Source organism: Leiobunum rupestre, unplaced genomic scaffold (assembly GCF_980474605.1).
Source record: "Leiobunum rupestre unplaced genomic scaffold, qqLeiRupe1.1.hap1 H1_H1_scaffold_14, whole genome shotgun sequence".
Classification (NCBI taxonomy): Eukaryota; Metazoa; Arthropoda; class Arachnida; order Opiliones; family Sclerosomatidae; genus Leiobunum; species Leiobunum rupestre.
This window is the reverse complement of record NW_028324283.1, coordinates 145,770-217,858: the sequence shown is the minus strand read 5'-3', so window position 1 is coordinate 217,858 and position 72,089 is coordinate 145,770. Positions and strand designations below refer to the sequence as shown.

Here is a 72,089-nt window from a genome sequence, read left to right as displayed (position 1 = left end):
AACTTGTAGATTTTAATAATAAGAAGTGAAGAGGTGTTGACTTTTGTGGCATGAAACGCTTGCCACGACTCTCCTATGCTTAAGTCACTCGATGACCAAGACCTGTATGGTTTCTTGGGAATTAGTTTATCTAATTATTAATTATCATTAGTATTAATAAATTAAGAAGGACCCCAAATCTCAGGCGTCATAGGCTCCAGTAGTTTGTACTGGCTTCCCCCTGACGTTGGGCCTGTTAACATGCTATATTTCCTGAAAGCTTTTAAACTTGTTTACGGGTGATATTGAGTCCCATATAATTGCTTTAATTAATAATAATAATAAAAGCTTTTTATTCAGATATCCTTTTCAGTTACACTGCTTTACTAAAGGGTCGGACACGTAAAATTAATTTAATATTAGTTTTTGTAATGGCAGGGGAGATAAGCATAATAGTATTTCAAAAACAAGTTGGTTTGAAACCAGGTAATTTAGTGACATTAAATAATCAATAATAATTGATATTAAACTAAAACTTCAATAAAAATGAAAAATTGTTTTTTGAAGCTCCTAATTGCACTAGTATTGAATTTGGCTCAGTTTTATGTGTATGTATAAATATATTTTTATTGATATGTATATTTTAGATACTTCTTCTCAATATCCAGAGAACGTAGATGCAAACACTATGTATGTGTGTGATTTACGCGAAACGCTAACAGAAGCTCTGGTACCCTACAAGCGTAAGTATTATTTGGAAATAAAATATGTAATAGAATACATTTACCCTAATATAAACTAAATGGATTTAATTTTAGTCAAACTAATAATTCACTACCTTAATTCTGCACCAAGAATGTACTCATTTCAACCATGATTTATCAAACTGTAATAGGTTTTTTAGTGTCGGTCCGTCAGATGGACAGCACTTTGTTCTCATGATGTTGGTCTGGCGGCTCCTATGAATGGACAATGTTTTTACACTTGGCTATTTTTATTGCCGATCGAAGCTTATCTGTCAAAATTTGACAAATAAAATTTCCCTTTATCTCTCTATGGAATGAATGTTACTCTCACTCTCTGAGACTAATATAAGAATGGTAACTGGCCTACTTACAAGCCATTGCCAACTTAACAGACATTTAAATCTTATTGGAGTCAGTGATTACCCAATTTGTACGGTTTGTCTGGGTCAGGAGGATACTGCCTCTCACATTCTTTGTAGCTGTGATTACTATGGGGCACCAGTTGAAGACTCATGACTTCTTCAACATCCCGGCTAAGTGAATTCTTAGCTTTTTGTCGGAAATAAGACTTTACTTAGTCACAAGTTGGGGGGGTTGTACAATGGACCTAGGCTCAAAGTGCGCGGCTTTCCACCCCTTTCAATAATAATAATAATAATAAATGGGATCAGGAAATAGGTAAACTGTTTAAGTAGTTGTAGAGACATTTTATACTGGAAATTTTAGGAAAGTTTTTTTTGGATCAAGTAAACGAGAAACACCTGCCTCCCGATTGGCTTAAGCAAGCACCCAAACTAAAAAAAAACGGCTATCCTAGCCCCAGGTGATAGAAAAGGTAATACTTCATCTTGATATACAACGTTGAAATGAAAACCTGACAGCACCAAATATTTAGATCCTTTTTTGACATGGAGATCTCAAATAATTCTAAAGTATTTAAGAAGTTAAAACACACGCAATTATAAATAAACTTTAATTTGGCATGCACAATGCCCCAAAAATATCAGGAACGTTTTGGACTGTGAGCCTTCATTAGATGGAATTCAGAAGCGATTGTAACTATAGAGAATACATTTATACTCAGAGTGAATATGTTAAGACAATTTTTATCCTTGATTTAGATTCACCACACATCTGCCTCATAAGTATCACAAAAATCGGCCTAGTATCTCATTGGTTCCCTATCTGTATCTACATCACTAGGCACAAAGGAAAGTGCTGTATTTTTGGTCTTATCTAAATTTTAATTATTTAATGTTTAAAATCACAACTTTTGTCATGTAACTAACTATATATAAAGTTATGTAGATGCAGATAGGAAAACAATGAGATACTGTGCCGATTTTTGTGATATTTATGAGGCAGACGTGTGGTGAATCAAAATCAAGGATATATATATATATTTTACTTAAGCTTTTATAATTCTCCTGAAAGGGGTTATTTTAGGCTAATAATATGCAAAACCTATGCAAAGGATCAGCCATAGCGTTTTAACAAATCTTATGATAATTTTTTTTATTAGTGACTGTGGCAGTGTGAAACACAGGTGGAATTTTCACTCTACAATTAACTAATTGTAATATTTTGAACATTTGGTCTCTTTTTGGAAATGCAGTGCATGCTTTTTTACATTGACTTTTGAGCCTTCAGTTAATGTGATGTAATAAGATTTCTGCCATATGTACTCATTATTATTCATGTTTATGTAAATAATGAAAATAAATATCTTTTTTCTCAGCTTGGAGAAAAGAGCTACTACTGGATGGGAAAATGGGCAGATGATGACAGTGGCGGATACATATGTGGGCTTTGCATGTGACTTGATTTGTTATTACACCCATAGCTCTAGATGTCTCTTAGCCCCGCCCCCTTGAGTTTTCTCTGCATCCTCCACTGCATGATGAGTGTCCATATACTTTGGTCTTTGGGTTGGTTTGTAGTAATATAATGAAATAGGGGTAGGGTTTTTTTGGAGAGGTTGCCCCCATCATACAAACTTATCTAACATTTAGCACCTCTTATGACATTTGCACCACACAGTAACCAATGGTCTGTGTTATAGCTTTCTTATTTTATCCTCCAGTAGTAGTTTTTCCTCTAGATATCTGTGTATAAGGGTTTTGCATGGACAAATACCTTATTCCTGTTCACGGGGTACTTTCTTGTTAACTGTTGAATTAGCTTATTATATTTTGTATAGGAAATGGATTTTTCAATTATGAAAATATACCAACTTGGTGGCCGAATGATCTTCCATACCATTCCGTAAACAACCAAAGTAAGTTGTACATCTATATAAATTATATAATTCTTACCCAAGATTTGAAAGTGCAACCTCAAATTCCTGCGGAGAACCTGGTATAAATTGACTCCATGTTTTGGCACTACTGTTGTAACTGCCACTGATGGAGCCCCATTTTCCCAGATTTTTTTGCCAGAAATAAAACCACATTATGTAACAAATTTCAATTCGTATCTTGCGTTCTATATATCATTGGATGTATAAGATAAAGATTTTCTAAAAGTTGTTAAATGTATAATTCTATAGGTAAAGATGGTCATAGGTTTTCTGAAAAGGACTTAAGAACAATCTTTCGAAGTTACGTTACCGAGAAAGATAATTCTACTGTGAGTATTTTATTTTGAGTTTAGATCCCTACTTAAGTTTCCATGGAACCTGAATTCCAGATTTTCGAGATCCGGTGTTATTTAAAATTTTGACCTTCCCCTATTATAATGCATAGTGTAACCTTTAATAGGTGTGGGGGTAAAATTGGCAAAATTTAGAACTTACTTAGATCACTTTACTACTGGCTATTGCAGCAGTAGGTCTAAATTTATAGATTATCATAGTCTAAATGGCTCTCTGATTGGCCCAAGAAAAGCCAATGAATACTTGGGGAGTTTCAACTTAAATGACATGTCAGTCATGATAATTTTTTATTGATAATGCTGCAACGGTGATATGGTTCCCACTGGTATTATCATCGCTTTTGAGATAGATTAATAATTGATAAACAAATATTCAGTAACTATACAAAAGTGTTTAAAAACACATTTTTAACTAGCCTTTATCCATAAAATAAGTTCTGACTTATTTGTCATGGTAAGAATTTAACAATTTTTTTTGTTCCTTGTTATTCAAGAGCTAGGGCTCTGAGATTGTATGGTTAATCATTTAAAAGTTATGAAAGGTATAAGCATAAATTAACTTGAAAATAGTGCTTGGAAATTAAATAATATTTGAGTTTATAGTAAAATTTGGACAAATTAATAATTATGTTAAATGAATTAAGTAGCCAAAGTGGAAAACAGGGAGGTAACAGGAGAGCTTGAAAAAACAGCAATTTATACAATAATAAATATTATAAAGGGGGGGGGGAAACAAGTATATAAAAGCTAATTTTAAGATGAGAGGCCTAGATGTTTCTTTAACTGAATTTTAAAATGAGAAATGGATCTAAGGTAAAGCGTTGCAAAGTGGAATGACTCTCCTGAAAAAAGAGTGGCCCATAGTATCTTTATTAAATTGATTTAAAAACAGCTTCCTAGAATGACCCGAGTCTCTTTGGCTTTATACGAATATTGAAAATAGTTGCTTTGAGTCACATAAAATTTTGAACAAGCCTATCAAATCAAGGAATGAACAACAAACAAAGGGGGGCCCAATTAAGTGTGGAAAGTCGTTTGGCACGAGGAAGATAGCGAAGTTGGTAGGGGATTCAAGAAGCACGGGCTTGAACATCATCAAGCATTTTTATATATTGAGCGTTATAAGGATTTGACAAGCAAATTCCTAAAGAGGGCGGACATAGCAATCATAGTTTACTGAGCATGGGGGGTTAATTCCCAAAAATTTTGCTTTAATAGTAGCTAATAAGCCTTTTGCAAGACCACACACTTTGGAAATGTGATTATGAAACGAGAGGTCATGTGAAACATGAACACCTAAGTCGGTACAATCATTAACACTCTGAATGTTACAGCCAGGCAAAAAATAAGGGAAAGGCTCTTCTGTTAGACATTTTTGACTTTGTAAAGAGAGAACCACTGATTTAGAGTAATTAAAAACCAATCCATTCTGAATAGGCATAAAAATTTCAAACCATTTCTAAACTATACTACACAAAAAATGGTTTGAATTAATTTAATTTAATATCAAATCTAGCTAACTATGAACATACATAAACAGGAGCTAAGATTCGGTCATCTCATGACAAAATTTAAAGAGCACCAGCTGGAACATTGCCTTACAGGCTGCTAGTAAAAATTAGAACTATGACGCCACCTGGCGGCAACTATGTTAACTATCGGTAAAATTTTTGCATGCCAAAGGTCGTATTGAAAACCAACGTATTATAGCCACTCTACTCTAGAAGGTTGGGTAACGTGCCTTCGGAGGCCTTAGAGCGAACTATACAATAATTATCCTATTATAATGAGATACTAGTATTTCTTGATGTTCCCACCAAGGGAAGATAATGCAACCAGGCAGCCACTGGGGGGAAAAACTAGCTGGAAGTTAACCTTGGGAGTTAGGCCTGATAAGATAAGGGTTTTGGCCATTTGGCCTACAAACAATATGGCTGCCACTGACTAAGTTGGCTACAGTATTTTGCTTCTATCTTTGACTTTTGATAGTAAATAATCTATGATGTTATCATTAATTAAAACTGCAATGGCTTGTTTTCCTCTGACAGCCAACGCCAGTTCCCTCCGGCTGGAGGTGGTGTACTTCCAATTAACATTATATTTTGACTATGATATAGTGACTTGCTGAGGGTGGAGTTCTTAGCACCTACGCTTGTGATAGATATATGTCAGCAAAGTAATAGCCCATTTTATACTCATGGGTACTTAACTATTAAAACTTAAATATTTTCGTGCAATGCACCTTTAATATTAACCTTAGGTTTTGCCAGTAGTTTAATATTTTCGTAAGACAAAATCAGCTATGGGTTACGAGGTGGATTGCCCATGTGGCAAGGTGTACCAATTCACACTCAGCCACAGCAAAATGTTGCTGTGCAAGCCTTTGACCTGCCGCCAAAGCACATTTCTTTGAAAAATATTACATTGTAAGAATTGCTTTATCTATCCATTGTAAACAGAAGCTAACTTGGCTGCTAAGGTCTGAATATAACTCTTTTCTTTTTGAAAAGTAAAGGTTTTTGTCATAACATCAGTATTTTAAAACTTTGGTTTGGAAGCCCACCTAAATGGGCAGTGGCGGCTTAAGAAGGCTGGGTCCCCGGGGTGGCGGCAGTGTTTTGTGACACCCCCCAGGCCCGTGCAGAAGTTTTCACGTGTCGGTCTTCTTCAAGTTTAATCGTTCTGATTTGCACCCCCCCCTCGAGGTTCTCCGATGGCACCCCCTACTGCCCTGGTACCCGGGGCGGACCGCCCCCCTTAGGCCGCCACTGTAAAGGAGAAACCCTATGAAATAATGTTTCTTTTTTCTATTTAAAAATTGGCTAAGTTTTTCAAATCCATTTTGAAGCAAAAAGGCATAAGACAAATGGATGTTTATTGAAAAATATAGTTGTAGCACATCTTCAATCTAGGCTCTTAATTATTTTATATTATTGGTAAAGGTTTCTTATAGAAATTTTTCCCAGTAAATGGTTTTTATATAATAATCATTACGTTTGTAACACCCCTAAACAATGTAAGAACTTGTTTTTTGAAATGTGCAGGTTCTTATTCCTATGAAAAGCCATTCATTAAAATAATTTAGCTTGCTTTTTTGTACAGTGCAAAGCTAATGAAGCCTTGCCCCATCTAGTCGTAGAAATACTGAATATTCACAGGGTTTAAATTGTGCCACCAAATTTACATTATTGTGAAAGCACTTATTTATTTAATAATACAATTTAGTGATGCTTGAATAATTAAAAATATATTTTTTGTAATTCAATATTAACAGCAAAATCCTGAAAATGAAGTGGAAAAGGGTGAAGATGAAGATGAAATGCATGAAGTAATTATCCTTCTAGAAAAACTGTATTTATATTATATGATTTTTTTTGGCAGCATAAGACTTTGACACCTTGTGTTGTGTTTTTGTAAGAAAAGAAAAATATATTACATTGTTTTTTAAAATAAATTAAAGTTTAAAGTTATGATTTCAAGTTTATTTCCCTAAAAATAGGCAAGAATTACCAATAACACACTTGTATACGTAAAATACATAGTATGTCGTTATTTTCAAAGAGCACATTTTAAGAAATGAATTTTTATGATAAAAAGTGTGATTACACTTAAGTGTGTTCCAGTCCACAAAAGTCTGAGGCAAGAAGGAATATATATGAACATTAGTTTTACTGAATGGGAGGAATAAACAAGAAACATCCAAGTCTTGGAGGTTGCCTACCTTTTCATAAACTAAATAAATTAATGCAAGCAGTCTTCTCTTGCAATGTGCTTCTCCGGATGGCCATTTAAGCGAGCTAGTGGCTATGGAAACACTCAAAAGTCCAGTTATAATAGTGAATGTAGAATTAAAAAGGTGCAGCATATTACTTTGGACTATTTCAAGATTCTAGTGCATAGGCTGATTAACGGTACCAAATTCAGCTAGCATGAAATCACAATGGACGAACTACTGTCTTGAAGGCCAGTGACTTTATCCATCCCGCACAGCTTAGATCTGGCTGCAAAGAGCCCCAAGGTTACAAGTTTCCTTTGATGATACTGAACAAATGTGTTTATGCCAACACAGATTTGTACCTAAAGGTATATCAATTTAGATACTCAAGCCTACACGCACAAAAAGGGATATAATTTCATCAAGAATGTTTTTATCGCATAGGGCTCTTCCCCTTTATATAAATTAAATCAGCATGGTGTATTTCATTGGTCATCTAAGTGTCTTTTGATGTAAACAGACGCCGGACGCCGGTGACTTTTTTCTTTGACTTCCCCCTGCACATGATTCAGATTATAGAAAGTAAGCCCAACTCACTCTTGAATGTCACGCTAAAGTCTAGGATGTGTAGAAAAGAGGATATGGTCAGCAAATAGTTTGTGCTGTTCCTAACTCAATGCTTATATGAAGAGAAGAGGTTCAAAGACTGACCCTAAGGATTAGGTAGATAAGGATATTGTCTTCAAATAGTTTGTGCTGTTCCTAACCCAATGCTTATATGAAGAGAAGAGGCCCAAAGACTGACCCTAAGGATTAGGCTAGTGACACCAGGCGACCTCAAATGGAAGATGTCATTACATACTAAATTTTTTTTTCAAACCACACGTGTAAGAGCCTAGTGGATAGTTAGAAGGGTTGTCCTTAGCCCCGAATTTCAATATGGGCACCCCTAGCGCTATTGTTAATAACATGGACCACAGAGAAGTTAATCCTAAGTATTTCTGCCCCCTGCTCAGCCTGGTGGATAGCGTTAGTAAGAAAATGCTTGATGGGAAATACTGGTGTAATTTGTCTAGCTTATTGAAGGAGTGAGCCTCTATCCCTGAGATTACCAATGTATATGGTACTAGTACTGGCATGAACAAATGTCACATTTGTTCAGTATCAATAAAGGAAACTTGTAACCTTGGGGCTCTTTGCAGCCAGATCTAAGCTGTGCGGGATGGATTAAGTCACTGGCCTTCAAGTCAATAGCTCGTCCATGCTTTTATTTAACAGATGTTAACAGAAAGAGTCCTATTTTTCCTGCTGAGTAATTGCTTTTTGTGGTAGAACTTGTGTCTTTGTTTAACTTGCAGGGTTTAACCAGGAGTGTACACTCTTGGTTCGTGTACATCATAGGTTCTTTAAACAGGGCCCATGCATCTTTAACAAGTAGGAGAGCTAGAATCAAGCTTTTCCATTAACTGTATGTACGATCTTTAGGTTAGAGAAGTCTACTAACTAACATGAATATCTTATTTTTCACTTCACTCAATTTGTCAATCGTGTCAGAAAACAGGTTTTTGAGAACCAATGAGATACCGTGCCAATTTAATTGACTCTTAAGGGGAGGAGCTTATCTTCCGAAAATGTTGGGGATTGGGAAAAACTTTTAATTCGATGCCACATTATCCCTAAATATAAATAAATACATTGGAAATACCATAGTTTAAGAGGGAACTCATAACTATAAAATTGCAAAATCATTGACCAGCAAGCTAGAGCACATGGTTAAAACCATAAAAGTAATTATGATGATGATTGGTACTTTTTCCTGTGATTTACATAATAATTAAATTTATGATTATGAATTTATTGGTTTGTACAACGGGAAAAATTTGTATTAACACAAGTATAAAATCTAACCTGCACCACCTAGCAGCAACTGTAGCTTCCTTAAGGCATTATAAACGATTTGAAAATTTCAATCCCAAAACTTAAAACAATTATTATTTGCAATGAGTTTTTGGTATGTTGGTTTCAGTTTTATTCTTCAAGTAAATCTTATTCTGCAGGTGTTACCTGAAAAGTAACCTTTAGTTTCCAATGGGTTTTCTATGGGACTGCATGGGATTTATATTGGTCAAAAATACCAATTTATTTCAAATTGAAATCTTAACCCATAAATATCCAAAATTGGCACTGTCTATTGATTTCTTATGTGAGGCGTATGGCCGGTTTCAAATAAATTGCCAATGGAATTACTAATTGGATGTCCATTGGTATTGAATAGTTCTTTTTATAAAGTAACATGGCCTTCTTTTTACGTCACTGCCTCTTACTACAAATCTACAATCGCTCGGAATACAGATTTTTCTAACCTGTGTGGTAATTGCTATTGGAATTTGATTTCCAATAGTCATTCGATCAACATGGTCCAATTAAAATTTTTTTCGTAAGGGTACATTTTTAGAATAATTTCCACCTAATAATTGATAAAAATAACGAAAGTGTGATAACTGGATATAAGCCCTGAAATTAAATATTGTGATTATTTTAAAGAAGTTTATATAAGGCAAATAAGTGATAAAGGGATTAAATATAGAAAATGGTAATGTGTCAAAACAAGTGCCTATAATTAAGTCATAGTTAAAAATGTAGTAATGTATTAAAGATTGTTTCACTAGTACAGATTACATCAAACATGCTTGTGGTTACTCGAGAATGTTGGTAGAAAATCTTGACAAAAAGATTAATCTTGCACTTACTTAGTGTCAGATTAAACTATAACCAGTTTTAGTTTTTGATCAACCCTTTGGTTAACAAAAAAATTAAATGTTTTGTACAGAAGCGGTGAATATACTTCAACAATAATTTAATTTTTTAAATAAATATATCGAAGCACATTTTTAATATATGCAATATTTTATTTAATAATGTATTGAATATTTGAAAATGAGTGTAGAAATATTTGGTACTTTCAAATAATTTGTTAAACTGTCCAATAACTGTAGGATTTTCCACGATTATTGAATTTCAAGCCCATTATCTGGAAGCACCTTTTGGTTTTGGGGTCAGTGGGTCACTGTTGAAACTCTTGGTGTTGCTGCTGTCCTTTTTGTATATTTTATAGGTGTGATGAAGACATGGTTTTTAGAACTATTGTAGTGTAATTTCTAGAAAAATACAGTAAAACCAAACCAAAAGATTGATGGAATGTAAGTTGATGAAATAAAAATTTTAGCCAAACCCAGATTTTTTTATTTTATCAAGTACATGTACAAAGTTCAACCTAAAATATCATGATCTTTAAAAATAACAATTGATGAATAGGGAAGTCAGAGTTTACTATAAAATAAAAACTAACTTAAAAACAAAATGACCAATCATTGCAAATTGCTAATATTGCTTTAATTTGTATTTAAACATTGTAATTGTAATATTTTTATTCCATAAACTAAAACCAAGATATGAAAATTATTGCGTAAGTAAAATATGTTATTTAAAACTAAAATTTTAAAGACATATCGTCGACTAGTTTCGGCGGTGGTGTAAACGCCATCATCAAGAATACATTGTATTTAAAACCTTTTTCGAGAATGGGGGGGGGGAGAGATATGCATAAAAAGTGGTAAAGGAAACAGCAAAGATTATGTTAGTTTACAAACAGGTTTTTCCAGGAATTATTTAAAAAGGTTGCCCTTCATCAAAGTTCATTAACCTCTTTATGTTTAGTGATTTTTATACTTTTGCGTTTATTTCTTTGCACGTAATTATGAGGTTGAGCGATAATTTTTTAATTTTCAATAGTCAATCCTGTGTTTGGTGTTTTTACTATGGTTTATTCCCAATTCTAAACTATTCAAATGACCTCCATATTTGGCTAATTGTTTTTGATGTTATGTTTAGTTAGACCAATTTGTTTACAATCTTTACAAGGTACCTTGTTTACATGTATCATCCAAACAAAAACAAAAAATTAAATATAAATAAATAAACGTTGCATTCAGACCAATAAATTAACTAAAAAATGTGTTTAATAACGGTAAAAACCATTTGGATGATTGACTTCAAACAAAAAAATTGTCGCACAGCTTAATAATTACGCTGAAGTATAGTAATCACTAAACGTAAAAATTATGAACTTTGATGAAAGGCCCTTTTTAAATAAAAGATAACTTAAAATCTTTGCTGTTTCCTTTACCACTTTTTTTATGCATATCTCTCCCCCCCTCCATTCCCGAAAAAGGTTTTAAATACAATGTATACGCGATGCACTCTGTTAGTCTTGAAGCCGTTGACATTGCCGAAACTAGTTGACAATATGTCTTTAAAATTTGTTTGAAATAAAATATTTTACTTTTCGTGTCTCTATGTTTAATTAGTTTATATTATATTATCATAAGGTTAGAACAATAAACTATTAATATTTGTATATGCAAAATTTTAGAACCTTTATATTCAAATTGTGACGTTTTAAATAATTGGTATATGACACGTCCAAGAAAAAATATTTGATAGTATTTGCACACCCCTATTGATTACACTTTCAATGTTTCTAAATAAGTAGGAACTCATATTTTGAAATTTACTTATTTCAAGGCCAAGAGATGTTAAATAATTTTTTTTTAGAAGCGAGCAGCTTCGAATTCACCTTGAGTTAGAGATTATTTATTTATGCTAATGTATAACATCTAGCGGCAGAAATCCTTTCTTTAAATTTATAATGTTCCCCCTTAACACGATAATCAGAAACATTTATTTAAATAATAATGATACCGCCCCAATAAAAAAATAATAACTTAAGGCAGGATGGACAATCTACCGGAAGGAAAGTGTTTAAAACAAAGGCTGCGTTGCCTCTCTGCACCGCAATAACAATGCGTTGCAAAATGAAAGCCACTGACCGATGCTGATCAGACGGCCGATAGAATGAATCAATGCAAGACCATCCCATACAGAAAACTCGGAGAGATAACCTTAAAATATTTTATTTTACAGTCAATAATATTACCATTGGATTCAGTGCTAGTAAAATTTAACAAAAAAAAATTAATTTATCTTAATAGTAAAATTAGCTTTAATACTCACTTTTACCAACAGTTTTCAAAATTAAAAGATAAAATTGAAATTTTTAATGCATATACGAAAATACTTTAAACTAGATCTATTCACGAAGGGTAATTAATATACAATAAATTTAAGTCTTTTTGTTATCGAGAGTAGTCTCGTGACATGACTTCTAAAGAGTAAGGTTACTACCATCCCCGTCGCATCTTCCAGCTACGGCTGCCATCTTACCTAACTTTCTTACAAATACTACCTATAAGCATATATTTAAATTATCTAACAACAAGTATAATAGAATTGGATTAGAGTAAGCTAACCCATTGGGCTATTCTTCACAGGCTTTTCTAGCTAGTGCACATTTTATCCTAATGTTTTTACATTTATTACGAAAAATACACAGCTTATTTATTATCTTGAAGGAAATATAACCTACAACTTGTTCTTTAAGGAAAATACACACAGCCTATTTATATTTGGTTACTATAGGAAAAATATGGAGTTATGAAAAATATTTCAAAATGAATAAAAATTTCAATTTTTAAACATGAAAAAATTCAGATTTCTGGTCTATATTTCCTAATGGGTGCTGCACACCATACAAAGTTAAGGGATTTTTCTCCTTTCTCTTCTTGGACAGGCTCGGGAGGGGATTGCAATCTCTTCCCTTACAAGGCTGGTTGATCCGTTTTGCGCTACAAAAATAAACGTGAAATATTACTACCAGAGTAAGGAAATTGTATTCCACTGGCATTCCTCTTTGAAAGGCTGTTAAATATATTGGGGGCATAATATCGTCGCCGTAAAAAAAACCACGTAACTTGAGATACGTGGTTTTGTTAAAATTGACATATTTAGATTCTACACCCCACGGAACCCGCACACGGCCTATGGAAAAAAAACTTTCGGCCAATTTTGTTGAAATTTACAAATTATGTACTACCAACCACGGTGAACTAATATACGTTTGGATTATTGAACAAATATTATTTGTTTTTCCGCTAGGTACCTTCGAAAAAACCGATTTTGCCTTTGGAAATATACTGTTAAGTTGTCCACGGTTAGGGCCATCCAATTTAAAAAAAATCTTTCTTCGCGAGGCCGACGTTACAATATAATGATCAAAACGTAACACAGCCTATGATATTGACTATTTTTCAGACCATTTTTGAATAACACATCCAAAATGAATTTTAAGGCTAAAGCTGGGTACGTGACAATTGTTTAAGTGATTAGACGTAAGTAAAGAGTTTAATTGTAGTATTTCTTTTAATTATTATAGTAGCTGCCATCCCCCTTTTCTTCCCCCTAATCATTGGCTTCAGTTCAGTTCGCCCCCTGGTTAGAACTCTGTGTACTTTCATATGTACTAAAGAAGGGGGACCATTTCGTTCTGCTGGACTTTATCCGATTGGAATTTAAACTATCCAAGCGCCACCTTGATTGTGAAAATAATTAATAATAATTATTATTGTTATTTTAATTTAAATATAATTTAATCACCACTAAAGCTGTTATAAAATATGTTCGTACTTTAAAAATTATATAATAATTATCAATACTTAAAATTAGAATGCAGATGGCGCTACTAATGGCCTCAATTGCCAAGGCGCAAATAGTGCGAATTTTTAAGAAAATAATTCAACAATTCATAAATAGATGGCGCGTCGAGCGCCATAATTATTTGCAGTTCGCTTTTGAATTCTAAGTTGTGTAGATAAACCATGGCCATAGCTATCGCTTAGATAATTTTAATTAATGCTCCGCCAATGTAATGTAGTTTGCGGACCCCTTTTTTAAAAGGTAAAATCCTAAATATTTCAATAGCTATAAATCATTTAATATAATAACGAGAAGAAATAGTTACTGTTTACTAACGTCTATTCATTTACACAATTGTCACGTATCAAACTTTAGCCTTAAAATTCATTTTGGATGTGTTATTCAAAAATGGTCTGAAAAATAATCAATATCATAGGCTGTGTAACGTTTTAATCATTATATTGTAACGTCGGACTCGCGAAGAAAGATTTTTTTAAATTGGATGATACTAGCCGTGGACAACTATACAGTATATTTTCAATGGCAAAGTCGGTTTTTTCGAATGTACCTAGTGGAAAAACAAATAATTTTTGTTCAATAATCCAAACGTATATTAGTTCACCGTGGTCGGTAGTACATAATTTGTAAATTTCAACAAAATTGGCCGAAAGTTTTTTCCATAGGCCGTGTGCGGGTTTCTTTACGTATATAACATTAAAAACATTAATAGGTTGCAATTGGATTTCTTTTTTTAAATCGAGAAAACATTTAAACGTATCTTTGATATTCACAACTTATTTCGCGCAAAAGCACGTATCTTGCTCATTTTCAGCTCTAAAAATTCCCCTTAAGCAAAATATTTTTAAATTAAAATCCTCATAAATTCAGTATTGAAACGAAATTATTTAACTATAAAATTAACTCACATGTAAAAACCTAACACGCGATTTCGCAAGTCCCTGTAAAATTAAAAAATCAATTTTTCTCAAAAAGGCCACCGAAAAGATACGTGGTTTTGCTTTAACGGCGACGATATGTGTGAAGAAAATGGGTAGAACAACTTGCCTATATGTTTAGAATTTAGAAAACTACATAGCTGTGGTATCACTGAAGGAATCAGGCGAGAACTGAAATTTGACTCTGTAGGGCCTCAATATGATTAGATACAGCGTGAAATCCACTTCCCACAATGAGGCCTTAAAAAAGAAAAACATGAAAAAAGTCAATCGTAGTTTACTTTGAAATAGATGGTTTGTCATGTTCAGTCAGCAGAACACTACAACTAAAAAAGCACTGAGGTAACTAAATAACGTGTAAGCCAAGACCTGAAGTAATTTTAGTTGATACGGAGAGTGTACTGAACTTATTCTCTTTATCTTTATCAATATAGACAAATATTGATTAGGAACTGGCTTAATTTGGTGAAGGCACTGTTTCATTCCAGAAGAACTTTACTTGGAGGAAGTTAAATAGTTTTTAAATTAATTTTCTTGCTTGTTATTGCTCTTTAGGCACTTCATAAAACATTGTAATATTTCCTTATAGCATTCAAAATTAAGAGGTTTTAGAGCAAAAAGTAGACATATCAGTATGAGACATACACATTCCAAATTATCCTTTTAATTTGAAATGTAGCTAGTTACTAAGCACACCAAGGTGGGGTGGGAGAGTGGTTAGCACTTTCGCCTCGCAGCTTGTGGCACTGGGTGAAAACTCGGAACTACTCCATCTGCGCTGACTTTGCAAGTTCTCTCCCCACTGGTTTAAGGGGTTTTCCCCCCGAGATCTTCGGTTTCCCCTTCCATAAAAACTTGTTGAGGGAGCTGTTGGCTCGCGTGGCATGAAGGGCATGAACCCGGCCACCTGGATTAATGCCTTTAAAAGTCGCTTGATGACTTAGGCCTAAGGTGGTGCCAAAGGCATTAGCCTAGCTGATTATTATTATTATTCTTACTATAATAAAAGTTGTTTACTTGTAATTGTCTACCTTATTACAACACTAGTCATCAATTATGTTTTTAATCAGATAATAAAGTGTACATACTGTTCGCAGTTGTTTATTTCTTTCGATTAAATTTATCTTTGGGTCTAATTAGCAGAATTATGTTTTAAGTGACTCATTTTGAAGGTAATTGAGACACATGTATGTTGCTCAGTTTCAAAATTTAAACGAAAAATAAACCATTATTTCCCATTTCAGAAACTCCTAAGCTGATCAGCAAAATACATTTCTTTAAAATATTTCCTCATGCATTTAGGTTTTCATTGAGTTTAAATAACATTATTGAACTTCAGCCATTCAACCTTCAAATTACAAACTTGCCCATTTTGAGATAGAACATGCATTTGGCCAATTTAAAGGTGTTGATTCTGAATTCCTATGTTAATTATTTAGTTGCTAAGATAATAGTTTGCAAAAACACATTAATGAAAATTTTTGGCAAAAAATACTCCACAGAAATCCATTATAAACCAAAAACAATTTTCAGAAACACATTATCCATGAATTAGCTAATTTGCAGGGGCTCACCAATAGAAAAATTATACTCCCTTGGGTATTATTAGACAAGGAAACAGATTCCAAAAAAAAATACTTGGGCTCAAAATACCTGAATTTCAGTACTTCAATATACTACTAAATGTTAACTGTGAAGAGCGGCCGGTAGATCGGAAATTTATTGTGGTTGTAGCTGAAAATTTCCTTATCCAATCTGGACAAGGAAACCACACAACCTCTTTTTTAAAAATAATTATTAATTAAAAGGTTATACTCTCAAACATTGTTTTGAAAACTTTAAAGCAAGGGCCATGCAGGTAACTGTAAAAAACGTGTGCCACGCTAGCAATAGCAGCATTTAAATATAAATTTAACTTCAATACTTTAATTGCCCCCAACTTCTACTACTTTTTGGTTAATATTTAATTAACATTCAACACCATGCGCTCCTATATTAGAAAACTTAATTTCCTCAAGAACTTGGTCTGCTCCACTAAGCTCATTATTTTGCATCTAGTGACACAGCTATTCACGGGGGGGGGGGGGAGAAAATGCTAAAGACCTTCTCAGCATGGTAATTTTCCCAAAGTATGTCGTAAAAAAATTTACTGTACAGAATTGAAAAGAGAGTGGTACACTGACTCATATATACATATATTTACTCTATGCTATCAAATAACCCGCAAATTAAACTATGACGAAACTGTCTTAACCATAACATTCTATGATCACCATTTCATAATTGACTAGCACTAATGCATTCCTCTATGTCATCAAAAACATTTTACATGTGTTTTAACAAGCCTAGAAATGATCACAGCAAGGACTTAAACAATGATGTAGCTGAAACTAGGAGCAGAGGCGGATAAAGCCGAAAAGAGGCCATTTTAGTTTTGGCGTTTACATGTAGAATGTGTGAATAGCATTAAATATTGCATCTTTAGCTTTTTCTGTTGTGGCTGTTTAACAACTCAGCAAACAAATTTCCCTCAAATATTCTAAAGAGATCAAAATCTTTTTCGCATCTTCGCTTGCATATTTATAAGATATCTAAACAACCAAAAAAAATTTAAAATCCATCTTCTTGGACCGAAAGCCTGATATAAAAATATCCCTGCTAGTGCTAGGTATTGTCCAAATATCGAAGATCTACTCCTTGGATATGGAATAAAAGTCCCAAATATCCTTTGCTAATAATATCTAAATATCCGTGATGTACATCATTGAATGCATATTCAGTGCGAATCCAAATGCTTGCTAGATAAATCCAAAATCTATTTTAACCATGATTTCAGAAAGATATCTTAACAAGGAATTACTGTAGGGTTGGCAATTTTTTATTTAAATCAGATTTTTATTGATTTTATTGATTATGATGGATTTTTTTGATGTTATATAATTTAGTATCATAATTTTACCTAAAACAAAATGTTTTAATTGTTTAAAGACTCAATCTATATAAATGTATAATTAATTTATTCAATTTAAGCTAATAATCATATAGAAGCTTCTATTTTTAAAACCAATTTTGGTACTTTACAAAATATTTTTGGCAGAATCCCCACCCACAGGTAGAATCCAATGCAACATTGGGGGGGGGGAGTACAAGAAAGACTATTTAAACCTAAATTAAGGCAATAGAGACTTAGCACTCCGTAGCTTTGGCCATGGCCGCCATTGTGGTCATATTTTTCTCCCCATGATATAAAACTAAAAAAAAAACTGTGACGTAGCACTGCCAAATCCCTATTGGCAAGGTTTTTTCTTTTTCCAAAATACTTTATAAAAATTGATTTAAATCAATTATTTTTTAACCCCGCATTACAGTACAAATTGGAAAGAGATCCAACCTCATTTAGTGTCTGACGTCGCTGCTAAACGTTTGAAGGGTGTGACCTTAAATCAGTAATTTAATAATTATATAGAAATTCAGAACAAAATCTTGAGTATTAATACTTAAATTGTGTTAAAAATTAACCGTCCGTATTTTATTTTGGTTCTATCATCAATCCATGATCTACTGGATTGATTTATCCCAATATCCTAACCTGATATTTCTTGGATATCCATCTGACAATTTTGTGTTTGCTGGGTAGGAATCTATCGAGCTCAGGGCCACCAGCTGGTTAACCCACCCTGGTGGGTGAGCTTTTCTCAAATAGTGTTTTAATTCCTTGTTTTTCAAATAGTGTTTTAAATCCTTGTTTTTCAAATAGTGTTTTAAATCCTTGTTTTTCAAATAGTGTTTTAAATCCTTGTTTTTCAAATAGTGTTTTAAATCCTCGTTTTTCAAATAGTGTTTAGAATCACTGTATTTCAAATATTAATTTAAATCCTTGTATTTCAAATATTAATTTAAATCCTTGTATTTCAAATATTAATTTAAATCCTTGTATTTCAAATATTAATTTAAATCCTTGTATTTCAAATATTAATTTAAATTCTTGCATTTCAAATTATTTTAAATTATTTTACTTCAAATAGCACTTTAAGTCCTTTTACTTCAAATAGTAAAACCATGCAATTTGGCTTTCAGTTGCTACACAACGCGATTTGAAAATTTTATTGTCTATGGTTAGCTGATGAGCTTCAAAGAGAGCAAAGCCTGTTTACCGCTGGAAATTCTGACTATTTTAATTCCATTTCAATTTGTATTTTGACTTGAAGATCTATTTAGTCCGAGTTTTGCATTCTCAATTTATTCTCGAAGACTTATTGGCCCAAGAATTTCTTTAATTTTAGAACTACTTTAAATTTGTTACGGTTTAGCTTTTTTTTTGCCCTCTTTTATTATGGACCCTATGACACAACTTATAAGACCACTGTCGCATCATTGCAAAGTAAATTAATATATTTATTGCATAAATATGCCACACATTCCATTAAAATTCCCTAAAGCTAATCGAGGCTGTCTTAAATGCCTTCCTTCTAGCTGTCCTCAACTTTGCTTCTCCAGTATGGTCACCACATTTCCAAAAATACAATTACCGTCATCACAAATTTAATACTAGTGGGGTGGCGGAGTGGTTAGCACTTTCGCCTCGCAGAAAGAGGAGCCGGGTTCGATCCCAACTTGTGGCACTGGGTGAAAACTCGGAACAACTCCTTCTGCCTTGAGTTTGCAAGTTCTCTCCCCACTGGTTTAAGGGGTTTTCCCCCGAGATCTTCGGTTTCCCCTTCCATAAAAACTTGTTGAGGTTAACGGTAATAGTTAGTGTAGGGAGCTGTTGGCTCGCGTGGTTGGCCACCACCCTCCTACTCATTGTAACCCGGCCACCTGAATTAAAGGCTTTAAAAGTCGCTCGATGACTTAGGCCTAGGGTGGTGCCTTGGGTATTAGCCTAGCTGATTATTAAAGAATCAACCAGCTGAAGAAGCACAAGAGGGGGATGTAGCGGACATTTCAAGAATTAAATTTTTGGGTTTTTAAAATTTGATGGCCACCGCGTCCGACTCTAAATGCCAAGGCTAAGCTCATGTCAGAGTCAAATATTAATATCACGTACAGTGAAAAAATTTTTTGGTTAAAGTGATGAGAGGTTGTCTTTGAAAAACAAAATAGATTCAAATGTAAATATTTCATGGGGAATTACCCATCCTTATAAATTTCGACCTTTAGAAAGTTGGTCTGATGAGCAGTCTAATATTATCAGATAAATTTATTTCTTTAGTGACCCAGACCAACCTATTCCTCATAGCGGAGATACAGATTGGTAGTTTTATATCCTTATATTTGAATGATGAAAGTATTCTAGTTCGTCACTATTACTGTTACAACCGAGAGACTGACACCGTATAAGGGTTCATGCAAATATGGACAGGCGGCACAACTGCGACGTAAATATTAAACTTCAAAATATAAGCTAGCTGTGGCAGCTTAGGTGCTGATTTAATACCATTTAATAATAAATAATTAAAATACACTATCAATTATTTAAAATATACAAATTATAATACCACCAGTGGCGTAGCTGATGGTCCGCAGGGCCCGCGGTGCCCTTGAGCTTCAGGGGGGCCTCGAGTTTCGGAGGGGCGCCCGCTAACCATAAAAAAATTAAAAAGGGGGGCCTCATAGAGATTGTTGCGGGGGGGCCTCTGAGTTTTCAGCTACGCCACTGAATACCACTCCATTTCCTATATTAATTGGACTAAATATTACGCTTGAAATTTGATGATAAAATCAAAGCTAACCAGGAAAATGTCATTAGCCGCTTAACATAATAAAACAGACGATAGTAACACTGCAAAAGAAACATTCTCCCCTTCCATAACTTCCACAATACTAATTGAAATTCTGGTTGGTGAACATATTCCACGTATGTGTGATCGTAGACCTCAGAGTAAACTTCACTGGACTATTCTATTGGTAGTCCCGACTACAGCATAATTTTGAATGAAGCTTAGAGGACTCTTAGCTCAACCACGCTACTAGCGTCTAAAGTTGCCTCTCCCCATTGGAACAGATTAGTTATTGGGGTTATCACTTCCTAAACGCGGGTCAATACCGAGATCACCCCAATCAACATTTCATGTTTCTTTTGTGTGCTCAGACCTGCTACTATTGAATTTTTTGCAAACTCAATTTACTTCTCCTAAGTGCTTTGAAGTCAAATAAAAACCAATTGCCATTTGATGGAGCATTGACAAATAAGAAATTTAAATGGAAAAAACTAAGTCTATTTTATATACTATAGTATATTTAGTGCTTCAGATTGATTGAAGAAGATAGTAAAATCATCATAGTGAAAGTTCCAGAGTATTTGGTAATTATTCTTTTTAAAATTCACAATTATGTAACATACAGCTGTCTCCATAAAATATAAGACTAGCTCATCCCAAATAAATAATACTCTTAGAACCAAATTATATCTAAATTAGTCATTTAAAGCTTACATTAAAAAATAAAAACCAGCTTAATTATTTTGGGCCTTGGTGTTACACGAATGACATTTAGGCTTAAAACAAGAAATAAAAATTAAACGAATTACTCACCAAGTCAATTGTTAAAAAAGGATAAGAATTAAAAGCGCTCTGCTGCTTTTAATATTAATCAAAATAAAATTAAAACTAAATATTTATCTAAATTTGTGGATAAAGCTAGCACAAGAAAACGTCGTAAACCGCATAAAATAACAAAACAGACGACACATACGACGAACGTTGCAGACGAAACATTCTGCATTATCCCTCCACTCCTCTCATAGCTTCCACAATACTAAATTGTAATCATGGTTAACGAACGGATTCCGGACGTTTTGATTCCTCCATAAATCGGCGAACGCTTTAAATTTTAACTAATTATCATGTTCAGAATATTTTTTTGGGAATAACCAAAGAGTTTTTTTAAAGGGAATATAGCCTCAAGACGTTCTTCAAGGAATACCCTAACGATTTTAGCAAGAATTCACTAAGCTGCAAAGAAAAATTTAAAAAAGGAGCGGCCGATAGTGAAATTGTTGGGGTTCCACACCAAATACCTGAGCCTCTATTCCCCTTAAAAATCCGCTCTGGACCGGATCGATAATACACAATGTAGTTAGTTTTAGTTTGAGTAGATGGGCGCCCATAGCCCTTTTTACTAGGGCTGGCAAACGTCATGTTTGTATGGAAACCTATCTCGCTTCGCTCGCTCGAATTTACTTTCTACCATAAACAATAAAAGATTTCATCTAGGACATGATTTTTTCTTGAAAAGCGTGAACCAAGAAAAAGGCTACTAGTGGCACGATCTATCAGCCAAATTTATATATATCAAATCACGTGACTCTTATAGAGGAGGGGTTACCGGCATAAACGATTTTAACTTCACGTTCCTCTGGCCCATGTAGAAATTGACCATTATTGTAATTTATTAATATTCAAACAGTAAAATATAAGATTTACTCGCACATCAATAAAGCAACTAATACTAATTTCTCACATAACCATTATCTCACATTATTTATGTGTATTTTATTAGTAAACAAAATTATTCACTTCAAGCAGGAACCTCAATAAACCAGAGCTGTTAATGTTTTGCTGTTGCACACTTTTTAAAGAAGTTTCCACTACATTGAGACCCCACCTACACCGGAAATATTCCCCAAAAAGGGAGTGCCGAGGCACTTTATTATGTAGTGGCGTGCTCTTAGAAAATCACCCGAAGGATCAAAAATAGTTCAACAGATGACGTGTACCAAGAATGTGTCAACATCATCATTACAAACTGGACGGAATCACAAGACCTTGGAGGTCTTTTATACGGAAAGAGTGAAACATACAATTTTTTCAAACAAATTCATAATATAACATCAGAATCATTTAGCCATAAAAATAGGCAACGATGTGAAGGAAACAATCCAAAATAACTGCGAACTTTACAGCTATTGGCAATCAATTTGCAGTGTGTGTGTGTGCCATAACAAATGAAACAAGTCAAAAGCTATTTGACATAATCATTAATAAGTTTATTATTATGATGTATGAGAGAATGAGGACCGGCGAGGTATCGGTAGGCATCGCCGATGTGAGAATGAGGACCAGCTCATAAATGTTTCTCCGTGGTATTGTGGAGTATAAATTCTTAAAAGAGTATTGTGGGGTTTTAAAGAGAACGAAAATTTCCTAGATAACGGCGGGCACCGTACCCCGAGAACGGTCTATGGCAGCGGGTACCGTACCCCATAGAAATAACATGGGGTATTAATTTTGTCAGTATCTCACCGGACACCATACCCCTGAATTACCATGGGGTATTATTTGGACGGTATTAGATGCGTTCATCGACCGTAATTGTACTGCGAGAGAGCTGTGAGCACCGTATATCATAGAAAATACATGGAGATAGGGATTTGAATATCGACCGTGAATTGTTTAAAAACGTATTGCGCGGATATACCCTTAATTTGCAAAGCCTGCTTAATCTACTGTTTCGAACGTGGTGCCATAAACCAAATTAATTTAATGGTGGAGATCAGCGTCGTCTTCGACTCTCTTGATTTTTTGTCTTAAATGGTGCGTTCGCGTCCAATGAGCGTTTCTATTTTGATTTTTGGGGAATTGTTGAACTTGAAGGGGAACCGGAGAAGGACGTTATTGGTAGGGAGATCTCGGACGATTTAGATTAGGGCGATGGTAGATCGGTGGCTTTCGTATTTTTAGTGGGCTAAAAGATGGTTTTGGTGATATTATACCCATCAATATTCTAGCAATATCGTCGTCCTCCTGAGACACGGTCGAGTCTTTGATGAAGATTTTTTCGACCTTGAATGACACAACTGAAATTTGTTATTTCCTTAACAATGCATATTTATATACATCTAAGAATTGATATTTACCTCAACATAGGGGAACGCCAGTCCTGGGTTTTTTCCTCCAATTCTCCAGGACCGCATTAAAACAAACGTGTACGTCGATATAGTTTCCTTCAACGTTTGGAAATCTTCACCCAAAATTTCGTTGGATGTGATCTTTTTACAATTGCGTCAAAAACTCCGAATTAAGTTTTCTCGATTACCTGATCATCAACGACTTTGGGTGAATAGCGTAAAATGCATATTGAAATGCATGCTGAAACGCTCTGCATTATCGGGGTAATGCCACAAGTGCTATTTGACACATTTAGTTTTTCCCAAATTGTATCGAAAATTGCAACCGGCTAAAACTCCTCAACCGTTGGTGGTAGAGCAATGACAATGACACTTTCTAAATATGAATCTACCATCCTGAATCCGAAAATGCCGGTTTCAGGTGCGTAATTATTTGAAAAGTTGTCAAAACGACATCTGGAGTTTCCGCCGTAACAATTATAGCTTTGAAAAATACGACAACTCCACGTGAAAGGAAATAAAAAAGTATAAAAAAGTTAATGCGGTTTCATTTTTCTATCGTTTACACGTTTCGAGAAAATTTAAGAAAAATGCAAAAACTCCGTTTGTCGAAGACTTTTGTAACAGACTACGTTCTTTTATACAATTCATCGTCTTACACGTGATTTAAACATACTTCAGTTTCGTTAGGCTTGAGAGCCCTTTCATATTTCTAAGCAAAACCCGTTATTTTCCGCACGATACTATATAGGAACTGATACCTCCATTCCTCATTCTCGACACTCTACAGAAATATATTCTACTCAGCCCTCATGCTTCCCCACATTCATTTGCTTAGTATTTAAATTCCGAGGTGTAAGAGACTCAGAGATATGCAAGTAGAATGCATTGGAGGAACAGCTCACCTTTATATGGTAAATTTTATTGTACTTTGTACCACACCTCAAACAATTGGGATGATGCCACCACGTTCGAAATAGTAGATTAATCAAGCTTGGGAATTTAAGGGTATATCCGCGCAATACGTGTTCATATACCGTCAAAATAATACCACATCTTAATTCATGGGGTATGGTGTCCGGTGAGATACCGACAAAATAATACCCCATGTTATTTCTAGGGGTTACGGTACCCGCTGCCATAGACCGTTCTCGGGGTACGGTGCCCGCCACTCTCTAGGAAATTTTTGTTCCCTTTAATACCCCAAAAAACTCTTTAAGAATTTATACTCCACGATACCGCGGAAAAACATTTTTGAGCCGGTCGTCATGCTCTCATCCGCGATACCCACCGATACCCCTTCGGTCCTCATTCTCTCATACAGCGTAAAAAAAGTGAAACCCCACGATACCCTATGAGAACTGATTTCTATGATATATAAATTATCGCTTAAGCGGTATCTCAAGAAGGATTGGTAAAAATCTCTTAATTATAATGAAGTCCTCCAGTTCCATTAAGCGCGCATTTCCCGCCATTTCACATGAGGCAGTTCATTGGCCATTCACTCCGGATACCTATTATCTTGAAGGCAATCTCTTTATGGAAAAATGCGCTTCATTAGTTTCAATTCCTCCCCGCCAGTGAGGAAACGGGACCATCGTTTTTCTGGGAAGGCGCACGTACGGCGACTGTAGTATCAAACGTAAAATAATTACTCATACGTATGCCGCTGCCTAATATCGGTATAATAACTCCCGGAGCTGAAAGTAGGGGTGTTTCTTCAAGTTTCGCTGCCGGAGTTTGCTTATATTTGTTCCCATCCCTTAACTCTTAGGAAAAAACTGATTGGGGACCCCAAGACGATAATTGCAATGATCATTAGGCGATTTAAAGTTCATATGAACCCAAAATCAGAGATTTGGATTAAAATTCGATATAACATTTATTTACACTCCTACTTGTAGTTATAAATAATTACATTATTTGTTAAATTGAATAAAGGGTTATGACTTTTCTGTCACGCTGCTTACTTATGTCTATTTTAACCCCCCCCCGCATTTAATAAGTTCCTAAATATGGTTTTATTTAAGTAACCTAGGCCAGTTATTATTAATTCGTATCAAAGGTTTGCATTAATATATATATTCTATCTTAAATGAATGTTTGATTTTGATGTTTCAAGGTACTAGATTAAGTAACGAAATATGGGTTCGGTTTTAATTGTTTTTACCCTTATGTTTACATATTCTTTTATGCTTACGGCGTATGATAAATTGATTTTCTTCGCTTTTACTCGTTTCTGCGGGGAACAGATTTTATTTGACATAAAAAACTTATTCCCTTTAAGAGGGTCTAAAACAAAATTTACTTTTGGTTATGACGCCGCAGGTGTAACATATGGGGGGGGGGCTCCAACAGTTCGTCCTAAACTTATGGGCATTAGGTCCAGGAGAGCCGAATAATACTTGGTATCGGTGACCGTTGTTCGTGGGGGCTGCACTCATACGAGTGATGTCCGACTCGCCGAAAACTATGACAGCGGGGGCTGTCGGGTTGAATTCCCGACGCGTCATTCGCATCACCATTCTCGTTGAAGTAGAAGGAGTTTTGCGTGCTCCTATGGGGGATCCATGTAGCTCTTCGGTTGATATCACTTTGGTTGACCTCCAGAAGGTAGGGGTAATTTTTCGATTGACTCGTCGTCTGGCCTACAGGTGTATGGTCGCGATGGGTGTGCACGCACTATCCATTCCTCTGGATGTGGTGTTGGAACTAGCACCCTCGTCCAAGTAATTCCAGGGTTTGTTTTCCTCGGTCGTGGTGCTTCTGGGTTGCGTGTCCCAAAAAATGGGTTTGAAGATGGCAAACTTTTACTTCGTTGTACTTCTTCGATCAATATCGTTTATTTCTCATTTATTCTTTATTATTCTGCGTATTCGTAGTTTCATCATATCGTAGCTTAAATATTGGCTGGGACTCTCTTTCAAATCGTTTAAGAGTTGCTTCTAACCCTGCGCCTGAATTGTCTGCATGAACAAATTTTTATCTTGGTTAATCAGGGGCGGGGGAGAAGATCTGTACATCAATTTTCAACTCAGGGTTCTTACCCCTCCTAGCTCCTACATATATTAATTATCGTGGCCTTATGTTGCTATACGAAAGCAAGGGAAAAAAAACAAAAGGCAACTAGCCCTAAGAGATCTCTTATGGGGCGCCAACCTGGAAAAAAACTAAATAGCATTTCTAGAAATATTTTAACATTTCTAGGAATATTTTACGGACATAAAATATTTTACGGCAAAACGCGAGAGAAAAAGCAGCGCTCATAGTTTCCAATTGAACGCGTCGTAGAGTTGAATGTGAACACTAATGGCGAACTCCGATGACACTTGTACCGTTGATGATGGTACAACGGATACTAATACTAATAAAATACACCAGCGGGGAAAGAGTGAAAACAAAGATATCATAATCAACCGACTCACAAATGTCCCTTTATTCTGAATCCTGCTGACTGCGCCATTATGCAACCTTTTAAGGAAATCATTATGATTGACATATTTTTCTAACAACGTATCGCTTCGGTTGGGATAACGAGTACGGCCCAGAAAATATTCCTAGCCCTTGCTCAAAGATATTGATTTATTAATGATAAATTTCTACTCATCACTTGATTCTCTACGTGTCTGCGCTTCCATTTACGGGATTCCGAATAACGCAAGACACACGCACACGCGATTCTTGGAGGGGCTAGACAGGGGAATTCTGGGTTCGCGATGACTGTTCCAAACTGGCCATTCGATTCGCTTAAGGCACGGATGCCCGGATTTAGGTAACTAAAGAGCCGGATTATGATATGGATTTCTGGATGACGAAGACTAACTTCTTACAAGTGGACGTAGATACTTTGGGTTTCGGTCTGAGACGTCTGGGTAAAGGGAATCGATCTCGGCACGGCTAGATACTGGTTGATCAACAGGTAAACAAAAACAAGTAGAAAATGTAAGTATGCGTAGGAAGATGAACCTGAAGGGAAACATATCCCTCTCCCCAGAGTTTGTCCGTCTCGGACAATGCAAAAGTTCAATTATACTGTAAATGAATTCCTACCTAGTGTATTTCACCTTTCTTACTTTATTATATTGGGGGGAAGATGTCAGCATCACAACCAAAACTACACCCTTTGTATAACGAGGGCAGATAAAAATAATAAAACACGACACTTGATTGTTAGATTATACAAAACATGACGAGGAGCCTCAGTGCCATCTTTTGAAAAAATGTTGGTTTGATATTGTATATTTAGGTCGATCTTATCACATGCTTTATCGCCGGGATGACATTCATTGCTTGCATGCCCGTGTAGATCGGAGGTGCAGAACCCACAGTTAACGGCGGCGGCATCCACTTGGTCTAGTTGGAGGGAGAGTCCCGATGGCTACCCGGATATTCATGGGATGTCTTGGACGATGAGTACGAAATCCCATTGGCCTCTCCCATCTCGCCAAAATTCAGTCTGCTAATAATGCGCTCGAGGATATTTTGCTCAAAACTGACGCATGGCTTACTAAAATCGTCTATAAGGACATCCGCGAGCTCTTTGTTGTGCTCAAGGAAGCCAACAGGATGGTAAGCTCGCCCGTTTATCGGGCAAACTAGAAGAAAAAGACGCATATATTGATAAATTGCTCCTTGCCCGTCCTTACTTTGTTGCTTCTGCCAGTAAAGGTTTATCACAACATCAAGCTCTTTCTCGTAAAGAGCCACCTGCTTCAAAACCGACAACGGTCCCCAATGACCACGTCATTTTGGTATATCCAACTGACGCCACTGTGACCTCGGCCACATTACGCACTATATTGATGAACAGGTTTAATCCTCGTGAAGATAAATTTGCGGTCCAGTCCAACTTTTCGGAGTTGAGAAATAACATCAAGAAAGACGATCTCGTTCCCATCCTTTTGGACCAGAACGATACAATTTTGAAGACACCGACCCTGACAACGATCTAGTCGCCAAGTTCCCCTAAAAGGGCGCGACGACACCAAAAATTGGGTACTTGAAGCCACTAGAGCAGGCTTCAAGGCACTAATCGCTAAACAGAAATAACATGTTGTTTGGATGAATTGTCCGATTAAGGACGACTTTTCGTACCTCGATGCTTCAAAAGGAGAAAGTGCACGGACCAATTTTGCACATTATGTGGTGACAAGCACAGCTTCATGCAGTGTAAATCCCAAACCAAATGCTGCCGCGCCTGCACGGAGAATAATTATGCCAGAGGCACCAAACACAAGACGACTCACAAGTCGATTTATCCCAACTGCCCTATTTATAAACGAGAGTTTGATATTAGAAAGTTAATAACTGACTACGGTGTCTAATGCGACCACAACCATCGTCTTCCACTCGTTTGTGTTTATTTATAAAGAACCCTAACTATTTCCTCTACGGTCATTTATTGATATACGTTTAGTCAAGTGGCTTTCTGTGCTTTGTGAATGGTAAGTTTTTCGCTACTTAATAAGTTTTTTGTTGGTGTGGATATTTGAACATCTACGATTCCTAATGCAGTCATTGATTTCCTGGGTGTGCGAGTCATTATATGATATTGAAAATTGGACGGTATTGGTCTTTTTCATGTGGTATGTGTCAGAACGTCAACAGGAAGTGAACGAGTCGTCCACTACCAGATATCTACGGTATCTTCATCAAGGGCCAGCGTTAAAGATGCGGCAAGTATTTCGTATGCGAGAAAATTAAAAAAGCCTCTGTAGATATTTATTTCATTAAAATTTGCTTCGTATTATATTTAACTGATAAACTTGTTCGGTTAAAAGGGTTTAATTCAATTGTGCATTGATATAGTACGTCTAACTCACTGTTATTACTACTTATTTTATGATATTCTGAATAAATTAAAATTGGTCGTTTCGTCTCAATTATTTTATTTATAATTAAAATTTTATACCGTGCGGGAGTGAACCGGGATTACGTTTTTAGTAAATAACTCTAAATTGTGGATATATATTTTTAAGGGTTAACTCGAGGTATTAATACCACTAGGGACAATGCTTCCGAGGAGAGGTATATTTTGGCTTTCCAACTTGTTAATGGTTATTTCATTAAAAATTGACAAAAGCGGGTGTCACACATTTTCTTCGGAACTAACACAACGGGGCTACTTCACGGAGACTTCGAGGGTCGAACTATTCCGGCGTCTAACATATTATTAACGTTATCTTGTATGACAGCTTGTTTCGCGGGCTACAGGGGGATTGGTTCCGACTTCTATGACATTCACCAAAAGATGGGTTATACCTGGTTTATTGGCCATTACTACCTCGGGGAAAGATTCAAGTAATTCTTTTAAATCCTCCTTTTGTTGGTTATCTAATTCCGCGTTTTCGGGAAGAAATTTTTCAGGCTGTGGTTATAACGGTTGATTGGCTTCCATGCCTTCTTTTGGGTGTTCGATAAGCTGTAAATAAGGGGTCTGTCTATGTGAGTATTTTCGCATTTAGTGCGTTTAACCATTCCATTATTAATTAATTTATTGATTCATTTAGTTTTTAATTTACATCAACTCTATATTACATCGATCATCTTAACCACATGAGCAAAAAATGATCGTGCGTGGAAGGGTATTGCGGTTACTTTACAATTGGTACGAATTTTTTTAACATTTTAAAGTAATCACATTTTTTCAGTTCAGCATCTAGTTAGTTTTGAACCTAAATACAAGGTATGTTTTTAACTATAGTTTTATAGGTTTTCTCTATAGATATGTATATTACATGCCACTTTAAAACGGGTACCATATGGATTGATTTGAATTAATTTCAGTTTGTTTTTAAAAGCATATATTAGAATGGATTAAGTATAATATTGGGTTAAAGAGAAAACATTAAAATCATTATACAATAAATTACTGGGATATAAATTACTTTTCCTCGAGCATAGGTTTAATGCTCGTCTTTGAAGTATTTCTAACGGTTTAATAATGGAAGCCAAGTACCTCCTCAACCAGTGATTCCATACGAAATAATGGATTTAACTAATGCAAAGTAAACTATTCTAAGCCATGACACATGAAGAAAATTTCTTATCACACGAAACTTTTAAAGACAGTAACGTAGTTTTTGGTTTAAAATATGGTGATGCCATGTTAAAGTACTATCTATAATAATTCCGAGATATTTGATTTTTTCCACTTGGCCAATCTCGAGACAGTTAGCAGTACAAATTTCAAGATGATTATTAGTATGAATTTATAGTTAACATTTTTTTAAATCCTAGAGGCGAAACATATATATTTGGGTTTTTCGATATTAAGTGTTAAAAGATCATTTCCCAATTTACAATATAGTTTGAGCTTTACGCAAAACGTCTTTCCAGGTTGGGCCAACTATTAATAGTATTGTATCGTCCCCAAACGAAATTCATCTTACATAGGTCCCATTCTATTCCTTGAGTATACAAATGATCTAAGATCGTGCCTTGTGGAATTCCAAAACTGCATTTCTAGAGTTGCTATATACATTTTAATTTTTTACAACCGTATTACGATCACTCAAATAAGATCTAAACCAATTTAATACAATATCCCGTACGCCAGCATTTTCAAGTTTACAGATTAACTTTGGATGGGAAACGGTATCAGATAACTTTTTAGGTCGAGTAAAATACGTATGATCTTGCCATTATCACCTGCTTTATACAATTGATCAGTAATATACAAAATAGCACCTCCATTACTGAGACCTTTTCTAAAACCATATTGATTATCCGACAGAAAATTTGCTTTTTCCAGAAATTGAGTTAATTGGTTTTTAACAATTTATTCAAATATTTTTGAAATGTTACTGAGTAAAGCTATAGGTCGATAATTGCCAATTTCAGATGAGTCTCCGGATTTATATACTGGAATAACAATTGCGCGTTTAAATATATCTGGATATGTGATATTGGGATAGAAATACTAGTAGCAATTTGTTTAAGACATGTTACACCTATCTCATCAAAACCACTTAAACTTAACTTTTTAAAAGAAGCAATTACAGTAGCTACATCACTAGGAATTACTGGTAAAAAACATTGTATTTGGATTATTAACATAATTGACAGTTATGGGCTGATGGTCCATGACTGATTTTTTTAAATATCTTCAGCTACTTTAGCTCCAATTGACGAAAAATATTCATTAAAAGCACCAGCTACTTTTTAGGGTGGGTTTCTGTTACATATACATTATTATTATGTTTTATTTTATTGCTTGTTGAGGTATTAATAATAGGATTCAAAAATTTGGTTTTTCTACTAAATAGAACGGAAAATCCATGCGGGGGCCTAACTGGTCTATCAATTGGATTAGTATTAGAACTGGACCCCGGGTTCATCCGTATGACCGTGCGCGGCTGACGGAAAACTGGTCCCAAAATTAAGTGCGGGAAAAACCTCTTCTGCTATAATACGAAGGACAAATGAACGGCTCGCTCCGAAGTTTAAAATTCCAGCAACGCGGGCTTAAGGGAAATACAGGGTGAGGCTGAGCTTGGATTAAAAATAGTGTTACCTGGATATTGCACTTGTAAGAAATTCTAACCACAAATTACTAATACTACTTCCGCACCGCGTAGCGTGAAATTCTTGAAACTCCCGTACCAAACATGAAGACACGCGCTATTTAGGCTTAAGCGCACGTGGCTCCTTTTTTAGGGAAGATTTTGATTTTAAGTAATCTTTGTGCCGTTTTCGTTCATTTCTGAAAGGTAACGTTATTTGAAAAAGATATTTCTGATTTCAGTGGCAATATGGGAAGATTCATGCAATTTATTTTCTGATGTGCCTTCTACCTCAACCGCACAGTCTACATGGTATAACGAGGAAAGAGTTATCAGATTCCAATCATTCAGATGATTATGAGTTTAATTCGCCCTCAGATACTGGTAAAATACAAATGAGTCTATTGAAAACAAACTTTAATAACATTATAACCCAAGTTAGATTAATGTGGAAAATCCAGCAAAGAAAATTAACCATGAACAAGATGATTCTGGTAAGACTATATTAAATTTAAATATTCCTTAGTAAAATAAACACTTCACAACAATTACCGATACACTATACTTTATTAAATTGTTTTTATAGTGTACTGGTAATCATTGTGAAGTTGTTTTTTACTTACTTATTATACAATAGTTTGGAGTTTTGTTTTTCTCAGAAATATTCCATCTTAAGAGGTTACGGGTGCGATTCTTCTACAGATATTGTTCTTGCTAACGAGGAAATTGAAAGCTTCCTAAATTCACTAAACAAGTGCAAAGAACCGCAGCAAACTAAATGGAGAGCCCCTATAAAGCATTATCCGTCATAACAAAGTATTTTCTACTTCAATATTTTATGTAAACTACTATGTTAACAATATTATTTTTTAGCATTTGCAGAATTTGTAAATCAAAACAATTGGAAGAAGAACCAATAAAGAAGAAAAGGAATCTAAAATAAAGAGGAAAATAATCATCTCTCGTAAGATTTAGTTTTTGGTATTATAAAGAAATACCTTATTTATAGCCGCTGATTATGATAGTACTTTCAATGCGCTGTTAGAAGAAGCACAACATTAAATCAAAGATATATATTTAAAAAAACTAAAATCAACTAATGAGATGCAAAGAATTTTTCAGTGGGTTTCAGAATTATCTGAGGCTGATTTAACCGAATTGAAAAAAATAAATTAAACAAATTCTAACTCGAACACCTGAGTCCAAAGTAGTTGAGAAGATGAATAAAAGAATCGGGGGTGGAATATCAACTATTTTCAAAACTTAAAAATCATCTGAAGTAAGTTTCACTCAATTTAATTCTTTCTATTGCTATTCGTATATTAAATTAAATTAATTTTCCTAAGGAATTGACCAGACCAAATCAAATTATGTGGAATTAACATGATATCCCGAAGAATAGTAGAAGGTACTTTAATAAAAGAAAAAATCCAAAAATTGATCTGAACGTTCAAATAGAAGAATGTCCTGATACATTAATGTGTGATATAGGATCTGCAATTTGTGCTATTAGTCGAAAGTCAAAAAGGGGATTGGAATTATCCCATAAAATACACACAACGAAAGACAATCTTGCCCCATATCTCAATAAATCGATTGACGCGCAAGATAAAGGAGGACTGTTCTACCCAACTACAGAAGTTGACCTCTTTTTTGTTGAAATGTATAAAGTAATTGGAAAGTTTTATGTCAACGTGCATGAGCAAACCAGGGCTATTTTAGCCAAAGGCGAAGTTAAAAAAAACGAAATGGTCTTGAAAATGTGGAGAAGTTTCTGTGGTGGGAATGATGAAGAGATAATATTGGATCAGTGTATACAAGTATTTGTTAATACAATTGCGAATGGTCACCTCAAGAAACTGAAAGAAGATCTAAAATTAAAAGCACGGTCAAAAGCAATGCAATCGAATACTAATTACAAATCTAGGTTGAGGAAAAAACTTCAACAAGAAAATTATCCAAGTAGAAATTAGTCATTAATAATAGTCAATGAGTTCCTGCAAAATTGTTATAACAAAAAGTTAAAATATTAAAAAATGCATTTATTCGTTATCTGGTGTTAACGTTATATTTCCTAATGAGCTAGCTATTTTTAGGATTTTAAGTTTTTCTCCATTTTTGGAATATGTATCAACGGTTGGGTTGTCATTTGAACCACAAGCTTGTCTGTGTCGAGAAAATTCCAACTCCAAGGGATCCTAGTTAAATTTCCCAGTTTAAACAAAAGAAGCTCCTTTCCCCAGTAGAAATTTGATAACTTCTACCATGGCCTTGGCTAGAATGAAATTGTAATCAGTTATGGGCAATCTTCAAAGTATTGAATAAAAAATCTCACATACTAGTTTGTTTGAACCCGGACAGAGTTTCTTGAGAAAGCAACATTTTTTTCTTTCCTCAACAGTGAATATACCAGGACGGTTTTGGACTTCTTCCCACCAGTCAGAAAGATAGCCAAGGAACTCATCTTCCAACCACTGATAAATGGGAAAACAATTTTTATATTGCTAGTAATTTTTAAAGGGTTCGACAACCTGTATTGCAAAAATTTGAGCATAAATAAAGACCTTTAAAATACAAATATGCAACGCAGGTTGCGGATCCTTTTCATAGTAGCACATTACCTTCAGACGCTGATCATCTAAGGATTTAAAGGGTCGTTTATTTAGTTTCCTTGTGTGGTAGGCTTCATTGGCATTAGTCGTGTTAAGAATATCGAACCACTTGTCAAACAATTGTAAGAATTGAAAAAGTTCGGAATTCTCTTTGCCATAATAGGCTTTCAGTGCATTTGCCACTGTTTGGCTTAAAATCTGGCAAGCGAATGCAACCTTCATTTTACTTTAACTATTCAAATTCATATTATCTGATGACAATTTAAAAGCTTTGCGAAGGTTTCCTGGACTCTGTTTTTCATGTAAATGTAAGTCTCGTATAGGTTTCCATGCCAGGAACTGTTCATTTTTGTACATAAGGCGTACATAACAATACTGGTCACTGTGATAAAGGCAATTGCGTGTAGTTTTTAGTAGATGCGGTGGGTCAAATATTAAAAATAGTGGTCGTTCTTCATCGGTAGCATATAGATATGTACAAAAAGAAGTAGAGCCTTCACTTGAATTTATAGTGATTGGTAGCAGCTCCATCTCCAATAATTGATATGATTTTAAATCCCAAACCCTCAAGCCTTTCAACTGCTTCCCAAATAATGGAATTTAAGTCATCAGCAGTTAAGGCATTTGTAGCAAAGTGAGCAAAAGGGTACGTTATGTGAGTTGTTGTACCTCTCAGCATTAACTGCATTATATGCGTTGCCACCGGTTTTTCACTGTACAAATTGTTGTCTAATCCATTTATCTTATTTCTTGCATCGTTTAGTTGAGTATAACACACAATTTCACCAGTTACTTTTTGTAAATCAACTCTTCTTTGGCTTGGATTTCATCAAGTAAGAGAATGAAATACTGCTGAAATGGCATTAAGACCTCGGGTTTAATAACAATTTTCATCCTTTTCGACCTTTCTTCATTAAACCCTGGAGATTTTCCCTCATGCCAAGAGCGACGGAAAAGCGTACTGTAAGAAGGCAACTTCAAAATTTTTGATTCAGCTAAACTACGATACGCTGCCGGTGATTTGTGATACTGGTAAAGACACCACTGAATAATTATTCCCTGGGGATTTGCTTCACACATTTGCAATTGTGTATTCAAAAACACAGACACAAAACTATCTTTTTCACTTTCACCTTGAGATACAGTTTGAGAGAGAATACCTTTGAGGCACTCATGGTCATCCCTTGTTACATAATCCCCTTGTTTTCTAATGTAGTTTTTAACTTTAAGTTGTGTTCGTCTCAATTTCTTCAAGGTATTTTTCTCTTTTCCTTTTGACTCTCTTAATAATTCTATGAGCACTTCTTTAGAATTATTTTTATACTTTAATCCTTTCGTTTTCTTCATTCGCGATATTGACTGCAAAGCATAGCTTCTTAAATGAGAACAACTGGAAGTTAGTCTTTTCCCCAAAAGGTACAAAAATGTTTTTCAAACGATAAATCTTAATGAAATATGGATAATTTAAATGAAATTATAATAAAATTTCATAAATAATGAAAAACATTTAAATGTCGCGTGAAAATCATTTATAAACAAAGTTTCCAAAGTTGGCCAAGTTCCCACATACCTTAGCTATTTAGTGGGCCAAGTTGGCTAGTTGGCCTTTTGTAGCTCTCCTCCTCGATATGGGCTAACGGGGTAGTAGTGGCATCTGTTCTCCAGGGTTTCGGTATATTTCAACTAGTTAACAGTCATTCCTCGCGTTGGTGCCCGAAATATTCAATTTGGGAATAGGCGATATTATAAAGTCAGATATGCTTGCTCAACTTGTTAAAATGGGATAACGAAATAAAACAGTTAAAGCTTACGGATGAATTCATAGGCTCTTTGGTGGGAAAGCTAATGGCAGCGTAGTGGAAGGTGGCCTTTCGCATCAAAACAAGAAGGCCACGTTGCATTATTATATCGCCATTGAAATTTGTGAGATTCTGCCGCTAGATGGTCTTTTTCAAAGGAAAGTTTGTTTACTATCGGGAGCGTCTGCTTAACAAAGTTAAAGCTGATTGTAAAGAAAAGTTTTGAAGGTCTAATTAATGATAAATGGCTCAGGTAAATTTATTTTTTCAACATCAAATATATTAAAGGTTTGATAAGTATTGGTAACATAAATTTGTTAGATAAATAAATTTTGAAGATTTTGAATCAGTTAAGAGAAATATTAGCGGGTCATATTGTGTAAATTTAAAAAACACGATTTTGTTGGACTTGCGATAAAGAGCCTAAATGCTAGGATTGCAGTTTACTTAACCCCCCAACAAGACTTGATTCCGACTAATTAGGCCATGGGGAGTTCATAAAAATACTAAAAAAATTATCTGCCCGCTGCTTTTTAAAATTTGATTGAAAATTTCAAAACTCCGGCGAAGCGTCTACTAACCAACGGGTGCCGACTCACGATTCCGAATTCTCGATTTTTTTTCCATTTCCGCCCCCTCTTTCATGACGTCAGCCGCAGACCTCCGCGAGCCGTGACTGCCCGAGCGCCCGAGTAAATAACAAGCATTAGCAGCTAGCGAGCTTAGTAAAATGGCGAATTTTCCAGTGTAAATTATTTTTACTGTTACAATTTCAATTACAAACAAGTCTTTATATACCTAACAATAAATTTAAAAGGAACATTTACCTAGTAGCCAATTAAGTTGCTTTTAAAACTTAATTTAAAAAAAATACGAAATCAAATTTTGAGATTAAAATCGTATATAGCAAAATATTTAACTCGTATACCAAATTTTTTTAAGTTTTTCTCTTTTTATCAGTCTCCTCTGAGCTGGTAGTTTTAATTAAATTTACATGTTTAATTCTAATAAAAATTCGTAGTTTTACAAATGTTTGAACAATATTCAAAGGATATTTAATAAAGTTAAAGGGAACGTTTACCTAGTAGCTTATTAAGTTACTTTTAAAACTTATTTAAAAAAAATATTTTATGAGATAAAATTCTGAGATTAAAATCGTACATAGCAAAATAATTCACTCGTTTTCTGAATTATTTTACCAAATTTTTGGAAGATTTTCTCTTTTTATCAGTCTCCTCTGAGCTGGTAGTTTTAACTGAATTTAGATGTTTCATCCTAATAAAAATTCGTAGTTTCACAAATGTTTTAACAATATTCAAAGGATATTTATCTTCTACTTCGTACATTTTAGCACTAATAGTGTTTACTATATTTTCGTCATTAGATAAGGCCATGTTGGGTAAAATTGTTTTAAAAATATTCTCATAAATTGTTATTTTTTCCATGAAAGCACTAGAGGGAATAACTAAACCCCCATACGACAAGAAATTTGCCCAAGAAGGTATTTGATAATCATGATCTAACTTTGACTTATCTACTTAATCTAATTCTGGGTTGGCTTTGTAATGTTTTTTAGATACCCACCCGGCAAAATATTCCAAGCCATTTTCTTCAATTTTTTTAAAATCGTTTTCTCCCTGACAATTATCTACATTGTTATTAATATTATTTACTTTAATTGAACATAAAGGTGCAGGTATTTCCTTCGGAGATAAATTATCATTGACTAGAATATCATCATTCACTATAAAACTAGGAATGTCGGTTTCTACATCTGCAGTTTTTAAAATACTGTTTAACAGGTAGTTATCACAATTCTCTTTACCACAATTGCTATTGTTAAGAATATGAGAGGCTAAATATTCACCGTGACTTTGATCAATAGTATTGCTATTGGTATTAAAAATACCTGGGTTTTTCCCTAAAATAATAAGTCGTATTCTGAGCGGATTTGAGAAAAAAAAATTCTCTAAGCAGTCCTGGTTCAATTTATGAGTTAATAGGAACTTAATATCATAGTTATACTTTAAATCATAATACAACTCTGTTAGATATTTACAAGAAGTAATAATTCCCTTTTGAAATATTTGTAAAAAAGATTTCGCTTTACCAGTTTTATCTCTGCAATGCATGATTTTTATTAAATTAATCATTTGATCTACAACTTCTTCTTGTTCATTTTTGTATACCCCAAAGCCGCATTTACTAGGACACGTACTATTTTTTACATGAGTTAAAGACGTCAAACCAATTATTAACTTTTTCTATAAATACAGCTAGTTCAGTAGTATCATCTATATTGTCAGTTCCTAAATAATTTTTATCTTTAGTCATATACAAAAGAGCTTTAGAAACAGTTTTCGAAAGAAGTTCAGCAGCAACGTTTTGTCTCTCAGGCCCTGAAGAAGTCAAATGTGATTTCCTTAACTTGGGACACATTTTAACATCTCCCTTGTGTGCAGTTAATAGCTTTTCTAATGGTGATTTCTATATCTCCTCCATCTAAAATGAATCCCCCATCTAAAAGCCAATTTCTGATTAATTTTAATGCATGAGGAGCGTCTGTAAAGCAATGTACTTTTTTTTCGGGATTTGTAGGGTGTGAAAAATAAGTGCGATCTACTGATATTCCTAGCTCTCTCCATAGTTCCATGTTCCCCCCTCCCATATCACAGACCATCGCGACTATTAAATATCCAGAATCATAAACTTTAGATAAAATTTCAAATAATAGTTTTTTCGTCATTTTCTGATCGAAACCAATGTAAATAGGTTGTTTCCAATCGGAGAATAACCCTCTGACCATTGCCACCTGCATCTGACTATGTTTACCAACAATTTGATCAACCTTTACATCGTATTCGTATTGCGATTTGATTTTAATTTCGTAAAATGTCAAAACTGAAAGTTTCTCTATCTCAGGCAAATTTTTACCCGTACTTTTCATAATTTCCATAACATCATCCAAGAGTCCTTTTTTTTAAATTTATTCTTGAGGCGTATCCTCTTAATGTTGAGAGACCAGGTTACGGAATGCCAAGTTGTTTTCTCACAAATAGATATGCCCTTTTACTGAAATAGCGCAACGTAAACGCTTTGGTTAAATCTTCAGTTGTCCAAACTACCATTTTCTTGCCCATTAATCGCTTAATCTGACCTTGCGTGAAAACTGTGCTTAATATATCCTTGCACTTACGATTAAGCTCTTCTCTTTTGGATTTCTTGGTCTTCAAACGCTTAAGTTCTTTTTTGAGTTGATTGTTGCACATTTGAAGGGATTTTTTTCCATTTTCAAAGAGTTTTTTCTTTTACTTTTTTCATATATTTAAGTCTTGACTTGGAGAATCTGGAACGCCATGATGTTATTAATTTTTTTTTCCAAGTTGTTACAGTTACACGGCTGTCGCCTTGTTGTTATATTTTGATTATCTTCGTTTGTGTCAAATACATGCTCATCCACTGAAATATTGGTATTTTCAAACTTTACATTAGGGACGGTTGACTCTGCGTTTAAAACACTTTTGGCTAACTGCTGTCTTTCTCTTTTGCGGGCTCGTGATTGTCTTTCAGTTTTTGAAGCATTAGCATTACAGACTGAAGCCTCAATTGCCAGATTTTGGGTGGGAATTGCTTTTGTCTTTAAACGCTTAGCATTACTTTTTGGTTCATAACCTAATAATTCAGCTTTTAAATTACGCTCATAATCTTCTTCAGTAAAATGGCTTGTAGAGGGATTGAAAAGGTCTGCTCTTCTACATTTGTGAATCCAAATTTGTCGTCTTTCAATATCGTTCTTCGGAAATCCATGATACATAATGTGACATTTTATTGGCTCTTTCTTTGTAGCGACTAGACTGTTATTGCACAATGCTACTGCGCATCTCATTCCAGGCATGAATATTACCTAGTGTGTAAAGACATCGAGTGGTTAATTCACCTTATTCCCGATTAAGATTTTTCAAAAAATAATTAAAATTATCCTCACCAGTATTCGTTATCCACAGTCAATTTACTTGGGCCTCGGCGCTACAGCTAGCGGCCTCAGCCTGACGATCTACCGCGCTTTCTCGGTTCTCTCTCGACTCGAGGTCGGGAGCTTTCTTCACCCTTTTCGCCGCGTATATTCCTTCTGGAAAACCGGCCGCGCTGGCACACCTATTATAGTGAATTCTCTAGTCACCTTGTCTACTAACATAGTCAATTCGCCGAAACGACTACCTCCATAAATATAATGGATACCGCAAGACTCGTGGTGGGAATTAAATGGCTATACTAAACAATAATAAATGCATTTACTGAACATCAAAATAAAAAGAAGGAACTAAATTTAAATAACAATATTTTTGAAAACGTGCCATTTTTTGTGGCAGTTACTAAATCTAAATAGTAATATTTGTGAAAAGCTACCATTTTTGTGCCCATTTTACACACATTTGTTTCAACGGTAGAGATTAAATGCAGTCCTCTCGTCTCTGCTCGGTATGCCTAAGGGCGACGGGAATAGTGATACTGCGGCGGTGGTCGGGGGAAACTCCTGCGGGGGTCCAACCAATATTTTATTTTTAAACATTTATATACTTAAGACTTTAGCAAGAAAATTTAAGTCTATGTCTTCAGAAAAATCTCTGTGTACATGGGTCAAAACTAGATAATTCTTTCTTGGCCACATGCATTACGAAGGTATTTTAACGAACCAATAATTCCTCGGCAAAGCACGTTTTAGCGGGTGGCGTGACTTTATATTATTCCCCCCCTCCCTAGGGAGTCTTGCGGAAACATTTCAAACCCCCCTTTTAAATACGCCATTGTTGAAAAATGAGGGTGGAATAGATATTGTGCGGGGGATATTTGGTGTTTGCATTAAAAAAATTTTAAAATGGCATACTACCTCTTCGCGTATTCGCGTTGCTATATAAAAAAATTAAAAAGTTATAATTTGATAAAGGAATATGGTCCTGGTTTCTCGAATGATATAATTTAGATAGTCTATTTATTTTAATTATTTTATAGCATGTTTATTTATAATTATTTTATAGTAATTTATTTAATAGTTAATAATTTTATAGTAATTTATTTTATACTAACAAATTATACAACTAAGTTGCATAAAACAGTCCCACTATTTTTCTTTTTCAATAAAAAGTAAAAACCATAACATGTATAAAAACCCAAAAGTCGGGTACTAAGCTAAAATAAATTAAAACGGCAGGTAAAAATAAAATTGATAAAAAAGCCAGCAATCAACCTGGACATATGTCCCCGAAGTTGCTGGTTATAAATCGCATGATTTTTTCGAATACAACCATCTTTTCTATTAGGCACCTCCAAACCCTACTTTAAATACGCCATGGTAGAAAAATGAGGGTGGAATAGATATTGTACGTGTGTTTTGGCGGGGGATATTTAGTGTTTGCATTAAAAAAATTCCAGCTCCAATAACGTATATTAAAGTTGTTGCGGTTAAAAAGCTCGTAGTTGATTCTCAGTTACAGACGGGTGGTCCGCTTCGGCGGCTACTGCCTGGCCTGAACATCCTGGCGGTTTTCCTTTGGTGCTCTTGATTGAGTGTCGTCGGTGCCCGCTACGTTTACTTTGAAGAAATTGGAGTGCTCAAAGCAGGCGTCCCGCCTGAATAATGATGCATGGAATATTAAAAGAGGACTTCGAGTTCTATTGTGTTGGTTTTCGGAACACGAGGTAATGATTAAAAGGGACAGACGGGGGCATTCATATTGCGACGCTAGAGGTGAAATTCTTGGACCGTCGCAAGACGAACTACAGCGAAAGCATTTGCCAAGAATGTTTTCATTAATCAAGAACGAAAGTAAGAGGTTCGAAGGCGATCAGATAAACGATGCCAACTAGCGATCCGCCTGAGTTACTCAATTAACTCGGTGGGCAGCTTCCGGGAAACCAAAGTTTGTGGGTTCCGGGGGAAGTATGGTTGCAAAGCTGAAACTTAAAGGAATTGACGGAAGGGCACCACCAGGAGTGGAGCCTGCGGCTTAATTTGACTCAACACGGGAAAACTTATCCGGCCCGGACACCGGAAGGATTGACAGATTAAGGGCTCTTTCTTGATTCGGTGGGTGGTGGTGCATGGCCGTTCTTAGTTGGTGGAGCGATTTGTCTGGTTAATTCCGATAACGAATGAGACTCTACCCTACTAAATAGGCGACCGATCACTTGTGTCGGTCTACCTTCTTAGAGGGACAAGTGGCGTATAGCCACACGAGACAGAGCAATAACAAGTCTGTGATGCCCTTAGATGTCCGGGGCCGCACGCGCGCTACACTGAAGGAATCAACGTGTGCAAGACTGGGTAACCCGATGAACCTCCTTCGTGATAGGGATAGGGGCTTGTAATTGTCCCCCTTGAACGAGGAATTCCCAGTAAGCGGGAGTCATAAGCTCGTGTTGATTACGTCCCTGCCCTTTGTACACACCGCCCGTCGCTACTACCGATTGAATGATTTAGTGAGGTCTTCGGACTGGTACTCGGAGCGGCTTTCGGGTCGCACCGCCGTACCGGAAAGATGACCAAACTTGATCATTTAGAGGAAGTAAAAACCGTAACAAGGTTTCCGTAGGTGAACCTGCGGAAGGATCATTATCGATACTGCGGTTATGATAACGTTAACCGGAGCCGAAAATTTTTTCTCGATTAGGCTAAAAAAACGTTTCACCTCGAAAAATTGGAGCTTTCGTAGGGGTTTTCGCGGAGGCGGGTGCTATGTAAAAAGTAGTACCCGATAGCTTCGGAACTCTCAGAGATTTAGTACACGAGTCACCGATTGTAGTGCGTTGAAGAACGATGCCGAGAAAGGACGAGCGCGTTGCAGTTGGAAGCCGAGCCGATTGAGCCGGTACCGACTAACGCCCGCGTCGAAGGAGCTTCGAGTTTAGCCGAAAGCACGCGAGTGTGATTAGGGTTCCTCTTGTTCCTATGACGGTTCGATCTCAATTTCGTTTTTCTTCTCTCTATCCGAGCGAGAGAACGAGAGCGCCGTGGTCGTTTGCGCGCTTCTTTCAAAACGATCGCCCCGTGCAATTCGGTAACGACTTTCTTATACTCTCTAAAATAAAAAAATCTCCTCGATCGTCGAAGTGCGCTTCGTTCGTGGAGTGAGAACTCATCGTGTCAGAGCGTAAGTACGCCGGAAGGCTCGCGCCACGATTTAAGGCGTCGTGGCAGCTCGATGGGTTCATTTAATCCGTATAACTTCCGCCAAAGAGCGTCCGTCGTTTCGCGACGATGGCGTCCGCCTTTCTTATCTTCTATATTTCAAGGGTTCTTATAATACAAAAATTATATACGACTCTAAGCGGTGGATCACTCGGTTTGTGGGTCGATGAAGAACGCAGCCAGCTGAGAGACTTGGTGTGAATTGCAGGACACATTGAGCACTTATCTTTCGAACGCACATTGCAACATCGGGTCTTTCCCGAAGTTTCGCCTGTCTGAGGGTCGGATTACTGACCACTGCACCGTTTTTTTCCTTCGGGGGAAATTCGGGCTACCGTGATCGCTTCCTCGGTTTCCGAGGATCGATTTAAAGAGCGCTAGACGCGACCAACCTTTCCTTTCGGGGAAATTGGCGCGCCGTACTCACCTCTTCCTTCTGGGAAGCACGGAACGCGAGTTTCTCACGTTTCGAGGTGGCCCGGGACATCCAAGCGGAATTCTATTCCAGTACGGGTGGACGGAAAAGTTACATATAAAAATCGAAAAGGTTGCGCCGAAATAGCGCGAGAATTCCGAAAGATTTATTTTTGAATCGAATAGGAAGTCTCCGTCGGTTCCAACCGTTTTTCAACCTCAGATCAGACGAGATAACCCGCTGAATTTAAGCATATAAATAAGCGGAGGAAAAGAAATCAACTGAGATTCCCTTAGTAGCAACGAGCGAACAGGGAGGAGCCCAGCACCCAAGCGCCCGTCCCAAAGGGGCGGGAGTGCAATTTGGTGTTTAGGAATAGCGCGACCGAAGGTTGACCTAAGCGCAAGTCCCCCTGACTGGGGCTCTCGCCCATAGAGGGTGCAAGGCCCATAGTCGCTTGGTGACTCCGGCAGACGCAAAATTCCTTGGATTCGGGTTACTTGAGAATGTAGCCCAAAGTGGGTGGTGAACTCCATCTAAGGCTAAATACGACCATGAAACCGATAGCGAACAAGTACCGTAAGGGAATGTTGAAAAGAACTTTGAAGAGAGAGTTCAAGAGTGCGTGAAACCGTTTAGAGGTAAACGGGTGGGCCCTCGAAGGTGATCGTCGGAGGGATTCAGTCGGACGTGACCGTAAGTGTCGCGCGTCTTAAACGGTGTGGACCTCGGTCGGGCAGGCGTGCGATGACTGCGGACCGTTTGGCGCATTTCCTTCCCTTCGAACTACGCTGCGACCGGTCTGGTCACTGAAAGATGTCTGTCTTTGAAAGCGGGCAATGGAAGGTGGCCGGCGGCGCGCTCTTTCGGGAGTGTGCTGCCGGTGTTTTAGCCGGCTCGTTTCACGAATAAGCGATCGCCAGACCGGGGACGATTCTAGCCCTGTGTGGGCTACGCCGAGCACTCTCGCTTTTAGTGGGAGCGATGCGACGGGACAGGTGTTGTCGATTGGTTGGTCGTTTCACCTTTGAGTGAGCGGCTGCCAGCGATCTCCGCTGGTATTCGTCTGCACTCGCCGTTGCTCAGGTGGTCAGCAGCGAGTAGGTCGGTAACCCACCCGACCCGTCTTGAAACACGGACCAAGGAGTCTAACATGTGCGCGATTCATTGGGTCTTGTTTAGGCCCAATGGCGTAATGAAAGTGAAAGCCGGTTCGGCTGGCTGCCTTGGGATCCAGCGTTCCACGTGGACGCGGGCGCACCAAGGGCCCGTCCCCATCGCCTCGTCGACGGAGCGGAGCAAGAGCGTACACGTTGGAACCCGAAAGATGGTGAACTTTGCCTGGGCAGAACGAAGCGAGGGGAAACTGGTGGAGGTTCGCAGCGAATCTGACGTGCAAATCGATCGTCAGACCTGGGTATAGGGGCGAAAGACTAATCGAACCATCTAGTAGCTGGTTCCCTCCGAAGTTTCCCTCAGGATAGCTGGCACTCGGAGGTTGCAGTCTCATCCGGTAAAGCGAATGATGAGAGGCCTTGGGGACGAAAATACCTCAACCTATTCTCAAACTTTAAATGGGTGAGAAGTCCAGTTTGCTCGACTGAAGCCCGGAGTGCCAAGTGGGCCACTTTTGGTAAGCAGGACTGGCGCTGTGGGATGAACCAAACGCCGGGTTAAGGGGCCCGATGCGAGACGCTCATGAGATCCCATGAAAGTTGTTTTTTGCTATAGACAGCAGGACGGTGGCCATGGAAGTCGGAATCCGCTAAGGGGTGTGTAACAACTCACCTGCCGAAGCAACTAGCCCGGAAAATGGATTGGCTCTCTTAAATCCTGATTGCAAAGCCTCCTCGTGGCGAGAGCCGGGCAACGTATGGCTAATAACCTGCGGCTGATTTGCACAGGTATCACTGTCCCTATCCGGATTGTCCTTAATGGGGTCACTGGTGTCGTTCGCGGCTGCCGGGCCTGATTTCTGGGCTTGCGCGCCAGTTCGCATCGCCCCCTTCGCCGCCAGCCGGATGGGTGACGGGTGTGTTCGTGGTTGCTGGGCTCGGAGTTATGGTTCGCTCCATACCTGTCATTTGATAACCTTATCGGGGATGGTTTTTGCAGTGGAAGAGAAAGTCTCTCTAGCCCTCAGCTGTGCGAGGATGGGTTCTCGGGCAGGCCCATGGTGTCGCCTTTCGTAGGGCCGTGATGAGGGCGTTTGTTTGCCATATGTCAGCCTGTTTTTATAGCTGTCTCACTGGCCGAACGTTTGTTTCGCAAAGCGCATTTTTGTCCGGACCTCGTTGAGTGTTGTGGGCCGCCGTAGTGCCTAGCGGAACGGCGGGGTACAAATACATAACTTTATCTTCTCTACGAGCCATTGGAAATCCTTCCAACCTTAATGGAATGTGTGCTAACATTAGGGATTTGATTAATAATCACGGTGCTAGAATCACCCTTAATTGGGTTAAGGCACACAGTGGTATTCTAGGTAACGAGAGAGCGGATGCGCTGTCCAAGAGCGCATTGACAAATCAGGTGATCCATTCTATTAAACCCGACAAGGGCAGTATTAAAAGTATTTTGAGGGGCATTACCAAGAGGCATTGGCAGCGTAGTTGGAGCGCCAGTGATAAAGACATTGTTACAAAGAATTTTAGGTGATCAGTCCTGCCTGTGTTTGTGGGTCAGATACAGGCAATTCTGAGCACTACTTAGTTAATTGTCCTCTCACTCTCCATCTGGTCCCTAGGGGCAACCTCGGGGATATGAAGCTCACAGAAAAGATGATTGTTTTCGATAATGTTATGAGTTTCATAGCTAGTACCTTCGGGGACATTTGTCCAGGTTGTTGCTAGTGTTTTATTGTTTTTATTTTTACACGCCGTTTTAGAGGTTTTATTCCTTTACCCCTTTTTACAGGGTTTTTATACATGTTCCGTGCTGTGGTTTTACTTTTTAATTAAATAAAAAGAAATTGCGGGATGCGTGATGATGAACATGCGTGGAAAGTTACAAACTAGTTGATATAACTTGTGGTACCCCCAGTAGTGCCTAGCGGAACTGGGGGTATATAAATACTATAATCTGATGTCTAATTAAAACAAAGCATTGCGATGGCCGTTGATCAGTGTTGACGCAATGTGATTTCTGCCCAGTGCTCTGAATGTCAAAGTGAAGAAATTCGGGAGTAACTATGACTCTCTTGATGGACAGGGACAGTCACTGTCGAAGGCTTGGAGATTACCTTTGAGTCGCACCGCACGGATGACAAACTCATTTACCACACTAGGGATATGTTCTATGCAATAATAGGAAAGAGACTTTATGTAGTGAAACCTAAGCAGAGAGAACCCCCCACAGCCCAGAAGATCATGAACTTTATTGCACTGAACCATGACTGGGCTAACACTATGGCAAATGACCTAGCGTTCCCGGCAGAAGCCGTTGAGCCCGCTTACAATTTTCTTTTGGGTTGCAGATACTAAAGCCTTTATTGGGGTGCATTAGTTGTACAACATGAATTAGAGTATTCAGTAGAGAGCACCATACCAGCTATGCCTGTTAATGCGGTTAAGACTGCACTGGAGATACTGAGGAACAAAGAGAATTACTGCACTGCTCTCTGTGCAAGGGCCTTGTCATACCGTAGAACCAATTATGCAATGGGTCATCCGGATGCTCGAGGAGTAGTTAAGAAGTTAATGCAGGTTCAGAAATTTAAAACATTAATCCAACGGCATAAGGCATCAGTTGAAAAGTTATACTATCAAGCAACCTACCCAGCATCTCCTCATGTGTTGCAGACTGTCCTATGCAAAGACGATCTGTACTGTTGGTCGGCTTTTGATCCCAGATGGGGTCTACCTATAGGACTAAAACCTTCTAGCTCCTTAGATCTCCGTTCCACTCAATTCGGGAGTGTGTCAGGCACTGCATGGACAGTCGATAGCTTTGCAGTACTGATAAATCTCGCTGAAGAAAGCTTAACTGCCCTGTTGCGTAATATACCAAGATTGGACTCTTTTGTTAAGGCCCGGTTAAGAGTGATGGCATTTGGCATGGCAGTTCACCAAGGGGCAAGGTGGTGGATGAATGGCAACCCTTTTGGGTACTTGGATAGTAAATTTCAACAAAAAGATGCTGCTTTCTTGCCACTTATCCACGAATTAGCTAACATCAGCCAATCGTATTACTCGCAGAATTCCATTGCTGATGCCCCAGCACTAAAACAGGCAGCAAAGGATTTATCAGATTCGACTGTTAGGACCGCCTGGGATCAGATTGCACAGCATAGCAATCAAACTAGCTCCAAGGACATTGCAGTGTTCTTTATGGCTTTGAAAGGCATCTCTGCAACATCCGCAGTCACTGATTTAGTATCGGATGTCGTGACCGAGCAGGAACAGGGTTACAAGGCCTTCGGTTCCCTGTGGGGTTTTGTTTTTTTTTAATTGTTTTTTGAAGGTCTGGCGCGTATATCTGAGCTTTGCTCATAGTATCACTTTGTAAAAATTAAATTTATATTTATAAGCTAGTTGGAAGCTCACATGCTCTGTTAGCTGGTGGTAATTTTATTTCCCCCCTGTCCACTTTGTAACACCTCCTGTGACAGGGGGTTGATCTGTACTCCTTTTTAACTAAAAAGTGAATAATTAAAGTTGTAATAACCCAATGCCTCGTCATCAAATTAGTGACGCGCATGAATGGATTAACGAGATTCCCACTGTCCCTACCTACTAGTATGCTTTCTAAGTGACAAGTCACGTACTTTTTTGCTCTTCAAAAAGCTACCTAATTTTGAAATAATTATCGCTTTTCAGTCACGATTTTTTTGTGTCAAGTTGCTCCAACCATCCCTGCACCTGAGGAAAAAGAAATTTTGGGGATAGCTTCATTAGGACCCCCTTTACGAGGGTTTCTGTGCGCCCTTCAGCGGATTTTCAATGCAAAATTAACATTGTAAAGAACTTTCGTCCTTTGAAAACTTCAAAACATTTTCGGTAAATAAGCAGCCGTATCCAAGCAAAACAAGAAAACCACCGTCCATCGGATCAGCTGTTGGCTCTTCTTCAGTGGATTAGTGCAGACTGCGGGCTAGACCACCAGCCAATCCCAGCAAGCCACGTCTGCTTCGCTTAGTCTTCCAGTACCAACAACTCCTTCCTTCAGTGGACTAGTGCAGACTGCGGGCTAGACCACCAGCCAATCCCAGCAGGCCACGTCTTCCTCTTTCAAATTTCAACGACCTTCATCGCATCCTTCAGCAACGTCATCGCTATTATCATCGAAGTGGACCACGGCACCTTTATACTAACGGAGCGGTTCGTACACTTTACCTACTAGCTTCCCCTAGGCATTGGTTATCTGCCGTATAATACAGCTGTAGCTAGTCTAGTTTAGATAGTATCCCCTCTTAGACCTTCTTAGAGATAGTGTCGTGGGCGGGGGGGGGGGAGGTTAAAAATTTTGGGTTTTAGCTGGGGGCACAGGGGTCACGCCCGTTTTTGTGTCTCTAGGCGTTTCACGTTTGCCGTTAGGCGTTACAGTGCTTCATTTTTACCATCTATAACAGCAGACGCTGGACGCTATCCTTTACTGTATTCGCTGGCTGCAAACTTTACCCTTTTTGTCCTTTCTACGGGGAGTTAGCGAGGGCGGAATTCGCAAACTTCGTGACGTCACAGGGCCTAAACGATTCCTTCTATCAAATATTTGACAACATTTTCACCGACTAAACTATTAGTTTAGTGTTTGTCCCCTTTTTGGACCTTTTCGGACCATTTTTGGAATTTTTGTTTCTTCTTCCACGCGCTTCCAAGTTGCCATTTTCTTCAACAAGCCATATCTCGGAAACCATTTGCGCTAGCCAAATTTCAATTGCATTTTTGATATCTTAACCCCTACGCTGTCGTTCGCTCTTCCATCCGCGACCTTCAAGATCTTCTCCATAGCGAGTCTAAAAGCATTAAAAAGTTGACCAGAGAGAAAATTTCTGATCTCTTTGAGCGTCTTGCGTCGATTGTCTCCGACCAGCACCTTTCTATTAGCCACCTCGAGGGTGTTCTGGAGGAGCGCAATCGTACTATCAGGGATATTCGACGATCCAAATCATCGGATTCGCCGCCTGTCAACCCACCACTCAACCAGTCTGATTGGCCCCCTCTCCCTAGACAACGACAACCTCTTTTTCGACCACTCCCACTCTGCATCTGTCAAGGAGAGAGTCAACCCTCAGGCAATCGGAATAGGAATCGATCACGTTCGTCCTTGCCGTAACGGTAAGGGTGTCGTGATTAGATGTCCTACGAAAAATGATATATCCATTCTAAAAACTCATCTTGAGTCTGCTTCGGCGTCCCAGGATGAATTCACCTTGGTCTCGCCTACGCGCTTTCAGCCGCGTATTATGGTCTCCGGAATGGATAAATCCATTTCGAAAGAAACTCTGGTTGACACTATCATTGCTCAGAACGATCTTAGTGATAACCAGGATTCTATCACTCCATGTTTATGTCTCCGTGGCCCAAATGACTCCAACCATTGGATCATAGAATGCCCACCCAATATTTTCAATATCTTAATGGCGAAACGACGCGTGTACTTGGGTTGGGTAAGCTACCCAATACGGGAACACATCGACGTTCCACAATGTTTTAAATGCAGCCTGGTGGGCCATCGTCGATCACGTTGCCAATATCCCATTCAGATATGTACTATCTGCGGGGGTGAACACTCGTATCGCGAATACGTCAACAAAACCAATCCTTCCTGCCGCAATTGCTCACTTTCCAACACCACTAAAGCTACAACGCTAGCAACCAATCATTTCAGTCTAACTTTCCAATGCCCTTCATATGTAAGGGAGCTCCAACTTCGTCAATCTCATATTTGCTATGACCCGTCACAGTGATAATTTTCCTTCGACAATCAAATTTTTTCAACTCAATTTAGGTCGCTCAATCCAAGCCACGGCAAACATCTGCCAAATCTTCTTAGAAGAAAAAATTGACATTTCTCTTATTCAGGAACCTTACGTTTCTGTACAAAATTCCTTTATCGGCTTTCCTCTGTCTTCTCGTATTTTTTCTTCGGCACTTAACGCGCGTTGCGCCATTATAGTCTTACGTAACGACATAGATGTGTTTCTTATCAGCGCCTCTAGTGATTTAGTATGTATTGATGTTCGCTTCCACCTGTGATTTCTCGAATTTTTTAATCAATCTCAGCTCGGCCTTAAGCCCTACTCCCATTCTGATTTGTGGCGACTTTAATACCAAACATCCCCTTTGGGGCTCGCCGACCATTTGCCCACGTGGGGATCCAATGATTGATTTCATCAATACTGAAGACCTTTTCGTAATGAATAACCCATGTCTGGCCCCACTTTCACTAGCGCTATGGGTCTTAGTTGGATCGATTTTGGGCTGTGTTCGGGTTCCCTATTTGACAAAATCCTTAACTGGTCAGTTTCTGACTCCGAATCCTGCTCGGACCACCGCTTCATTTTATTCGCCTTATGCTCCAATACTAATCCCTCGTGCATGCCTGACACCTTCAGTACCCGTTCGGTTGATTGGACCAATTTTGTCAAAGCTGCAAAGTTGGTCTTTGATCGCCTGTTATTACCACCCTTAAACTCGACCAAGGACATCGACAATTACGTCTCCCTTTTAACATCTAATGTAACTACTATCTGCAAGGCCACCTTAAAAGTGAAGAGGGCTGGTCGCTATAAATCAGTCTCTTGGTGGAATGATTCATTGGCTATTGAGCGTAAGATAGTCCGTGCTCTCCGTCGCCGATGGCAGTGCAATTGTGATCCTACAGCGCGTAATGATCTCCACATAGCTTATAAACGTGGTCTCGTAATTTACAAAAGATCCATTAAGACAGCTAAACAAAAGTCTTGGGAGTCCTTTTGCACGTCGGTGGACGCCAATTCTCCATTTTCTTTACCCTACAAAATTTGTGCTAATAAAATCCATACTCCCCCCACTCTATCATGTATTTCTAAACCTGATGGGTCTCTTACCACAAATCTTAATGACACGGTACAGGTCATTCTCGATAATTCATTTCCGTTAGACGATCCTTCTACCGACAATAACTATCATGTTTTATTCGCAATTCCCTTACTTCCGATATTCTTACACCGAATGACTTTATATTCACAGACAATGAATATGAGTCCTATCGACCTTTTCCAGTGGTCGTGTTTCTGGGTTGGACCGCATCCCAATTGAAGTGGTTTTGCATGCCTTTACCGATAACATCCGACACTTAACTCACCTGTACAACGCCTGCCTTACCCTAAGATATTTTCCGGACTCACTCAAGTTATCTAAGGCCATCCTACTTAACAAACCAAACCGCGACTCTAAATGTCCAGACTCATATAGAGTTATTTGTATTCCACCATCATATGGAAAGGTTCTCGATAAGCTTCTGACAAACCGGCTAACTCATTTCTTGGAACGGAATTCATTGCTCGATCATAGGCAATTTGGCTTTCGATCAGGCTTATCCACCTCTCACGCTCTTGGTCGTGCGGTGGATTTCGCTTCCGGGAATAGAGCATCAAATTTCTACACATCTTTTCTTTCACTTGATATCAAGGGAGCTTTCGATAACATCTGGGTCCCTAGTATTCTCGTGGCCCTTCGTTCGAAGCGTTGCCCGAGAAATATCTATTACCTAATTGAAAGCTTCCTTCTTAGTCGAAAGGCGGTCTATTCTACCACTAACTTCGAGCTGGTCAAGGATGTTTCCCGTGGCGTTCCCCAGGGGTCGTACATTGGTCCAATTTTGTGGAATATTGTTTGCGACTCTGTTTTTTTACTCTGCCCCTTCCACCTGGTGCAGATATTCAATCTTTCGCTGACGACCTCTTGGGAATGCTACGCTGTTCATCGCGCCGTTTGTTGGAACAACTTGGTCAGGAGTTTTTATCATCCCTTCACAACTGGGCTATCAGCAATAAACTTTGCTTCTCTATGTCTAAATCGAAAGCAATTACCTTCGGTAAGACCGCTAAACCCGTTGTCCGTCTCCCATATTTCAGACTTAACGGCTCCGCACTCCCCAACGTAAATTCGCTCGTTTATCTCGGTGTCACTATTGACTCCGGATTGTCATGGCTCCAACATCCTCTCTCAATTAAGATCAAGGTGTCTTCTTTAGTTCAGAGTATGGCTGCAGTCGCTCGAAAACACTGGGGGGTGAAAGGGCTGGAACGTATTATAGTCTACGCTTGTGGTGTTTGGTGGAAGGAGAAGGGAAATTCAATCATGTTAAGAAAGCTATCTTCCATCCAACGAATTTGCCTTCTTCGAATTTCTCGAAGTTACCGCACAGCTTCAACCATGAGCTTACTTACCATAACCGGCATACAACCTGTCGCGTTTACCATTAGTCAGGAATCTACCATCTTTCGGACATACAATATGGGTCAGAACAGTCTTCACTGTGACATTTTCTTCTCTGATGAGGGCTTCTTAAAACCCGATCTCCTTCTTAGCATTCATCCAGCACAACACCCCACTATCACCTACGCCCAGCCCTCGCCTTCAGGATTGGGCTTGGAGATATTTACAGATATTGCCTTTGTAGAATACGCTGATTCAGTTGAACTTTTATATAGACAATTTACACTACCCCCTAGCGCTGACATTGTTCACGCCGAGGTTCTCGATATTTACCACGCACTGCTTTGGATATAAGATAATAATCTCGACTCTACCACCAATATTTTCACTGACAGCTTCTCTTCTATTTCCGCTATTCGTAATCCCCGTAACACTAACATTTTTATCAATAAAATTAAAAGCTACTCTTCCAATTTTCCAATGTTATCTTACTTTGGACAAAGGCCCATTGCGGTACAGCAGGCAATGAACGAGCAGATGAATTAGCCAAAAATGCTCACCAATCACCAACAGCTATTGCTATTCCCTTGCCCTTAACAAAACACTAAACGAGTTATCCCTCCGCACGTGGCAAGCGGCGTAGTCGTCCAGTGACAAAGGCCGCTTTACATTCGCTTTTTTACCGTCGGTTTTGAGACAACATTTTTTCTTTCAGAAATCCTCACAGGCCATGGAAAGTTCCCTTCATATCTTTCACAGCTTGGTCATTTAGAACACTCTGGGTGCTTTGGTCATGATACGGCCGACGCGGACCATTACATCTGGTCTTGCCCCCTTACCGAAGGTTTTATAGATCGCCCCAGCTTCATAGCTAATAAATCTGACTTACTATTGTCCCCTTCAAACCGTTCTAATTTATCTGATCTAATGAAATTGATCACTTTTAATTTTGACATTTTAGGGTTTAAAAAAAAGAAAACACAAACAAAATTCAATTAACCAGTGTTTGGTGTCGTCACCCTCGTCTCCTTCAAGTCGACAATCCCCATCTTCAAGACACCCTCGTCATCACCATACGAAAAATAAATAAAAAACCCACTACACCTCTTCAAGTCACCTTCGTCTTCATCAATAACAAAAAAATATCCTTCAAGTAACTCTCGTCTTCTTCAAGTCGACAAACCCCCTCTTCATCACCCTATAAAAACTTTACACCTCTTCAAGCCACCCTCGTCATCGACATCTAAAAAAAATTATATACACCTCTTCATGTCACCCCCGCCATCGCCATCTAAAAACAAAAATAAAAAACCCTACACCTCTTCAAGTCGACAAACCCCCCTCTTCAAGTCACCCTCGTCTACACCGTTTAAAAACACTACACTTCTTCAAGTCACCCTCGTCATCGTCATCCACAAAATAATAATTCTTCAAATCATCAACACCTTCCACACCGGGAAATTATATATATATTTTCCTGATCAAGTCACCCACGTTTATCGTTATATATACACAAACAAGCACCTACCTTTTCAAGTCATCCACAACTTCCTCGTCATGTACAACTAATACTAAAAAAAGTTACAAATCTTCAAGTCATCCAGATCATCTCAATATAATATCTTAGACATTTCTCTCCACGTCATCCACTTACTCCGTATCGTCTAGATTATACATCGCTTCTTCAGGTCACACATGTTCAATCATCAACGTCGTCAAAAATGAAAATCACCTATTCTTCTTCGAGTCTTCCACTACTCCTTCCTCGTTCCCACATTGTTCATCTCGCCATTTATATATAACAAATAATTATATGATTTACTTATCTATTACTTTATTAACCTATGTATTCTGTCATTGTGTGATATTACTTTCATTAATAAACTTCACTGGCTGCCGCGGGTCTCTTTCCGCTCGTGTGAAGCCTCTCCTGTCTCTTCGTGGGGCTGGCTGGGTCGTCTTCTCCGCCGTCCTTGTCGGTCAGTCTCTTCGCTTTGCGTTTCGCTATGTTTCTTCTCCCGATTTCCCTCATTCTAAAATTTTTTGCTCGTTTTATTTCTATATCCTCTTCCAAACCCCCGGTATGTATTCATTTACGGTACGGGGGTATATAAATCTTTAGTGTATATCCCTATCTACTATCTTGCGAAACCACAGCCAAGGGAACGGGCTTGGCAAAAACAGCGGGGAAAGAAGACCCTGTTGAGCTTGACTCTAGTCTGACTCTGTGAAGAGACATGAGAGGTGTAGCATAAGTGGGAGATCGCTTGCGGCCACCGGTGAAATACCACTACTTTCATCGTTTCTTTACTTACTCGGTGAAGCGGAGAGCGAACCGAAAGGTTCACCTTTCTAGCACTAAGTGCCGGGCTCTCGCAGTTCAGCGCGATCCACTCCGAGGACAGTGTCAGGCGGGGAGTTTGACTGGGGCGGTACATCTGTCGAAAGGTAACGCAGGTGTCCTAAGGCGAGTTCAGCGAGGACAGAAACCTCGCATAGAGCAAAAGGGCAAATGCTGGCTTGCTCTTGATTTTCAGTATGAATACGGACCGCGAAAGCGGGGCCTATCGATCCTTTTGACTTTAAGAGTTTTAAGCAAGAGGTGTCAGAAAAGTTACCACAGGGATAACTGGCTTGTGGCGGTCAAGCGTTCATAGCGACGTCGCTTTTTGATCCTTCGATGTCGGCTCTTCATATCATTGCGAAGCAGAATTCGCCAAGCGTTGGATTGTTCACCCACTAATAGGGAACGTGAGCTGGGTGTCGCGTCGTGAGACAGGTTAGTTTTACCCTACTGTTGATATGTCCTTGCGATAGTAATCCTGCTCAATACGAGAGGAACCGCAGGTTCGGACACTTGGTACATGTGTTTGGTCGAGCGGCCAGTGGTGTGAAGCTACCATCCGTAGGATTATGACTGAACGCCTCTAAGTCAGAATCCTGTCTAGTCGCTGCAATGATATCGTTCGTGCCTTTTGCGTTTGTTGGCTACGCTAGTCGAGATGCGTTTCGGCGCGGTCTCGGCGAAAAAGCCTTCTTAAAATAAGCATTGCAAAGCTTGCAGAGTTTTGCAGCTTTGGCTTGTTGATTTTTATCTTCGGAGAAACGTTATGGCACCAAATCGTCCGTAGACGACTTAGGTACCGGTCGGGGTGTTGTACTTAATAGAGCAGCCACCATACTGCGATTTATTGAGACTCATCCTCTGACTGGAGGGTTTGTAACCTCGAATGGAGGTTTCGAATCTTAACTTTTTTAAACTAAATTCGGCTACGGGGAAGAGTAAACTTTTATTTAATGCGGACTTGTTTCACTAGAGGTTTTTAATATTTAATCCAGGTTATGAGATGTTATGTTACGAGCTATTTCAAGTGCCAGAAACAATTTGGTTTTTTTATAAAGTTTGAAAGGGCCTCGATTGAAGTTTTAATAGCTTAATTAATTTTAACATAAATTCGGTTACGGGGAAGAGTTAACATGTATTTACTGCGGACTTGTTTCAGTGGTCCTAATTAAAAAATATTAACTACAATTCACTTATTTATCCCATAGCTTGTACTGTATATGCATTCGGGGAAACACTTCGTTATTAATTTTGTTTCTTTTATTTAGACGAGAATGAAAACATAAGATCTATTGAAAATAAGAGATCTCGAGAACATAAATTAAATCACTAAAAGTATTGAATATTTACCAAATATGAGATGACTGCTCTCACGTATTTATTTCAGTGTTCTGTAATTCAACAGAAATATTTTACCAACTAAATATATCTACGAGCAAAGGACTCTCATTTTTTAAACGAGGCTAAAGCTCATGTTATGAATATGATACGAGTATAAAACTGTATTTAACATAATTATACCAAAAGTTATTGTGTTTTTCTGGTAGACCCAATTTTTTAAATTGGTCCAATGTAGTCGGAATTTATCTAAATAAATTTATATTTTGTTAGTTTGATTAGCAATTATTCACAATTTTTTTAATTACCTCAATTTACCCTACCTCGCTCTCTTTGACCCAACGACGTACCAATTCACCCAAAAATACCAGAACTTTCCCAAATTACATATTTTTATTAAATATGAATTGTTTGGAAAATTCTGTTTTTTTTAGGGGGGACCCTTGAAATATGTGATTTTAACATTTTAAATCGCATAGAGAACTTTTGATTTGGTATTGTCAAAAAGCTTTTGGTTGCTATGGCAACTAAACATGTTTTTGATAACAGACAATCAAACTTTTGCCACTGAAAATAACATGGGATTCTGACCGATTGCAAGGCTCCCCCCTGCGAAAAATATAATAAATTCAATAATTTGAAAATGCTAAAATTAGAAATGTTATATAAAAAAATTGACAAAAAAAATCAAAATTGGTGAACTTTTGGTCAATTTGAACAAAATGGATGGGTTATTCTTCGGGATGTCTCCTTGTCAGTGAAACGTTTATCTATTCGACCCTATTTAAAAAAAATTCTTTTCACTTTTTTTAGTGAGCATACACTTCGCTTTCTTTCATGAACTTAAAATTTGTTCAAAACGAAATTTCATTTGGCATTATTCGTATTATTTCTACAAAACAATGCGCGTGTTTTATACGTTAATTCAAAAATGTTTTATTTTAAGTGTTTATCTATCTAATAGAAAGGGGTATATGCCTTTGGATAGATTAGTGCTTTTTTGGACTTATTGTATGTGAAGGTTGTTTAGGCTTAGGTATTTTGATTAGTTTAGTAGAAATTCAAGTGTACTAGCAAGAGCAAGTATGTATATTTATAGAAAAGTTTAACAATCCTAATGAACACAGTAAAATTAATAATATTAATAAACGTAACCTAGAAAAATCTTTTCCCTTCCCCGTAGTAAACGTGACGAACAAATATAACATCTTTCCCATTCCCCGTAGCCAACCTGCCGTCGAAATATTTATATGTCCCGTTTAATTAATTCATAGAAATATTTATGTGTCAAGTTTTCTTCTTCCAAACATTTATATGTCGCGTGAATTAAATATTTTGACGTAAAAATTCGAAATCGACATTTTGGTGGCCAATTATCAGAAACGGCTCCATTTGTTTTCCAAGTACTTTTCGTAGTGAAGTCGAGCTGGTAATCAGTCAGACTTGCTTGCGTAACAGTTAGCTCACAGACGTCCTCCTAGAAGGTGCGTTGTAGTATGAGCACCGTTTCGCAAATAGATGGCGGCCTCGTTTCAGGCCAATTCCTCACACTATCGATACGAACGATTTCGGCGGGTGAAATACGCCGCTATGGTGGTGAGCGAATCGAGAAAAATTCTCGGTGACTACGGCGCTCGCGTCAAGCGATGCCTTTTCCCGAGTAAGTTCCGACGGTTTTCCAAAAGCCGTCGAACAACCGCTAATGTTTTTCTGAACACGCGGCGCTTTTAGCGCTCGTTTTAGAATTCTTTAGCGGTACTAACGACGTTTCACGTTGTTACCTGGTTGATCCTGCCAGTAGTCATATGCTTGTCTCAAAGACTAAGCCATGCATGTCTAAGTACATGCCGAAATAAGGTGAAACCGAGAATGGCTCATTAAATTAGTTATGGTTTCTTAGATCGTACTTTTTAACTTGGATAACTGTGGTAATTCTAGAGCTAATACGTGCAGCAGAGCTCCGACCTTCGGGAACGAGCGCTTTTATCAGACCAAGACCAATCGGGCGTCGGCCCGTTTACCATAGCGACTCTGGATAACTTTGGGCAAATCGCACGATCTTGTATCGGCGATGTTTCTTTCAAGTGTCTGCCTTATCAACTTTCGATGGTAGGCTACCCGCCTACCATGGTCGTTACGGGTAACGGGGTTCGATTCCGGAGAGGGGGCCTGAGAAACGGCTACCACATCCAAGGAAGGCAGCAGGAGCGCAAATTACCCACTCCCGGCACGGGGAGGTAGTGACGAAAAATAACAATACGGGACTCTTTTGAGGCCCCGTAATTGGAATGAGTACACTCTAAATCCTTTAACAAGGATCCATTGGAGGGCAAGTCTGGTGCCAGCAGCCGCGGTAATTCCAGCTCCAATAGCGTAAATTAAAGTTGTTGCGGTTAAAAAGCTCGTAGTTGAATCTCAGTTACAGACGGGTGGTCCGCTTCGGCGGCTACTGCCTGGCCTAAACATCCTGGCGGTTTTCCTTTGGTGCTCTTGATTGAGTGTCGTCGGTGCCCGCTACGTTTACTTTGAAAAAATTGGAGTGCTCAAGGCAGGCGTCCCGCCTGAATAATGGTGCATGGAATAATGAAAGAGGACTTCGAGTTCTATTGTGTTGGTTTTCGGAACACGAGGTAATGATTAAAAGGGACAGACGGGGGCATTCGTATTGCGACGCTAGAGGTGACATTCTTGAACCGTCGCAAGACGAACTACAGCGAAAGCATTGGCCAAGAATGTTTTCATTAATCAAGAACGGAAGTTAGAGGTTCGAAGGCGATCAGATACCGCCCTAGTTCTAACCATTAACGATGCCAACCAGCGATCCGCCTGAGTTACTCAATTAACTCGGTGGGCAGCTTCCGGGAAACCAAAGTTTGTAGGTTCCGGGGGAAGTATTGTTGCAAAGCTGAAACTTAAAGGAATTGACGGAAGGGCACCACCAGGAGTGGAGCCTGCGGCTTAATTTGACTCAACAAGGGAAAACTTATCCGGCCCGGACACCGGAAGGATTGACAGATTAAGAGCTCTTTCTTGATTCGGTGGGTGGTGGTGCATGGCCGTTCTTAGTTGGTGGAGCGATTTGTCTGGTTAATTCTGATAACGAACGAGACTCTAGTCTACTAAATAGGCGACCGATCACTTGTGTCGGTCTTCCTTCTTAGAGGGACAAGTGGCGTTTAGCCGCACGAGACCGAGCAATAACAGGTCTGTGATGCTCTTAGATGTCCGGGGCCGCACGCGCGCTACACTGAAGGAATCAACGTGTGTATACCCGTCTGGCAGGACTGGGAAACCCGATGAACCTCCTTCGTGATAGGGATAGGGGCTTGTAATTGTCCCCCTTGAACGAGGAATTCCCAGTAAGCGAGAGTCATAAGCTCGTGTTGATAACGTCCCTGCCCTTGGTACACACCGCCCGTCGCTACTACCGATTGAATGATTTAGTGAGGTCTTCGGACTGGTACTCGGAGCGGCTTTCGGGTCACACCGCCGTACCGGAAAGATGACCAAACTTGATCATTTAGAGGAAGTAAAAGTCGTAACAAGGTTTCCGTAGGTGAACCTGCGGAAGGATCATTATCGATACTGCGGTTATGATAACGTTAACCGGAGCCGAAAAAGTTTTTCTCGATTAGGCTAAAAAAATGTTTCACCTCGAAAAATTGGAGCTTTCGTAGGGGTTTTCGCGGAGGCGGGTGCTATGTAAAAAGTAGTACCCGTTAGCTTCGGAACTCCCAGAGAGTTAGTACACGAGTCACCGATTGTAGTGCGTTGAAGAACGATGCCGAGAAAGGACGAGCGCGTTGCAGTTGGGAGCCGAGCCGATCGAGCCGGTACCGACTAACGCCCGCGTCGAAGGAGCTTCGAGTTTCGCCGAAAGCATGCGAGTGTGATTAGGGTTCCTCTTGTTCCTACGACGGTTCGATCTCAATTTCGTTTTTCTTCTCTCTATACGAGCGAGAGAACGAGAGCGCCGTGGTCGTTTGCGCGCTTCTTTCAAAACGATCGCCCCGTGCAATTCGGTAACGACTTTCTTATACTCTCTAAAATAAAAAATCTCCTCGATCGTCGAAGTGCGCTTCGTTCGTGGAGTGAGAACTCGTCGTGTCAGAGCGTTAGTACGCCGGAAGGCTCGCGCCACGATTTAAGGCGTCTTGGCAGCTCGATGGGTTCATTTTACCGTATGACTTCCGCCAAAGAACGTCCGTCGTTTCGCGACGATGGCGTCCGCCTTTCTTATCTTCTATATTTCAAGGGTTCTTATAATACAAAAAATATATACGACTCTAAGCGGTGGATCACTCGGTTCGTGGGTCGATGAAGAACGCAGCCAGCTGAGACACTTGGTGTGAATTGCAGGACACATTGAGCATTTATCTTTCGAACGCACATTGCAACATCGGGTCTTTCCCGAATTTTCGCCTGTCTGAGGGTCGGATTACTGCCGTTTTTTTCCTTCGGGGGAAAATTCGGGCTACGGTGATCGATTCCTCGGTTTCCGAGGATCGATTTAAAGAGCGCTAGACGCGACCAACCTTTCCTTTCGGGGAAATTGGCGCGCCGTACTCACCTCTTCCTTCTGGGAAGCCCGGAACGCGAGTTTCTCACGTTTCGAGGTGGCCCGGGACATCCAAGCGGATTTCTATTGCGGTACGGGTGGACGGAAAAGTTACATATAAAAATCGAAAAGGTTACGCCGAAATAGCGCGAGAATTTCCGTGTGGGGTGGCGGAGTGGTTAGCACTTTCGCCTCGCAGCAAGAGGAGCCGGGTTCGATCCCAGCTTGTGGCACTGGGTGAAAACTCGGAACAGCTCCTTCTGCGTTGAGTTTGCAAGTTCTCTCCCCACTGGTTTAAGGGGTTTTCCCCCGAGTTCTTCGGTTTCCCCTTCCATAAAAACTTGTAGAGGTTAACGGTAATAGTTAGTGTAGGGAGCTGTTGGCTCGATCTCGTGGAATGCAGGGCTTGCCACCACCCTCCTACGCATTGTAACCCGGCCACCTGAATTGATGGCTTCAAAAGTCGCTTGATGACTTAGGCCTAAGGTGGTGCCTTGGGTATTAGCCTAGCTGATTATTATTATTATTATTATTATTAGATTTATTTTTGAATCGAATAGGAAGTCTCCGTCGGTTCCAACCGTTTGTCGACCTCAGATCAGACGAGATAACCCGCTGAATTTAAGCATATAAATAAGCGGAGGAAAAGAAATCAACTGAGATTCGCTTAGTAGCGGCGAGCGAACAGGGAGGAGCCCAGCACCCAAGCGCCCGTCCCAAAGGGGCGGGAGTGCAATTTGGTGTTTAGGAATAGCGCGACCGAAGGTTGACCTAAGCGCAAGTCCCCCTGACTGGGGCTCTCGCCCATAGAGGGTGCAAGGCCCATAGTCGCTTGGTGTCTCCGGCGGATGCAAAATTCCTTCGAGTCGGGTTACTTGAGAATGTAGCCCAAAGTGTGTGGAAAACTCCATCTAAGGCTAAATACGACCACGAAACCGATAGCGAACAAGTACCGTGAGGGAAATTTGAAAAGAACTTTGAAGAGAGAGTTCAAGAGTGCGTGAAACCGTTTAGAGGTAAACGGGTGGGCACTCGAAGGGGATCGTCGGAGGGATTCAGTCGTACGTGACCGTATGTGTCGCGCTTCTTAAACGGTGCGGACCTCGGTCGGCCGGGCGTGCGATGGCTGGGGACCGTTTGGCGCATGTCTGTCTTAGAAAGCGGGCAACGGAAGGTGGCCGGCGGCGCGCTCTTTCGGGAGTGTGCTGCCGGTGTTTTAGCCGGCTCGTTTCACGAGTGAGCGATCGCCAGACCGGGGACGATTCTAGCCCTGTGTGGGCTACGCCGAGCACTCTCGCTTTTAGTGGGAGCGATGCGACGGGACAGGTGTTGTCTCTTGGTCGGCCGTTTCACCTTTGTGTGAGCGGCTGCCGGCGATCTCCGCTGGTATTCGTCCGCACTCGCCGTTGCTCAGGTGGTCAGCAACCCACCCGACCCGTCTTGAAACACGGACCAAGGAGTCTAACATGTGCGCGAGTCATTGGGTCTTGTTTAGGCCCAAAGGCGTAATGAAGGTGAAGGCCGGTTCGGCTGGCTGCCTTGGGATCCCGCGTTCCTCGTGGATGCGGGCGCACCAAGGGCCCGTCCCGATCGCCTCGTCGACGAGGCGGAGCAAGAGCGTACACGTTGGGACCCGAAAGATGGTGAACTAAGCCTGGGCAGAACGAAGCCAGAGGAAACTCTGGTGGAGGTTCGCAGCGATTCTGACGTGCAAATCGATCGTCAGACCTGGGTATGGGATCGAAAAGACCTCAAGCTATTCTCAAACTTTAAATGGGTGAGAAGTCCGGTTTGCTCGAATGAAGCCCGGACAGTCACTTGGATGCGAGTGCCAAGTGGGTCACTTTTGGTAAGCAGAACTGACGCTGTGGGATGAACCAAACGCCGGGTTAAGGGGCCCGATGCGAGACGCTCATGAGATCCCATGAAAGGTGTTGGTTGCTATAGACAGCAGGACGGTGGCCATGTAAGTCGGAATCCGCTAAGGAGTGTGTAACAACTCACCTGCCGAAGCAACTAGCCCTGAAAATGGATGGCGCTTCAGCGTCGACCCCATACCCGGCCGCAGCTGTCGAAATACTTGTTTTTTAAACAGCTGTGAGTAGGAGGGGCGCGGTGGCGCGCGTCGAAGGTGCCGGGCGTAAGCCCGCCTGGAGCCGCCTCTGGCGCAGTTCTTGGTGGTAGTAGCAAATACTCAAGTGAGAACCTTGAGGACTGAGGTGGAGAAGGGTTCCATGTGAACAGCAGTTGAACATGGGTCAGTCGGTCCTAAGGGATAGGAGAAATCCGCTCCGAGGCGAGACCTCTCTATGCAAGTCTTGCTGGTGACCGAAAGGGAATCGGGTTAATATTCCCGAACCCGGACACGGAGATTCTCCCCTTCGGGGGTACACTGCGGTAACGCAAACGAGCTCGGAGACGTCGATGGGAGTCCCGGGAAGAGTTGTCTTTTCTTTGTAAGGATTCGACTCCCTGGAATCGGCTCGCCCGGAGATAGGGATGGTGTTTCCGTAAAGCTCCGCGCCTCTTGCGGAGTACGGTGCACTCTCATCGGCCCTTGAAAATCCGAGTAAGAAGTAGTGATTTTCGTGCCAGACCGTACCCATATCCGCAGCAGGTCTCCAAGGTGAACAACCTCTAGTCGATAGAAAAATGTAGGTAAGGGAAGTCGGCAAAACCGATCCGTTACTTCGGGACAAGGATTGGCTCTGAGGGCTGGGCCGGTCGGGCTGAGGTCCGAAGCGGGTCTGGCACTGCACCGGGACTGGGCGAGACTGGCCGGCAACGGTTCGGTTGAGCTCGGACTAGCGTCGGGGCCTTCCCGTGGAATGCTTCAGCTGCGCGGCGTGCTGGATCTCGTATCTGGCGCGACCGTTTCGGCCGGCGACTAACAGCCAACCCAGAACTGGCACGGTCCAGGGGAATCCGACTGTCTAATTAAAACATAAGTATATGTATTTGTACCCGGGGTACAAATACATATACTTATGTCTAATTAAAACTGTCCCTATCTAGTGGTGTGATGGGGTCACTGGAGCCTGTGGGGGGCTCCATACCCGGCTCTCAAGGTCATGTGATCGGGGCGCTGGGTCACTGGAACCTCATGGGTGTTCCACACTCCTCATTCTGTGACCTACTAAGGAGGGTAGTTTGCAGTGGAAGAGGAAGCCACTCTAGTCCTCAGCTGTGCGAGGGTGGGTCTCGGGCAGCCCATGGTGTCGCCTTTTGTTGGGCCGTGATGAGGGCGTTTGTTTGTTAACCACAGATTACATTTACAGCTAATTACATGCATTTTTACTCAATTTTAAAAAAGTAGCACATGTGCGACAAACAAAGTCGCAAAATATCATTTAAAAAGGTGAAATTAAGACAAAAGACAGATAACCAGGAGCCTAATCAGATGCCATATTGTTAGAACAAATATTTATTACAATTGAAGGAAACGTTCGATAAAAAATTTAAAAATCTTGTGAAAAAATGATTTTGAATCTGGTTCAAGTGCTAGAAACGACTCTCGCTTTCAGTTAGGATTTCAATAAATGTATTTTTATAAAAAAAAAACTTTTTTTTATCATTTATTAAGTCTTAATAAAGAGCACAATTATGATATTAAACGAAAATATACCATTTAACGTATGAATTATGTAAATTTGCTAATTTAAAAAGACTGTTTATTTTTAAATGTCTGTCGCATATATTATCCAAATGAAAACCTTTATAAAACACTAAAAACATTTACTACAAAGATTAAGGTTTTAAATGAATGTATTTCACTTAAAGCTGTGAATATATTTAAGTTAAGGGTCGCAAAATTAATGACGTAATTATCTTTTTAATTCGAATGTTTAGAGCTGTAATAAATAAAATATCGTAACTAGATTAAAAATAACTTTTTATTACTGTTCTGTAAGATCCTTCTTTATAAAATATCTTATTTTCATTTGGTATTAGTAATTATTTTGATATTTATAAACGAATTGTTGTTTTGGAGCACAGGTGCTACAAGCGTTTCGTTAAATAAAACCTCAGAAAATCATAGAAAACTGTAATTAAACATTAACCGCAGATTACATTTACAGCTAATTATATGCATTTTTACTCAATTTTAAAAAAGTAGCACATGGGCGACAAACTAAAAGTCGCAAAATATAATTTAAAAAGGTGAAATTAAGACAAAAGAAAGATAACCAGGAGCCTAATCAGATGCCATATTGTTAGAACATAAATATTTATTACAATTGAAGGAAACGTTCGATAAAAAATTGATAGAGGTGTAGTGGGTTTTTTTAATTTTTTTTCTATGGTGATGACGAGGGTGTCTTGAAGATGGGGGTTTGTCGACTTGAAGGAGACGAGGGTGACGACACCAAACACTGGTTAATTAAATTTTTTTTTGTTTTCTTTTTTTAAACCCTAAAATGTCAAAATTAAAAGTGATAAATTTCATTAGATCAGATAAATTAGAACGGTTTGAGGGGGACAATAGTAAGTCAGATTTATTAGCTATGAAGCTGGGGCGATCGATAAAACCTTCGGTAAGGGGGCAAGACCAGATGTAATGGTCCGGGTCGGCCGTATCATGACCACAAGCGCACCCAGAGTGTTCTAAATGACTAAGTTGTGAAAGATATGAAGGGAACTTTCCATGGCCTGTGAGGATTTCTGAAAGAAAAAATGTTGTCTCAAAACCGACGACTGAAACCGAAGGTAAAAAAGCGGCCTTTGTCACTGGACGACCACGCCGCTTGCCACGTGCGGAGGGATAACTCGTTTAGTGTTTTGTTAAAGGAAAGCTTTGTTAAGGGCAAGGGAATAGCAATAGCTGTTGGTGATTGGTGAGCATTTTTGGCTAATTCATCTGCTCGTTCATTGTCTGCTGTACCGCAATGGGCCTTTGTCCAAAGTAAGATAACATTGGAAAATTGGAAGAATAGCTTTTTAATTTTATTGATAAAAATGTTAGTGTTACGGGGATTACGAATAGCGGAAATAGAAGAGAAGCTGTCAGTGAAAATATTGGTGGTAGAGTCGAGATTATTATCTGATATCCAAAGCAGTGCGTGGTAAATAGCGAGAACCTCGGCGTGAAAAATGTCAGCGCTAGGGGGTAGTGTAAATTGTCTATACAAAAGTTCAACTGAATCAGCGTATACTACAAAGGCAATATCTGTAAATATCTCCAAGCCCAATCCCGAAGGCGAGGGCTGGGCGTAGGTGATAGTGGGGTGTTGCGCTGGATGAATGGAAAGAAGGATATCGGGTTTTAAGAAGCCCTAATCAGAGAAGAAAATGTCACAGTGAAGACTGTTCTGACCCATATTGTATGTCCGAAAGATGGTAGATTCCTGACTAATGGTAAACGCGACTGGTTGTATGCCGGTTATGGTAAGTAAGCTCACGGTTGAAGCTGTGCGGGAACTTCGAGAAATTCGAAGAAGGCAAATTCGTTGGATGGAAGATAGCATTCTTAACATGATTGATTTTCCCTTCTCCTTCCACCAAACACCACACGCGTAGACTATAATACGTTCCAGCCCTCTCTTGTAAAGGGACTGAAGTGCCATCCCTTTCACCCCCCAGTGTTTTCGAGCGACTGCAGCCATACTCTGAACTAAAGAAGACACCTTGATCTTAATTGAGAGAAGATGTGGGAGCCATGACAATCCGGAGTCAATAGTGACACCGAGATAAACGAGCGAATTGACGTTGGGGAGTGCGGAGCCGTTAAGTCTGAAATATGGGAGACGGGCAACGGGTTTAGCGGTCTTACCAAAGGTAATTGCCTTCGATTTAGACATAGGGAAGCAAAGTTTATTGCTGATAGCCCAGTTGTGAAGGGATGATAAAAACTCCTGACCAAGTTGTTCCAACAAACGGCGCGATGAAGAGCGTAGCATTCCCAAGAGGTCGTCAGCGAAAGATTGAATATCTACACCAGGTGGAAGGGGCAGAGAAAAAACAGAGTCGCAAACAATATTCCACAAAATTGGACCAATGCACGACCCCTGGGGAACGCCACGGGAAACATCCTTGACCAGCTCGAAGTTAGTGGTAGAATAGACCGCCTTTCGTCTAAGAAGGAAGCTTTCAATTAGGTAATAGATATTTCTCGGGCAACGCTTCGAACGAAGGGCCGCGAGAATACTAGGGACCCAGATGTTATCGAAAGCTCCCTTGATATCAGGTGAAAGAAAAGATGTGTAGAAATTTGATGCTCTATTCTCGGAAGCGAAATCCACCGCACGACCAAGAGCGTGAGAGGTGGATAAGCCTGATCGAAAGCCAAATTGCCTAGGATCGAGCAATGAATTCCGCTCCAAGAAATGAGTTAACCGGTTTGTCAGAAGCTTATCGAGAACCTTTCCAAATGATGGTGGAATACAAATGGCTCTATATGAATCTGGACATTTAGAGTCGCGGTTTGGTTTGTGAAGTAGGATGTCCTTATATAACTTGAGTGAGTCCGGAAAATATCTTAAGGTAAGGCAGGCGTTGTACAGGTGAGTTAAGTGTCGGATGTTATCGGTAAAGGCATGCAAAACCACTTCAATTGGGATGCGGTCCAACCCAGAAGCACGACCACTGGAAAAGGTCGATAGGACTCATATTCATTGTCTGTGAATATTAAGTCATTCGGTGTAAGAATATCGGAAGTAAGGGAATTGCGAAGAAATGAATTATCGAGAATGACCTGTACCGTGTCTTTAAGATTTGTGGTAAGAGACCCATCAGGTTTAGAAATACATGATAGAGTGGGGGGCGTATAGATTTTATTAGCACAGATTTTGTAGGGTAAAGAAAATGGAGAATTGGTGTCCACCGACGTGCAAAAGGACTCCCAAGACTTTTGTTTAGCTGTCTTAATGGATCTTTTGTAAATTGCGAGACCACGTTTATAAGCTATGTGGAGATCATTACGCGCTGTAGGATCACAATTGCACTGCCTTCGGCGACGGAGAGCACGGACTATCTTACGCTCAATAGCCAATGAATCATTCCACCAAGGGACTGATTTATAGCGACCAGCCCTCTTCACTATTAAGGTGGCCTTGCAGATAGTAGTTACATTAGATGTTAAAAGGGAGACGTAATTGTCGATGTCCTTGGTCGAGTTTAAGGGTGGTAATAACAGGCGATCAAAGACCAACTTTGCAGCTTTGACAAAATTGGTCCAATCAACCGAACAGGAACTGAAGGTGTCAGGCATGCACGAGGGATTAGTATTGGAGCATAAGGCGAATAAAATGAAGCGGTGGTCCGAGCTGGATTCGGAGTCAGAAACTGACAAGTTAAGGATTTTGTCAAATAGGGAACCCGAACACAGCCCAAAATCGATCCAACTACGACCCATAGCGCTAGTGAAAGTGGGGCCAGACAGGGGTTATTGATTACGAAAAGGTCTTCAGTATTGATGAAATCAATCATTGGATCCCCACGTGGGCAAATGGTCGGCGAGCCCCATAGGGGATTGTGGTATTAAAGTCGCCACAAATCATAATGGGAGTAGGGCTTAAGGCCGGGCTGAGATTGATTAAAAAATTCGAGAAATCACAGGTGGGAGACGCGTAAACAGAACAGACCCTAAAATGGAATGATCGGTAGCGAACATCAATACATACTAAATCACTAGAGGCGCTGTTAAGAAACACATCTATGTCGTTACGTAAGACTATTATGGCGCCGAAGAAAAAATACGAGAAGACAGAGGAAAGCCGATAATGGAATTTTGTACAGAAACGTAAGGTTCCTGAATAAGAGAAATGTCAATTTTTTCTTCTAAGAAGATTTGGCAGATGTTTGCCGTGGCTTGGATTGAGCGACCTAAATTGAGTTGAAGAAATTTGATTGTCGAAGGAAAATTATCACTGTGACGGGTCATAGCAAATATGAGATTGACGAAGTTGGAGCTCCCTTACATGTGAAGGGCATTGGAAAGTTAGACTGAAATGATTGGTTGCTAGCGTTGTAGGTTTAGTGGTGTTGGAAAGTGAGCAATTGCGGCAGGAAGGATTGGTTTTGTTGACGAATTCGCGATACGAGTGTTCACATATCTGAATGGGACGATGGCCCACCAGGCCGCATTTAAAACATTGTGGCACGTCGATGTGTTCCCGTATTGGGTAGCTTACCACGGAGACTTAAACATGGAGTGATAGAATCCTGGTTATCACTAAGATCGTTCTGAGCAATGATAGTGTCAACCAGAGTTTCTTTCGAAATGGATTTATCCACTCCGGAGACCATAATACGCGGCTGAAAGCGCTTAGGCGAGACCAAGGTGAATTCATCCTGGGACGCCGAAGCAGACTCAAGATGAGTTTTTAGAATGGATATATCATTTTTCGTAGGACATCTAATCACGACACCCTTACCGTTACGGCAAGGACGAACGTGATCGATTCCTATTCCGATTGCCTGAGGGTTGACTCTCTCCTTGACAGATGCAGAGTGGGAGTGGTCGAATAAGAGGTTGTCGTTGTCTAAGGAGAGGGGGCCAATCAGACTGATTGAGTGGTGGGTTGACAGGCGGCGAATCCGATGATTTGGATCGTCGAATATCCCTGATAGTACGATTGCGCTCCTCCAGAACACCCTCGAGGTGGCTAATAGAAAGTTGCTGGTCGGAGACAATCGACGCAAGACGCTCAAAGAGATCAGAAATTTTCTCTCTGGTCAACTTTTTAACGCTTTTAGACTCGCTATGGAGAAGATCTTGAAGGTCGCGGATGGAAGAGCGAACGACAGCGTAGGGGTTAAGATATCAAAAATGCAATTGAAATTTGGCTAGCGCAAATGGTTTCCGAGATATGGCTTGTCCGAAAAGGTCCAAAAAGGGGGCAAACGAACGAGGGGGACAAACACGAAACTAATAGTTAAGTCGGTGAAAATGTTGTCAAAATTTTGATAGAAGGAACCGTTTAGGCCCTGTGACGTCACGAAGTTTGCGAATTCCGCCCTCGCTAACTACAGTAAAGGATAGCGTCCAGCGTCTGCTGTTATAGATGGTAAAAATGAAGCACTGTAACGCCTAACGGCAAACGTGAAACGCCTAGAGACACAAAAACGGGCGTGACCCCTGTGCCCCCAGCAAAAACCCAAAATTTATAACCTCCCCCCAGCCCACGACACTACCTCTAAGAAGGTCTAAGAGGGGATACTATCTAAACTAGACTAGCTACAGCCGTATTATACGGCAGATAACCAATGCCTAGGGGAAGCTAGTAGGTAAAGTGTACGAACCGCTCCGTTAGTATAAAGGTGCCGTGGTCCACTTCGATGATAATAGCGATGACGTTGCTGTAGGAGGCGATAGAGGTCGTTGAAATTTGAAAGAGGAAGACGTGGCCTGCTGGGATTGGCTGGTGGTCTAGCCCGTAGTCTGCACTAGTCCACTGAAGGAAGCAGTTGTTGGTACTGGAAGACTAAGCGTAGCAGACGTGGCTTGCTGGGATTGGCTGGTATTCTAGCCCGCAGTCTGCACTAATCCACTGAAGTAGAGCCAACAGCTGATCCGATGGACGGTGGTTTTCTTGTTTTGCTTGGATACGGCTGCTTATTTACCGAAAATGTTTTGAAGTTTTCAAAGGACGAAAGTTCTTTACAATGTTAATTTTCCATTGAAAATCTGCTGAAGGGCGCACAGAAACCCTCGTAGAGGGGGTCCTAATGAAGATATCCCCAAAATTTCTTTTTCCTCAGGTGCAGGGATGGTTGGATCAACTTGACACAAAAAATCGTGACTGAAAAGCGATAATTATTTCAAAATTAGGTAGCTTTTTGAAGAGCAAAAAAATACGTGACTTGTCACTTAGAAAGCATACTAGTAGGTAGGGACAGTGGGAATCTCGTTAATCCATTCATGCGCGTCACTAATTTGATGACGAGGCATTGGGTCATTACAACTTTAATTATTCACTTTTTAGTTAAAAGGAGTACAGATCAACCCCCCGTCACAGGAGGTGTTACAAAGTGGACAGGGGGAAATAAAATTACCACCAGCTAACAGAGCATGTGAGCTTCCAACTAGCTTATAAATATAAATTTAATTTTAACAAAGTGGTACTATGAGCATAGCTCATATATACGCGCCAAAGCTTTAAAAAACAATTAAAAAAAACAAAACCCCACAGGGAACCGAAGTTGGCGACCATTTCAGTTTTTTTTCTGTAATATGCATATGTTTACATGAAATAATATATGGTGTTTTACATCTGTTGCTTTACAGTTGTGACTTTAGTTTATTACAATATTAGGGTAAAAGAAAACAAATAAATGAAAGTAAGTATTAAACACAAAAGTCTTATATTGGTGCAGCAATTGCTTTGATTGCTGGGTTGATGTTCTTCCTGTTCCTCGCCTGTTCGTATGTGGCCTTTGCAGCAATGGCAGCATCCTGGAACTTTGCTAACGAAGGGAGGGGATCTTATGTTACATTCAGGATCTGGTTGATTCTATCTCGCCCTGCTACTAAGGCCTTGTAACCCTGT

General features: G+C 39.2%; 1 protein-coding gene, 3 non-coding genes and 4 pseudogenes across 4 annotated transcripts; all 8 read left to right on the top strand.

Annotated features, from left to right (window-relative positions):
• Positions 1–41,663: 41,663 nt before the first annotated feature.
• Positions 41,664–43,015, top strand: LOC149920584 (small subunit ribosomal RNA; annotated as a pseudogene).
• A 704-nt stretch (positions 43,016–43,719) lies between these two features.
• On the top strand, positions 43,720–43,873 carry LOC149920583 (5.8S ribosomal RNA). The gene has a single exon (XR_016477904.1). It is a non-coding gene; the product is annotated as a 5.8S ribosomal RNA (ribosomal RNA).
• Positions 43,874–44,239: 366 nt separating this feature from the next.
• Positions 44,240–46,101, top strand: LOC149920582 (large subunit ribosomal RNA; annotated as a pseudogene).
• Positions 46,102–51,367: 5,266 nt separating this feature from the next.
• On the top strand, positions 51,368–52,240 carry LOC149920581 (uncharacterized). Its single transcript, XM_090164345.1, has one exon. The coding sequence runs from the start codon at positions 51,368–51,370 to the stop codon at positions 52,238–52,240; it is 873 nt and encodes a 290-aa protein (XP_090020471.1).
• Positions 52,241–55,462: 3,222 nt separating this feature from the next.
• On the top strand, positions 55,463–56,582 carry LOC149920580 (large subunit ribosomal RNA; annotated as a pseudogene).
• Positions 56,583–58,822: 2,240 nt separating this feature from the next.
• Positions 58,823–60,623, top strand: LOC149920579 (small subunit ribosomal RNA). The gene has a single exon (XR_016477906.1). It is a non-coding gene; the product is annotated as a small subunit ribosomal RNA (ribosomal RNA).
• Positions 60,624–61,326: 703 nt separating this feature from the next.
• Positions 61,327–61,480, top strand: LOC149920578 (5.8S ribosomal RNA). Its single transcript, XR_016477905.1, has one exon. It is a non-coding gene; the product is annotated as a 5.8S ribosomal RNA (ribosomal RNA).
• Positions 61,481–62,213: 733 nt separating this feature from the next.
• LOC149920577 (large subunit ribosomal RNA) lies at positions 62,214–64,245 on the top strand (annotated as a pseudogene).
• The last annotated feature ends 7,844 nt before the right edge of the window (positions 64,246–72,089 follow it).

Coding starts and splice junctions, on each gene's coding strand:
- LOC149920581 (XM_090164345.1), top strand. CDS start 51,368: ATGTCTGGCCCCACTTTCACTAGCGCTATGGGTCTTAGTTGGATCGAT.